This window comes from Rhinichthys klamathensis, unplaced genomic scaffold, assembly GCF_029890125.1.
Source record: "Rhinichthys klamathensis goyatoka isolate OS25496 unplaced genomic scaffold, OSU_Roscu_1.1 h1tg000391l_1, whole genome shotgun sequence".
NCBI lineage: Eukaryota > Metazoa > Chordata > Actinopteri > Cypriniformes > Leuciscidae > Rhinichthys > Rhinichthys klamathensis.
Window position 1 is genome coordinate 1581752 of NW_026606894.1, and position 60948 is coordinate 1642699.

General features: G+C 39.5%; 1 protein-coding gene across 1 annotated transcript; it reads right to left on the bottom strand.

The window, feature by feature from the left end:
• Window positions 1-39702: 39702 nt before the first annotated feature.
• barx2 (BARX homeobox 2) lies at window positions 39703-59175 on the bottom strand. The gene is made up of 4 exons (XM_056234297.1): window positions 58821-59175; window positions 46181-46451; window positions 40497-40581; window positions 39703-40018 (listed from the first exon to the last, which is right to left on the bottom strand). The coding sequence occupies exons 1-4, from the start codon at window positions 59005-59007 to the stop codon at window positions 39752-39754; spliced, it is 810 nt and encodes a 269-aa protein (XP_056090272.1). The 5' UTR covers window positions 59008-59175; the 3' UTR covers window positions 39703-39751.
• Between the last annotated feature and the right edge of the window lie 1773 nt (window positions 59176-60948).

Consider the following 60948-nt stretch of genomic DNA (forward strand, 5'->3'; position numbering starts at 1 on the left):
GAAAGACTTATTTTGTGTAGCTAAATATGTGGCTACAAAGACATCACATAGGGAAAACATTTTAAGACGAACGCTATGCAAACATACTAGTTTTATATCATTTGAAACTGCTAGAGCAGCGGAGAAGATGCATTAACATTTAATTTGCGTTATTTAACCTAAAATCGCTGTACATATGGTGACATACAAATGCGGATATGTCCACATTCAAGCAATTTAATGGGCTTAAAATGCTCGCCCTTTTAAAGCAGTCGCGCACACGTTCAAGCTCTGATAATATCATGGCTCATTTTGACTGGATCATTGAATCAGTGAGTTGACTAACGAACAGCTGCAATCAGTCCGGGTCAGACCGATTTTATTGGAGGTTTATTGGAAAGATTCAGCTTGTTCAGGAATTGAAAATCGCTATTGGCTCATTTTTACTGGATCAAGAGGAACCCAGCTGTTGACTCAAGAACAGCTGCAATTGGATCAGTCCGATTCACTTACTGAATTGTTCAGGATTTTTGAACCAATTCATCAGTTTTATTGGAAAGAATCGGCTCGTTCATGAATCGGACATCCCTATTGCACTTCAGGGCGTGGGTCGATTTCTTCTGTTCAAAATAACGAGGAATTATATGTTTTTATGAAATGTAGTGGAGTATGATATTATGCTTTGAAATGTATTAGAAATAAAAATACAGATACTTAAAAAATAATAAACTAACAAATAGTTGCTAATTAAAGGGACATTGTGTATTTTTGTTTATATATTTGTGTATATATACAGTATAAATAATGCAACCCAGGCTCCAGTGGCGGGCCGTGCATTTCACACCTAGGCCTTTCAGTGATGTCCAACCTGAATTAATAACTTTTAATAGTGTAGCAGCGCACGCACATACTCTCTATAATTGTTGTGAATTCCTGTTTTTATTTTGCACCGGCAGTTATAGGGTTAATTGCGGTGAGTACGGGAAAGGCCGGGTAGAGAGAAATGAGCGAGTGAGTTCGGCTTTTGTGTTAGTGTACAATGGTTCTTGCGTTCCGTTTATAAATTCAGAAACGGATCCTCCCTTTTCTTATCCTTAAATGGTTACAATAGTATTAATGTTTGAAAAAAGAAGTTGCTTCGATCATAAATTTACAAGAAAAATTAGGATGAAAATCATATTCACCACTGACAAAAACGGGTGCAAAAAATGCATTAGCCTATACTCTTCAAAACTACTGATTATTTTTTTTTTTTACACAAATCCATCCTAATTTCTTTCCTCAAAAAGACTTAAATTACTTGGTTGTACAGGTTGTCTGTGCGTTTCAGTCCCAACAACCTTTTCTATCGCCATCGAGGCTAATGTGCTGAAAGTCGAATCTGTCCCGTCGTATTTCTGGCATAAGTTTTAATTCGCTTTAGTGCTGAGAGTGTCTGCCCAAAAGAAGCAGTAAGTTAAACAGGGAAAACACCTCAAAACATGACGATGTGTAACGTTACAGCTGACACAAGCACTCACGCAGATTTTTGAACGATATCAATGAGATCAGCGGGACTTTTGCCTTTAAAATCAGTCCTGGCATTTACAGTCAATTCAGTTCTGTTCTTACCCCGGACAGATCGATAAAGTTCCGTGACTCTGCGTATTAAAGCTGAATAAGGGATTTTTTCCGGTAGGTTTGAACCTGCTGGTGGTCGAGGAATGAAAGAAACATTCATTTGTGGGTTGAAAAACTATTAAATCTACAGGAATATATTTTAGTTTAGTTCGTTACAGATGTGGTTAGCTAGCTCTGACTACCAGTAATAGTAGTACACGGTCTGACCATCCAATCAAAGGACGTGAGAATGCCGACGTCATTGTACGCATGCTAGATGGCCCTGGTGCAGTCAACTCGAAATCTGATTGGCTGATTAAATCTGACTAATTATCTGATTGGTTAAAGCAACAGTTTCATTGCCATTCATTTTAAGTTACAGGCGCCCGCACTGTCGATTCTGAAGGCCTGAAGGCAGATTTATTTGACCCTGGCAACACATGATGGCTGAAATATGATTGGATATAAGCGCTAAAATAAATATACACTGGAAGCAGCGCAACCAAGAGAAAAGCTATTTAAGAGAATGGACTATTGCAAATAATTTAATACTCATTCATACAATAAAATATATTAAAGTGCAAGTCAGTGATTCTGATAGTGTTTAGGCCAGCAGAGAAGGCCTTGCTGGCCCTGACGGCCCACCACTGCCAGGCTCATTGGAAATACATGACTCTGCTTACATCTTGCAAAAAAAATTTAAATATGTTGCTCTGGGTATACGTTTCACTGCACTTTTTAGATGACATGTCCACAAGTGGCTCTATTAGCAATATAATTTGTTCTCTATTGCAGATGCAGGTTTATTTATAGCCCAGCCCAGTGTCATGAAAAAACTTGCCTGTGGTTATGTTTGCAAAATGATATTGCGTTTTTTGTAGCATGTTTCATGGCCTTTTCGAAGTGAAATGTCCAGTGACTGGCGTTAAATAGCGTCTTAGATTTTCCCCAAACCAGTTAAATGTGACTGGCAGAGTATTGTTATATTGGTTGTTGTTTGTATCACAGCAGTTTGGAAATGAAATGAAATAGAGTGTAATGCGTACCACCTACACTAAACCCCTACATTAAACCTGAGCGACAGTGTTAGCAGTGCACACCATGGTAAGCAACCATGCCATTTTAGCTTGTTTCTATAAGTCTTTGAGCTCTTTTATCTCATACAGGAATGCTTTCTGTCACAAGTGCAATGCTGTACCAGATGAGCTCCCGAGCAAGTTAACTACATCAGAAAAGCCCTTATGTGATGTGAAACATCAAAATTAATTAGTTTACAAATTTTTTGGTCGTATTGTGCAAGGATCTGCATGAAATTAATTTCTTTAATAATCGATAATTTGTGTGAAAAGAAATAAAAGTTGATGGTGTTTTACTGCCACTATATTGTTCATTTCAGCTGAAAAATGCAGTGAAAATATTGTACAGGTACATTTTGCAGAATTGTACAAAGAATAATGTATTTCCAATGAGGCTTGGTTGCAATAATTTCTAATTTATTCAGTCATATTTTTCTGGCACAAAACCAATATGTATATTGTTTACAGTGAAGTATTTGTATTACTCACCATGTGTCCTTATAATGTTATTTTTGTAAACTGCACTGCACACCTAGTGAAACAACATTTTATTCCACTGCATACCTGTATATGGCAATAAACTTTCTCTAATCTTCTAATAATGGAATTTGAATGAATGAATCCCAGTTAGGGTGACAGCATCACAAGGTACACTAAGTACTAATAAACAAAACTTTAAAAATATATAAAAAATAGAGGACACTCATTTATACAGTATATATCTGATTTGAAAATTTAGAGATGAACAGCAGCATTTAACAAAACAGGCCTATAGGGAAAAAAAATGGCTTCATTTACCATTCAGTCCATTCATTTCCATACTATCCAAACAGTCCAATTCACTATGAATCGGACTTTGCGATGCTGCTTACGAGAGAAGCTCATTTAAGAACGTACATTTAATTATTTGCATAGTTGTTTGAGAGTAAAGCTGCGTATGCAACACAGTGTCACATTAAAAGTAGCACATTTGAAAGCTTGGTACTGGAAACACTGCACTACTGTCACGCCACTGCTAAATGTAGTTAAGTTAGTAATGTTGCTACTTTTAGTTAGTTAATCCCCAACACTGCATAACAGTGTCACATTAAATGTAGCGTTGTAGCATTGGAAAAAGTACTTTACCACATTATATTAACAGCTGTACCACTGTTACGCCACTGTTAAGGGTTAAGTTAGTAGTATCACTAGTTAGTTATTGCTAAACATTGGATAAATGAGCCCATAATTAAGTTTTAAGCATTTTACTGTTTATCTGGCCGTGGTTGTTACACACTTCAGCGTTGCCCTGTGTAGATCCTCCATCACGCCAAATGAATTACTGGTATGAAGTCCCAGAATGCTTAGTGTAATTCTACCTATGGTCTTTCCCTGAGCACCACTTTTATTGTAAACCATTTCAGCATTGCGTTGTCCAAATGGTGTGAAAGAGTGGGTTGCTGAAAAGCAAGTATGTCCTTTAGAGTAGCATTGGGTTTCTTGAGTTCTCTATTTCTATGTGCAAGTCTGAATGTGTCCGGCGGGCTTTATTACTGAATGGCTAAATCATTTTTAGAATGCACAGTGATTGATAGAACTGGGTGTGTGTGTGGGCATCTGACCAGGAAGGCAGAGCTTGAGAGTGCTTACATATACACACACACACACACACACACACATTGTTGTGTGTGATTACCTTGTCATAGACGCGGTTTCTGCTAATCCGAGATGCTCCGTTTGAGTGTCTGTGTGTGCATGTGTCCTGTCAGCTAATGTATTTACATGGTGCACATGATGGGAGTGTGTGTTCTGCACATCTGTGGAATGCGCTGGTCTGCCCGGTTGAGTGGAACATCATCGAAACCGGCGTACAAGTATCGACCTTCAAAATAGAATGAATCTGAAAGGCCGCAGAGAGCGCATACCAATCAAGCCTTGCATTTCCTCTTTCAGACATTCAGTTTATTTGGAAATGTATGTTCAAAAACTCACTTTCTTCTCTGCCAGCAAGCTGTCAAGAGAAACAGTGTAAGCAAATGCGAGAGAGAGAGAGAGAGAGAGAGAGAGAGAGAGAGAGAGAGAGAGAGAGAGAGAGAGAGAGAGAGAGAGAGAGAGAGAGAGAGAGAGAGAGAGAGAGATGGGAGGCCTGCTGAAGTGCAAGAATTGTAAGCAGGGGTCATCAGAGGTCAGACACTGTATTTGTAGATTAGCTCATGCACAGACAAGTTATTACTACAGGCCCAGTCCTAATTACCCTACAGCAGTAAAAAATGACAACTTAATTTTCAGTTTTCAGATGTAATTTCAGGCCCCACACACAGGAACTGAACTGGAGACGACATGACATCACCAATTTATGATGATTCTGATTGTAGTAAAACCATTAAAAAAAAACAAAAAAAACATTTGGAAACACTTTATTTTGATGGTCCCCTTTCGACATTGTTGACTGTAAGCAAATACATGTCAACTGACACTCATGAGAGTATTAGTAGACTCTCTGCTTAATATCTGCTAACACTTTATTGTGATGCTCCTCAACAGATATTCAGCTGACTATAAGTAACTCATGTCAACTTATTCTACTAACTCTGACCTAATAGTCTACTAATACTCTAATGAGAGATAGTTGACATAGGTGCAACGTTACTTGTAGTCAACAGATTATATAAAGGGGACCATCAAAATAAAGCATAAACCAACATTTCTTATTTTCATGTAATTTTACTTGAACTGTTAAAATAACTAAAACTGAAATAAATCAATAAAAAGCTATATAGACATAAAACTGATAAAAAATGGCAAGAAAACAACAAAATGACAAAGATTGTAACTAAAATTTAAATGAAAACAGAAACTACACAAATATATATATTTTTTATTCATTCTGGTTACCAGTGCCATTGAAGAAAAGTAGTATTTGCTGTCAGCCGTAAAGAACGTGTGTAATAGCTAATAGTGGCTACTAATGACTGAGTACATGAATGACCAAGCGAAGTCATACTTACAAGTGGGAAACTAGGGATTCAAGATGATACACAATTTGAAACATGGCGTAAACACTGAATATAGATACATATATCGTATAATATCTTTAATCTATATAGATTAGTGAGCCGAAAAGCAAGTCTTTAGCAAAAAAAAAGAAGAAAATCTTATGCAACAAAAGCATTTAGTGGATATCATATGTAAATAACTGGTATAAATTAATATTTCTCATCAATTTGAATTCAGATTATTTATGTTTATTGTTCACAAAAGTATTTTGCTTTGTATAGGCTACTTCCATGCAGGGTTATAATACAAGTCTATTTAAATTCTACTAATATTTAGTCACTAAATGTATACAGTGCTGTTCTCAGTTATAAATGGATTGTCCTGCTTGTGGATGTTGGTTGGTCAATAGTACAGCTTTCCAGTTATGAAATAGACAATATAGTATGTTGTAGTATGTTGAGGCCAGTCTTGGACCATTTTTTGAAGGTCTTGGTATAATATATATATATATATATATATATATATATATATATTTACTGTATATATATATATAATAACAAAGCATATAATTAAAGGTACAATATTTAAGATTTTTTTTATCAAAATATCCAAAAACCACTTGCACAGTGTTATATATTTCTTTCAATTGTGTACTTCCATTATCCAAAAATTTTCCAAGAATTTGTAAATTCAGAGAAATTCACAATTTTAAAAAGTGCCCGTCCCTGCACTTGTTGCCTGTCAATGACGTTATATCCGCGTTATCCCTGGTTTCCGCTTGTACTGCCACAGCGACAGACGTGGGCAACTGCGTAGTGCGTTACGTCTAGCGGCACGCTCACGCTGTTGTTGTTTCGTTCAAACATTATGGACCATGGCAAGGAGACTTTGGGACAAAAGGGGAACTAAAACGAGGACCAATACCAGTGTGGCGTTTTCGAGATGCCGAGAGCTCCACGTCCACTAACTTGGACTTGACAGGGACGCCGCTCTTACATGTACTTTATTAGACAGGTGAGCAAATGTACATAGAACAAATCAATGTTACAGGGTTCTCACGTCTCACACATTGGCCGTGAGACACACGCAATTTAACCAGTTCACATGCCAGACCGTGTATTTCTCACGCTGAAAAGGCAATGCCAAACAAGTTGTCCTGCAACCTTTATATATAACGTTGTATACGAGGCGCAGGCACACAAAGTGAAGTTTCCTGCGGCCAGCACGTATCTCAGCCAGATTGCGTTCGTTACTAGGCAACATAGATGCGCGAACACACGGAAGTTGTGCCACCGTACGTTCGTTACTAGGTAACCAACAACATTGACCAACGCTACTTTTGCGTCATCGAAGGTTAACGCCCCTTTTTGGGGGAAAACAAACGGATTCCCCTGACAACAGAACTCGCTCTAGAGCTGCAAAGTTTCTTAAATGGCCCAAACATACACACTCTCTTTGCCGGCCGAGGACCGTGAGCGGTATTTAAATAAGCTACTGGATACAGGGTTACAGAGGTGTCCTTTTGAAATGGTCGAAAACTGGATTAATGACCCCACGCAGTGGCCAAATATGGACTATTCAGACATCTACCACTATCTCGTAGAATCACCAAGTAAGTAGCCTATTTTTTTTGTCATTAACACACTCACAGTATGACAAACTAGACGATGAGGCCATCATATTTAACCTGATTTAAGCTATTGACAGTTTTGTTGCCGACTAGCTATAAGTTACTAGTTAGAAAGACGAAGCTGCTAGCGTGATTAACTTAGCTCTCACTAGGCACGCTACCTTGGCTGTTAATTGATTTTACTGTTGAAATAGTGGCAGGCTAGGACTAAAGTGGACTAGCAAGTACACTACTTCATGTTAAATACAGATAGTTTGGGGGGTTTAATTAATGAAATAATCGGCTTCCCTGTTATGAAATGCTTCCCACATACATATGTGTGAGGGGTCTTTGGGTCCCACAACCCTCCATCTGGTGCTTCCCTCTTTATCGCCTGAAGCCATAACATTCTTCTTTCCGCTTGTTTTATTCGGCATGGTAAAGGTATACATTTTAAACCGGGTGTTTTAAAAACATTTTAGGTTCAGCTCACCACGCAACAACTTTTGGGCATGTTATTTTTGTTCTTCTGTTACCGGAGTAGACAAAATTCAGACCGTGTCAAAATGGAGAATCCAGACCGTTTGTTTTCCCCAAAAAAGGGGCGTTAACCTTCGATGACGCAAAAGTAGCGTTGGTCTATCGCACGAACACACATCGTGATGGAGAAGGTATTATTATAGCCCAAAACTCTACAACTACTTTGCAACCAGGCCAGAAGCTTTGGCTCAGTTTGGCTAGCTTACGTTATCTGAAACTAAGGGAAATGTAAGTGGGTATGGGAAGGAATGAAGATGTATTTCTTCATTTTATTTTAAATTATATATTATACTGTAGTAATAGTCTTTCTAGTTACATTAAGGCTACATGTATTAAAGCAGAGTGCTCTGGGTAATATTATATATCCTGTCAAAACATACATTAATCATTGCCATTGCATTTGTATTTTTCAAAGATGTCAGGGAAAAGGCAAAAAGATATTTTATCATTCTAATTTTTGTATTTGTAATTTTGAAATATAACGTTAAAGGAGAACTCCGGCGCAAAATGAACCTTTGGTCTAATTACACATTGCTACCTAGTCAACCGTTATCTGAGATTTGTTTTCATGATTATCGAATGTAAATAGTTTTATCTCTAAAAACAGTTTAGCCTATAAAGCTAGTATAACGCTAGTATATTGGGCATAGTGTAATGACAAATAAAAATCGCTTGTTAATACAACTAAAAAGGCTCAAAATAGCCCCACACTAACACGGTAGCATAATGAGGGTCCCTACCTTCAATCCGAAGCATTGAGAACTTTGTCAGTGTCCAGACAGTTTAATAAGAAGATATTTTAAACATACAGTCAACTTTGCGTATACAGGCAGAAGCCATCTTTGAAATACAGTCTTTACCAGTCGATCTATGTGTAATTAGACCAAAGGTTCATTTTGCGCCGGAGTTCTCCTTTAAAGAGTATATTTGATGTGATTAATTGCCCTGCCATTTATCAGATTTACCAATTGTTATAATTTCAATTTGTGCTGGTTAATAATGAACAATGGGTAAAATTGGGGGGCGGGGCTCCATTAGGGCTCCTCCCCTAACCGCATGTGATCTCACTCCAAGCTTTTGATAAAACTTGAGAACCCTCAAAATGATGAAATGTTAGAATATGACCAGTATGTTATTCTAATTTATTGATTTTCTTTTAATCCATTCAGTAGGTACTTGAATCAACAGATACAACAATATTGCATCTATTGTCTGATAGGTGAACTGAAAGAGGTGAAAAGTTAAAACAATTACTTTCATGGAATGTACCATGAATGATACTTGGCTTTGTTTCCTGTGGAACTGGCTCCTTAGGCGTTTTGGCCTTGTCACCTCAGGCTCATTGAAACAACACCCATTTCTCATAACAATGTTTGTTTACATGTCTCCTAGCAACCCCGCAACATGTTTCCGTGTATAGTTAACATTTTGGCATTTTGTGGCTTCTTCGTTTTTTTCCCCCAACCTCAGTTATTAGCTGTGCTGTGTTCTCGCCTGACAAGCGAAGGTAGTTCTATCATTTCTAATTATTTATGACCAAATAACGTTGAGGTATGAGACAGCCAGACATTACATCTTTGCCTATGACATCACCGTCTTGATTCCCACCTGGGCCAACACTTTGAAGCCATAGTGTTTAGACTAGTATCAAGGTCTCTAATAAGAGAGTTTGAGACACGTCCTCTTCCTCCTATGTCCAGCGTTTTAAAAAACATCGCATTCAGAATACATATCACAGTGTTCAAAAGGCTTTGCGCAACCTTTCTGATCAGCGCATTGTCAATTATTGGCCCTAGAAATGTCCAATAGTAATGATTATATTCACACAACCATCAAGTAACTACACGCAGTTTTGAAGATTCATTCAGTGCTAGGTGTGGTTATTGAGGAGCTCAATGAATGGAAATACAGATGAAGAATTTTCATCATCTTCTGTCAACTGAGATTTAGTCTGAAGATTCAAAAGAATAAAGCTGGATTACGGTGAAAAGTAATCCATCTAAAATTTATCCAGTAACAAAAGATCAGAGCAGAGTGCCAGCAAGTGTGTAAGTGAAGAGGCGTGCAAGCGGGACGAGTTATTGTGTTTAACAGCAATGGAGTGGAACTGAACGCAGGTTTGCAACATTCATGGTGTAAGATTCATTGAGACTTAAATATTGTAAAGACTTAGCTTACGTTGCATGTGTATATGCAGTGTTCTTGCATTTTTTAATTGTTGGTCTTAGAACAGTCTCATAAATAAAAATTTAAGGTAATTATGGATAGACAATGCTAATCTGTGCACAAACAAAGAATGATAACAATGAATTTACTGATATTTCACTGTTGTTCACTAATCCAAAGAATATTTTTTCAACCCAGGCTCATAGTAAAAAAAAACCTGCCTGTTGCGGCATTTTTCCTAAACAGATGAACGTGAATCACATTCTGAATCTCCATGAAGAGACCGTAGTCTCTAGCGTCTCGGTTCGAGTCCCGCTCGGAGCGGGTAGGTAGGACCAGAGCGGTTAGATTGGTGCCGTGACCCGGATGTGAGTGAGGTTTAGAAGTCTAGGTGGTGAGTGTTACGGAGTCTAGCTAGCGAGAGCTGTCCAGGTCCCAAACTCCATGAAGAGACCGTAGTCTCTAGCGTCTCGGTTCGAGTCCCGCTCGGAGCGGGTAGGTAGGACCAGAGCGGTTAGATAGGTGCCGTGACCCGGATGTGAGTGAGGTTTAGAAGTCTAAGTGGTGAATGTTACGGAGTCTAGCTAGCGAGAGCTGTCCAGGTCCCAAACTCCATGAAGAGACCGTAGTCTCTAGCGTCTCGGTTCGAGTCCCGCTCGGAGCGGGTAGGTAAGACCGGAGCGGTTAGATTGGTGCCGTGACCCGGATGTGAGTGAGGTTTAGAAGTCTAGGTGGTGAATGTTACGGAGTCTAGCTAGCGAGAGCTGTCCAGGTCCCAAACTCCATGAAGAGACCGTAGTCTCTAGTGTCTCGGTTTGAGTCCCGCTCGGAGCGGGGTAGGAAGGACCGGAGCGGTTAGATTGGTGCCGTGACCCGGATGTGAGTGAGGTTTAGAGGTCTAGGTGGTGAGTGTTACGGAGTCTAGCTAGCGAGAGCTGTCCAGGTACCAAACTCCATGAAGAGACCGTAGTCTCTAGTGTCCTTGTTAGCGTGCCCGCCTCCCATGGCGGTAGGTTCGAGTCCATTACATAACGGAAGCCAGCTAGTAACCCTCACTCCCCTGATCTCAAGAGGTGCACTGGAGACTGCAGAGCGGGGCGAGTAAGACTGGAGGGGTTACACTGGCAACATTTTTTTACATTGGCTATTGTAGCTATCGTTGCAGTTGGGAAAGGAAATGTCCGGTGAGTGGCGCTGAAAGATTAACACGTTTGAAAACAATGTACCAACTACACTAAACCCTAATACTAATACTAAATCTAGTGTTTAAAAAAGTAATTGTGAGATAAAAACACATTTGCAGAAGCAACCATGTCATTTTATCTTGTTTCTACTAGTCTTTGACCTCTTTAATTGTGACTTGTGTTTCACGGGACTCTTACTCGAGCGCTCCGCATCACAAGTGCAATGTTGTACCAGGTGAGCTACCGTGCAAGTTTATTATGTCAAAAAAGCCACATAATGTGGCTGGTTATCTGGTTATGTGATGATAAACTTCATAATGTAATAGTTTACAAATCATGCATTATGATTAAAGTGTTTTGAGGTCATAACATGGTAGTCTGCAAGGAATCGTATGAAAATAACTATTTATTAATCAATAATCTGCCCCGTGATCATAATTTGTGTGAAAAGAAATGAGTAGTTGGTGTTTTACTGCCACAAGTGTTCATTTCAGCTGGAAACTGCAGTAAATTGGATGTATAGGTACTTTTTTGGAGGTACATTTTTTTTTTTTTTATCACTGCTGAAACTAGTCTAATGCCATAAGGTGTGTGTAATGTGATTTTTAGCGATGCCATGCTGAGCTATTAGGGTTTCAGACCTGATAATTTGTGCAAATTGCACCTGTTTTGTTTGGGTTTTGCACTAAATTGCTGCATTTTATTACGGCCACTATTTCAGCATATTCTTGTAACCGAATTCTATTCATTAAGAGTTTGATTTGTTGACTGTGTTGAAGTAATGGAGAAACTATTATGCTATTTGTTATTACTATTATGTCATTTTATACTTATACTAACTATTACGTTATGATGTATTAAGCATGCTTGGCAACCACTATGCAAGTGTAAAAAATGTTTCGAACCCATTTCTCTGAATTAATTGTATTAATTAGAGTGGAAAGGGAAACGGTTAGTTCGGACGTTTCTCTGTGAGTGTCTCTTTCTCATTTCCCCTCTCTCTCTCTCTCTCTCGCTCCCTCTATCTCTTTTGCTATAGAGCAGCTGTGGAGGAACAGGTGCTGGCCCAGCGTCGCTGCGTCGGGCCTGGTTTTCTCAGCGGGCGAGGACCCAGTGGATAATCTAGTTAAATCTCCCTGTAATTCGGGAGGGATTGAGTTCTTCAGATGAGCTAGTGGAAACCTGCATGGGTGTGTGGGAGTATAACAGGAACAAACTGGCCGCGCATAAAACACAGACACACACTTTTACTTGATTCTGTTTTCTTGATGTCTGCCGGGAGGAACAAAAAAAAAGAAAAGCCACTACTGTCGCTACTGTGGGTCGCTGGTAGTAAATGTGCGCTTCTATGAATGCTTCAATTTTATATGAACTGTTTTCTTTGCCTTTTCTGTTTATATTTAATAAAAACATGCACTTTCCTCGAATGGGGTACAAAATAGGGCCTAACTTCTTTTTTCTTTTTCTTTTGGGGAAGTGTGTGATTAACCTACAGAGAAAGTTGGTTGTCATATTAACATGTGATATCCACAGTAAATATTAAATGAGCCGTTTTAATTTGTGTATATTATAGGATTCAAATTTTTGCCGCGATGTTGCCAAATCACGTCTAAATACATTTTAAAACCCTGTTTTGTGTGATTTCTAATCTATACATTACATACAGTTAAAGTTAAATAGACAAAATTGTGTAAAATTTCAAAAATAAAAATGAATGTAACAGAGTTGCAAATTTAGTCCTTTTTCACAAAGTTGCAAAGCTAGGTAGCTCAGTTGAGGCTAGTTAGGGAAAATGTTAGTTAGATAGGCCTATTGATAATATCTTCCCACGGTGGTAGAATGGGTTGAAACTTGAAACAATTTCGTGGGTGTCACAATTTTAAGTAATGCTACATTTCAATTCATTGTATTTCATTTCTAAATATTACGTTTTAGGTATACTGTTTTAAATATTTATCAAATTAACTATTTATGAAATGATTGTGCACCAATGTGTGTCATATTCATGGAATGCCACCAGTTTCTCAACAGTAAAAAGGCCTCTGTCAAAAACATCAAGATGTGGTCCGTTTGACATGCTGTATGTAACAAACGCAACTCTGACCAAACATTTACTGCAGGCTGTTTTCAACACACACACACACACACAGAGATACTGACAGCTCAGCTAGAATTACTGTCACCATGATAAGTGTGTACATCTTGACAGAAGACATCACTAACACACACAAACAGCAAGACGTGCCCCTCCAATAACAAATACTCAGGGGGGGAAAAGGCAATTATGAAAGACAAGGAGAAGAAACCAGTTGTTTATTTATGCCACACATCTGCTCCGAAAGGAAAGACAAAAAAATCATAGCATTGGAGAGTTGATAGATTTATCACCTCAATAAAATGAAGAATTTGTAACGTAGACCTCAATCTAATAACCACAGAGAAGACGAGAGCTCGTGACGAGCAGTTGAGGGTTTTTTTCCTTCCTAAAAGGTGTGTGAGGTCTGCTGTCTTTAAGATTGTGCTCAGATAAAATCAGTACAGTCAACACTGTTTCTAAGTAAGCAGTTTGGAAATGTTTTTTAATGAAAGCTTGTTTCCCAGTCTCCATAAGTGATAAGAACATTAGCTCATGTTTTGCCTGAGGATGTTGCACGAGTGATTCATCCCTCCATCGATCCAATTAATTGTTGCCCGTTTTGATTTTTCAGTCATGTTCAATTCCAGATGTGAAGTGTTATAATCAACCTCCTCATGCACTTGTACATCGCTGTTAGATTTAATAGGATAGTTTGCCGAAGAAGAAAAAAAATCTGTTTATTTGCTCACATTCAATCCTGTATGATTTTATTACTTCCTTCTAAGTTTGTTAAAGAATTTCTGGAGAATTTTGTGGCCACATTTTTCTGTGTAATGAAAGGGATTGAGATGTAGGGCTGCCAAACTCCAAAATGTAAAAAAAATATATAATAATTCACAAAATAGTAGCTAAATATGATTTGTGTGCTATATTGCAATCTTAGTGTGATACTATATAGCGTATCTCATCTGTTTGATTGCTTGTATAATCAAAATGTAAACTATATTATCGACCATATCTGATCTGCTTATCTTGAGTGTCACCGGCCCACCGGTGGGCCCAAATCCATTACATTTTTAAAACAGTAATAAACCTAAACTAATCTTGACAAACTACATATCATTTGAAAGCTTAATCTCTAGTTTCCATATTTGGTGATTGATTTTCAAAATAAATTACAGAGGAGCCGTAATTTATCAATTTGCAACAAGAATATTTTCATACTCCTAAGGCGTGTTTAGACCTTTATTTTGAAATAGTGATGAACATGAAAAATCATGAAAGAAGGGTAGAAACCTCAGTTTGTTTTCATGCCAAAAGTTCAAAAGATAGCATCCATTCAATTATTTTATAAAAAAAGGTCTGATTTTTTTTTTTAAATATAAAGAAAAAAATGATAGATTCACCACTTGTGAGGTGGCGGCGAGCTATAACGCACATACTTGTTCTTTTTATGTTTCTTAGAGGTTGAATATCAAAATCTGCCAAACTTCTCATACTACTTCTGAATAGGATCTCTACTTCATAAATTGTATGAAAATTGTGGAAATAATGGTTCATATCACTGAAAACACATATGGAAATGGGGGCGCCCTTATATGGGCAGTAATGGAGTCTGGTTGTCATCTAGTGGAACCGTTCGGTACTGCGCCCAAACACACTCTCACTGAAAGCTCATTTTTTGAGATATCAACCTAAAATTTGAAACACAACTTGTTCAGATTTTTTGGCTTTGATTTATTTATTTATTTTTTGCAGTTTTAGAGTCGCCCAGGTTTTGAAAATATATATTTTATATAAAATATAAATAATATTTTTTTTTACATTGTACATTTTCATAAACTCAAACTTCTATAACTTGTTTTCTGTTTCACTTTCTTAATTTATTACTACAAAATCTGCCAAATGTCTTCTTCTGTCCAATCTTATGTCTATATTCCAAAGCATTCTTGAATTACAACCATTTAAGTTCGAAATTTGCATTTTCATGTATATTCAAAAAAGGGGGGTGACAGTTAACAGGTTAATGCAACCATGAGGCATGAAGATATTAAAGTGCCCCTATTCTGCTTTTTCGAACATTATCTTTCATGCAGTGTGTAATATAGCTGTTTGAGAAGTTTTAAAGATCAAAGTACACGATAAATAAAGTTATCGTCTCCTAAAAGAAAGAATCTGCCGTCAGCAACTCCAGCCTCACTTCCTGTGACACCGCAGTAACAGTGTAAGAAATTTGCATAATGCCAGCCTACGCCCTTCATTGGCTGCCCGCGAACAGCGTCTGCTTTTCCTCACTCTCAAACACTGTAGTTGTAGCTGAGGTTTGGAAGGGTTTGGTTCGTGTTGAGAGTATGTCGAGGATACACTGTTTTTAGCGCTGCACAGGACATCCACTTACCATGCACTTCAAGACTGAGGACTTGCACTGGAATTGATTTGGAAAAAGTGACGCCATTGTTGCTGTTCGGATCACTGTGTATCAAGCACAGAGGAAGCTTCCGAGATGAAGTTCAGATGTGGCAATAGGCGTTTAGTTTCCGACATGCACTGTAAGCGATCGACCAATCACAACAGACTGAGCCACCTGACCAATCAGAGCAGAGAAGGCTCTCAGAAAGGAGTGGTTTAGAGAGACTGAATCTTCTAAAAAACAGTTTTCAGACTTTTGAGAAATGATGTGCAATGTATATTATGAGAAAACTAAAGTGTGGACCTTGGATGCATGTAAACCTATTGTAGGAGACTCCAAAATAAAATTAGAAACCTTTAAAATATATAATAGGGGAACTTTAAAGATATAAACATCAATCGTCATGATTCTCTGTAAAGCTTATTTGACACAAACTGAAATTTCGTTATTTACAGAAAATCTCAATGCTGATCGAATTCTGAACAATTTTCAGTTTTGAGCCAGATCTTTTATTGAATCCGTTGATCCGGTTTACAGAACACGAATTAGGTGCGTTTCCATCAAGTTGTTCGAGCGGATGCCTGTGGTATTGGTAACCTAGTAACCGATAGTAAATAAAACACCATCAGCGGTTAGAATTGATTCTGCAAATGTGTTTCCATCTCCCATTATTCGCATTTACTCTTTTTCGCAACCCCCCCCCCCCCCCCCCCCCCCCCCCCCCCCCAAAAAAAAAACACCTTAAGCAAAAAAAAAAAATTGGAAAAAAAGTTTTTGTGGATTAAGGGATTTTTTCGTTTTTTTTTTTTTTTTGCTGTTTCCATCACTCGTTTCTGATGTGATACTTCAAATGTGCATAAAAACAGGGTTATGGAAAGATAGCTAATGTGAATAAATAACTGAGCGACCAGAAAATGATTCCAAGTATCTCCTTTCATGTTCAGCAGAAGATTAGATCTAGAAACAGTAGTCTGCACTCTAACACTCAACGCAAACATTGACTCTGATCTTTTAGTTTTCAGTCCTGTTTCCCAGACTTACTGCTCTCTGAACTGATTCATTGTGCTTTGGGATTACAATATTACTGAATAATAAAAAAAATAAAAAAAGTATAGTATCTGCACACTCTAAGGATCATTATTTCAGTGAACAATGCAGCGGTATATGTGTGTGTGTTTGTGTGTGTGTGTGTGTCTGTACATGGGAATGGGAGTGTATGCAGGTATGCACACATTGAAAATTCTTTGGAGGCTAAAGGTGATTTCCACCCCTGTGGGTAACAGCCTCACAGAAATAATTCATTTGCTTTCTGTGAGATTCTGTCACTGATTGATAAATGTGAGGATTTGGTGTGGGGCCTCTCTGTTTTGACTCCTATATGTCATTGTTTTTAAGCAGACTAAAATTAAGCGTGTCTTGACTGTACGCTCAGAATTAACATAAATTGCCTCCAAGGCCACTGGAGAACAATTAGCCTTTGTGCTAAAGTGACTCATTCACGGTGAACTTGAAAGTCCAAGTGACTCACCCAGAGAACAAATTCCCATATAGGCCTACCATTTAAAAAAAAAAATTCTCTCCAGCCATTGTAAGCTGTTCTAGGGTAATTTGAAATTGTGACATACTGTTTTTACACAATTGTCTTGGTATACAGACGAGCCAAGACAGCATTTGATTTGTGAAATGTTTAATGTAGCACAGCTTAAGGAATAAAATATGTTAAGAACACTGATGGGATATCAAAAGCCCTAATGTAGTATAGCACTTTCAAGTTAATATGTTACTAAGTATTATGTTAATAAGTAGCTAGCTAAATTATTGTTCTGTGTGTTTGTGTGTGTATGTGTATAGAGTGTATGTATATATGTGTGTGTGTGTGTGTGTGTTTTGTGTGGATATATGTATATATATATATATTAGGGCTGTCAAATGATTAATCGTGATTAATCACATCCAAAATAAAGTTTTTTTTTACATAATATATGTGGGTGCACTGTGTATAATTATTTTGTATATATATAAATACACACACATGCATGTATATTTAAGAAAAAAATATTATTTATATATAAAATATTTATATTTATATACAATATAAATTATATATAAATCTATATACAGTATATACATGAAAATATTTCTTAAATATATACAAGCATGTGTGTGTATTTATATATATATAAAAAATTTATACACAGTGCACCCACATATATTATGTAAAAAAAAACCTTTTATTTTGGATGTGATTAATCACGATTAATCATTTGACAGCCCTAATATATATATATATATATATATACTTATTTTAAAAAACAATGTTTTTTTTGTGTGCGTGTGATAATTTTATTTTATTTTTTTGATAAAAATGTTTGTTCTACCCCTTATGAATATGTTTACGTGGTGATTTTCGTTGATTATCTACTGATCGGTGGAGGAACCTGTTGTCTGTACTTATTTGAGATGAACAGTCCTGCTCTCACTCATCATTAACACACAGCGGGGTGGACAGCTTCTTTTTGTTCTGTTGTCTAATGAGGAAACATCATCTGTGACTGTACTGGGCAAATCAAATCATTACCACCCACGCCGTATGAAAGATAAACTTGGAAGTGCATTAATGCGTCTGCGAAAAGATTGTCGATGAACTGCCAAGTGGTTAGTACAAATGATCCCGCTGCTAATGAGAAGTCTATGACTGGAGCGAAACATGCTTTTCATCCTCACTTACCTTGCGTGATTATTTTACAATTTAAAAAATGAAAATATATACATTTTACGGCCTTAGGAATATAAAATAGCAATTGATACACATTATTATTAACATAAAATGTTTTTGCTTTTTTTAAACAACTACACTCTAAAAAATGCTGGGTTGTTTTAACCCAACTTTGGGTCAAATATGGACAAATCCAGCCGTTGGGTTAAATTTTTAAATTAAATGTTTAACCCAACGTTTGGGTTTGTCAATATTTGACCCAAAATTGGGTTAAAACAACCCAGCATTTTTTAGAGTGTAACATCATACAACTTTTTAAAAATGGCCTTTTTACTTGTTTCACTTCTAATGCAACGCAGTTTCCTATTTTCATGTCAAATGTCACACTAAATAAAATTATGAACAGCTATCAACTGTTTAGGAAACTGTTCCCCAACACTATCAGTTGTTATCTTGTCTTCTTTCCTGTGGTCTGAAGACAGTTTATTTAGCCATTGGGGACACTATAGATATATATATTTAGTTCATTAGAGACACTATAGATAGCTGTGGGTTTGAAAGAATGATCTCTTTGTGCTGCATGTGATTAAAAGCTTACATACATGCTTGAGTTTCAGAAACACACACGAAGACACACCCACCCACAAAGACAGATTCAGTGACATAAACCCTGACACTCATTTTTAACTCTGTCATCTCACCCTGTGTTTTTTGGTTTCACCAGAGTTAAGTGCTTATGAAATCTTGCGCTTGCCGTTGGCTCGTTGCCTCCTCTTCTGCCTCAGTGAACAGCAATGCATCGTGGGCCTGCAGGCTCAGCACTCACCTTGTCAAGACCGAAGGCACATCAGATCGCTGAATATGTGGCAGCACGCCAAACCTGAGCAGATAACATCTCCAAGGAAATATTACAGTATCGCACAGTCAATGCAAATGACATAAATGTTTATAGCAACCAGGAGCAACACACACAGGCATTTAACAGGGTGGTGGAGAGGAATGCTGGCATGGTTCTTCATTGAACAGTGCTTTCTGATGGGTTTTGACAGCTCATCAAGTAGACATGAAGTCATCAGTCAGTTGAGTTTGTTGTTGAGAAAATGGCCTTATTGTTTAACAGCACGGCCGCCGTGAATGCGGTTTGACCTTTTTACCGTGTTCGGTCCCGCCACATACAACTTTGGTAATTACAGGCCAAAATGAATGAATTTGCAGCAGTTTTTTTTTTTTTTTTATATATATATACGTATTTGAATTCTGTACTGAATGCAAAAAGGAAAATTAAACTTTGTGTTTACAGAATGATCATAAAAAAATATTCAGTGATATTCCAGCAAAGACATGAATGAGCTGAGGGCGATTGTGGTTACGATAGCAGTATAATGTTCCTGAAACTGTGTCATACTTGGAAAAAAAATCATGAACCGCACTGGTTACACAAGTCTGGGCTCTCATACACACACACCTAAACGTATTAATGTTGTGAATGAGAATGTACAATTATTTATTTGGTAAATGAGAACAATTGGAAAATATGGTGAAGCCGTTTTGGTGTTATTTCCTTTGGTTTGTGTTTTATCTATCCGACTTTAACCAAAGTTTGTCTTGACTTGCTTTCCTTAAGTCCTGTTCCGTTCCTCTGTTCATCAGTTAATATTCAACGTAATTTATGTTCCTATTGATTTCAGAAAAGTAAACCTAAAAATAATAAAAGTTAATCATGTAAGTTGGCTGAACATTTAACCTAAAGCAGCTGCTCTTCAATAAAGCGTGCAATAACTTCGCAATCAGAGGTAATGCTTGTAAAACCAAATAGTGTTTTAATGCTTTTAGCCTTTTGTGCAGCTCACCTAGACGAGCTGGAAAAGTGTCAGGCTGAGTTACTCCTACCTGAAGACCCATGAAAGCTCTTTTTCAGTGTTATTTTCCCCATTTTCCTCTCTTTGATGGAGTCATAGGGCCCGTTGCAGGAGCCAAGGGTGTCTTAAAAATATACGAACCTGGTAATTGCAGCGATCAGATGGATAATCGTGTCCGGACGATGGCGTGGTAAGAACGGGTTATGTTTTTCTTTCAAAAGTACACGTTCATATAAACTTCTTTGGTCAGTAATCTAAACATCATTGACGTTTAGGTGTAATTTCAGGCGTTTTATGTACACGTGAATGGCTGTACGTCGACGTGTGTGTGCATGCACTCCTTGTGTCATCGTTTGACAGACAATGACTTTTTGTTTATTTTGGAGGCCAATCTATACTTTTCTTCATTCCTTTCCCCCTCTGGCCTACGTGTGCTATAGCTCCAGCGTTAACATACCGCATTAAAGGCTGTCAGTCAAACTGACTAACCCCACCCACTGACTCTCTGGCGACCCCGTCCTGACCTCCAGGAGGGTTGGAGGAAGCAGGTGCCCACAGAAACGGCCTGACATCCACCTCTGTCAGAGCGTTCGTTAAAAATGAGCATAAATGGTCCGTGATGGGAGAAGTCTCTCAACACCTGCCACTCAGAAATCCACGCTTCCTCTTTTTTTCTCTTTTTCCTGCTGGAAAGTATCCTGCAAAAGCACACAGACGACTTGTTCATGACCAACAAAACCGAGAAAGAAAACAGACGGCCTGACGTTAATTCTCTTCTCCACAGCCTTGGTCGTGGTGCCGAGCATTTACGGTCAAGGGTCTAAGATCCGGTCCATCAACACAGGAAAGTGTATGAAGGGGATTAGGAAAAGTGAGGACATCAATGCCGTTCGAAACACAGTGTCACTGAACACTCAACTGTATCTGATGTTCTTTTGCACATTGTCTATGTCTGGCGGAAACCCTGCATGTACGAATACGGTACTTTTCAGGATATGGAAAAACACTGCATTGTCGAAGCTGATGTTATTGATATGTTATTGATAACGTTTTACCAAAATCAAGCTCAAATGTAGTTACAAGGTTTTTTGACCAGCAAATTTCTGAGAATTTGGAACATACATGTTTTGTCGGTCATTAGAAAGGATGCATCTGAGTGCATCACGTTACATCAACTTACAGGTTATTAAGTTTATTAGCTGTTACGGGTGTGGTGCAGGTTGAAGGAGAGGCTGAGTCTAAAGGCTCCAATTCAAACATTTACTAAATTCAAAACTGATACAGGAAGGCCGTTTTTTCTGTCATTTGTCCAAAATCTCATGTTATAAAAGATGGAAGTGTTACAGACAGGCTATTTAAAGCAGCATTGCCTATGATTCAATGACAAATGCTAGACTAAGACACTCTTCTCCGCTCCTCAAATACATAAAACATTAGCCTTTATATAGGTAATATAAAAAATGCTGTACTTATCCAAACAACCAGTTCTTTATTTACCCTTGCATTGCAAACAAGCAGAGATGTTGCGAACTGCACGTGGCACTTCATTCACGATAGAGGTTATGAGGTTTGACTGACAGTTTTAGGATCCAATGAGGTTGCGAGATTGCTCTTTTTAATGCTATTCTTTGCTTAAATATTTGCAAATACCCACAAACAGACGTAAAGGGTGACCAATAGTAATGATTTATGAAAACAAAATGAAAATGTCGAACTATCTGAAAAACAAGGTTTCTGCCCGACAGCGACAGCATACTGTTTTAGCTTTAATTCAGATCTGATAACATATACAGTGCATGCATACATAGCTGCTAAATTAACCAATTAGTTAATTAATTTCTGCCATAATCAATCAAAAACTTACACAAACATCTGGAGTGGTATGTCACTCATTTCATAATATGCTTTATGGTTATGCATTTAAAAATAGCTATATGCTAGATCAAGTGAAATTGAAGTTTTAGAGTTTTACATCATCTAAATAATTTATCAAATACTTGAAATGTAAACAATTTGTGGAGTTACTGTCTTCAATGGTAAAATTGCAGGCTTCACAACCAATCTGAACTTTTCTGCAAAGATTAATAAGATTATATTGATCAAAAATAGAAGTTGAGGGACACAATGTTACCTTCAAATACACAAAATGTGTATTTTTCAATATAATATATAGTGCATCTCAAAATAAGCTCTTATAATAATTAAATAATAAGCATTTGAGTTAAAAATTTTATATTGTTGCTAATATGAGATGGACATGCAGAATTTGTTACATGTCACAATAAAATGTATTTTTCATAATGCAATACAATTGTGCAAATATTGCATGATTTAATGGTATTTAAAGTGTTGAGCGAAATGCTCAACAAATGAAGCACAGGCCTGCTGCATTCAGTTCAACTGGATTTGGGCTATTTAGCAGATAAAATGCAGGCTTTTTTGCACTTAAACAGTTTAATGAATTCGCCACTCACTCTTTGCACAGTTCAAAAAAATGTTTCTCAAACAGGAACGTCAGTAAATGAAATGACACTGGCTTCAAAAACAGCTGCACGGTGTGACTGTACATCATCCATTATTGACCAGGGAATCCATTGTGCAGCCGAAAGTAATGAATCAGTTTTTCAGAAGTTCAAATCTTTTTTTTTTTTTTTTGAACAGTTAGTTGGAATCCAAGTCTTTCAGCCTGACTGTGTTCATGCACTATTGAAGCATATCATTTCCATAAGACACATTCGTTTTTGCTACGGCCTGTCAACAAATACGTAATTGCGCAGCGATTTCCAAAGGCAGTTGATCCTGCATTACACAGTCTGCAGCGTGGCAGTCTTTCCCGATCCCACTGATGTTTCCTTGGCTCTGAAAGCAGCTTCTCTTATAAATCCAAGTAGCAGTGTAAAATGTGGATTACAAGCTTGTAGCAAACGTTTAAAGAAGTGCATTAAGAGTTGTTTTTATCATAATAGGAAAGCAACAGTTGAGGTCTGGCACGGAAACTCCTGTGCCCGTTTAAACACTGTGTGAGTGTTACTGAACGCACCGTATGTGTCAGTGCTTTTAAATTGGCATTGACTTAGGCATGGATTCCAGCACAAAGAATTTGCATGAAAGTCTTTTTTGGCTCAAGCTTTAACGGAGACTTAGATCATGTTGAGAGAAAACACAACCGCAGACCGGGCTGCACTGGTGGCTTCTGGGAGATCTGTGTGCAGCTGTGCCCAGTGATGACTTATAGCTCCACCAGCTGGGTGACAGTGACCGCTGTGCCCTCCTCTTCCATCTTCACTGTCTGTCCATCCCCATCACTGCCTTAATGGAGTGTTTGGGCACCAGAACAGGCAGATCACATGTCCTAAAGACTCCATGCTATCTGTGTCATGTCTGACTCGTCTCTCTGTGGATCTCTCAGGGACCAGAGTTGAAGTTCTGGATGGCGGACGAATAGTTCATCGAAAAATTTGAATTCTGTCATTATTATTTACTCACCCTTGTGTTATTTTAAATCCTGGGGATTCACTTGTTTCATTTACCGCAGACGGGATGCTCTTACTTTTCCAACATAATGAAAGTGCATGGTGACCAAGGAATGTCAAGCTCCCATAAAAATGACAAAAAAAACACCATAAAAGTAAACTTAACACTATTCTGTTGTTTATGTGCTTCTGTATGTGAGGAACAGACTGAAATGTAAGTTGTTATTCACCGAAAATCGATTTCTTCTGCTGTATTTGAGTCATTTGAATACACGTATGTTAGAATTAAGTAATATGAATGTCAGTCTGTTCCTGTGAGTCATATTGACTACTTTTTTTACTTTTATGTTTTTTTTTTTTTTTATAATTGTTTTTATGTTTCATTTTTGGAGTCTTACAGAGAGTCTGGGTTCACTTTCATTGTAACAACATGAGGATGAGTAAATCGTGATTGTATTTGTAATTCCCCAAGTCAAATGAATTTGCATAGCGCTTTTCACAATATATATTGTTTAAAAGCAGCTCAACATGATGTTATTGTTTATAATATCTTAATATATTCATGCCTTAGTCACATTTAGTAAAATAGAGCTGTATGAAAATATGGTTTACATTTTGTAATAAAAGCAAAGTTGAGATTTGCTACAGTATATTGTTTTATGTGTATATGTAACGGAGGCCAGCTAGTCGCTGTGCAAGTAAACCTCACTCCTCTGATCTCAAAAGGCTCTCTAGCGACAGATGCTAGGGGCTGCAGTCTTTAGCCTCCTTGTTAGAGCACCTGTCTCTCATGCCGGAGACCCGGGTTCGAGGCCCGCTTGGAGCGGGTCGAGTGGTACCCGGGTGGAGCGGTTACATATATATATGGATAAAGTTGGATATTCTTATATATACAATTTTATATAGAGCTGTGTTACGATTTCCTCATTGGTCTAGGGGAGGAAAGCAACAGCAGAAATGAATGGTGTTGAAATGAATGTTCAACAGCTTGAAGCCACCCCGTCTCCAGACCCAGAATTGTTTCCCCAATAACCACCACATAATATTTCATTAAAGAAAAGTTTTTATTTACAAATCATGCTAAAGAAAAAGAGGGGTATTAGATTCAGAAGGGGACATTGCCAAAACAACAAACATAATCAGTCGAACTCCTTATTAACCAAACTACTTAAACTAAAAGAAACTAAAACAAGAGTACAGCAAGATAAGCTAACTCCTTTACAACAGGGGAACAAGTCAAGTTCAAAATAAATGGCACCCACATCCCTACTAACCCCACAAATAAAGCAATAAATGAGTAACTAGCAAACTTCAAGTAAACCAAGAGCAAAGCAGATGAATTAAACCATACAATGAAAAATCATAAAAGGCAGAAGTGAGTGTTAACTTCTTTGTCTCAATCATAGTGTAATCAAAGAGACTAAAGAGAGAAACTACTTCAATAAGTAGAACACAAATGACACTACACACTACACTACACTACACTACACTACACGGAGTTGGCGATGAGACCTCAATGCTATTACACACAGTCCAGCCTCCACCAACACATCTCTGATGATGCTTGCAGTTTAAATACTCTCCTTCCCCTCCCAGCATCCAATCACAGCAGGGCATTGATTATTGGCATCATGGAAACTATTCCTCCTACGAAGAGAGAGAGAAACAGAGCACAGCTCGGGCACACACACAAACAAGACCCAACACCGTACGGCTCTGGACGGAACAACTGTGACAATATAGTTACAGTAGTGGCCAAAACATTATTTGTTTTTAATGACCCTATACAAGTTTGATTAAACCATCAAGATATGAAAGAACAAACCACTACCTTAACCTAGTGGTTTGTTCTTTCATATCTTTTTTTATTTTTCTATGGGAGAATTATTTTGTCATTAAAAAGGCAAACTACATTTTTACTATGCAAAAAAAGCATACATTGACTACAACATAATTCATAATTTCTTTATATGACAGCCTGGTCTGCACAATTCGGCATTCTTCATTGCGTTATCACAACAAATCAATTGACTCAAAGCACAACATGCTTACAAAATATTGAACAATGTTTGAATAAAGGGTGAGGATGTCAATTTTCCTCATCTCTTTTGTCCACTACTGTATATGGATATATCGGATACAAAACAGGTCTGTTTCTTAGAGGTGGTCTAAGTCAAGCCGTTGAGGTCGAGATGACAAGCATTCCCTAAAAATCCCCCAAAATGACAAACAAGAGCTTGTGTTGTTCTTTAGGTTTGTGGCCCTGTGCGTGTGTAAGGCAGTGTTTAATGTGTGTGTAGGCGGCAGCGCCATCTCGCAGACGCTGGACAGATTGTTGACCGGTGTATTAGGCGGAGCGAGCGGGGGTGGACTGCTGAAGGGTAATTGCTACTGTAAATACATTTGCAAGTATCTAAAATAACACCAACCAGCTGTCCGCATGGAACAGCATTAACCGGAATGAATTAGGTGTGAGATGAAAAAGATTGATAGACTTTAGATGCGCTGATTGGCTAAATTGACTGAGAAAATGTAGAGACCATTAAACTGATTGGTCATCTTCCACAGATGATTATTCCAATACTGAAAATCAAGCTGAAATCAACATTTACCGTACTTGCGTAGTTTTTAATATTCCTAAATGATTCATTGGTGCGCATTATTCCAAATAAAAAGATACCGCACCTTTGCAGTTGTCATTACGAATCTCTTACTTATCGACCCCTCTCCTGCAACCATTATGGCATATAAATAGTTTTTTGATCTAATCTGTTACTGTTAGATGAAATATAGTGTTCTACATTTCTCACTGAATATACTGAATTTATATATATAACAAAGACACTTCTAGCAACTGTGTAGTGTTGCAATGGCAACCGCTTACAGCACACTTAGATGTTGGTGGCGAGTTTTGCATGAACAAACCACTCTCAGTAGTAAATATTTGATGTATTTTACCATAATATGTTACATATTTATCATATTTAAGGCAAGACACATGAAAAAGTACTGTATTGTTTTTTTCATGCACTGGTCAATATTGAGATTTTGGGCTTATTTAGCTTCCATAACATGTCTTCTTTAAGACTAGTGGAAAGAAAACTTCCGAAATGTAAGTGTTTATTCTATTGCACTTCATCTATTTGTGTCCGCAGATTTCAATGACAATACATATCTTTAAAGGCTGTTTTCTCAAAAGTAGTTTTTTCTCCTGCATTGAGTCAAAAATTGCTTCAGTAACACTTACGTGCACTAAACTTTAGTTCCCTTTCGTAGTCACTCCGAGTTACGTCGGATGACGGAGAATGGGGGTTTCGCCAGAAAGCCTATCACCTTCGAGTATTAAAAAAACGAGCCTATGGCAATGAAATGCCATGGGTCTGCGGAATTTGCATAATGTATCTCCGCCCCACCGCGTGGGTATTTAAGGAGAGACACCTGCAACAGCAGATCATGTTTTCGCTTCGGAGCCAAGAGCATCTCTTCACTCCACAAGCCAAATCCTGAGTTTTCTCAGTGACTACATCTCTTCGAGACGAGCGAACTCTCCGGTGTTGGTGTGACGGCGGTATCCAGCGAGTTTCACATTGCCTGCGAGCTGAGCAGTGGTCTGCCAGTCTGTGTGTTCTCCCTGGTCGCTTCAACATCCGCGGAGTTTTTCCTCTCACTAAAGAGCTGCACGCGGCACGTCTTTTTAAAGACGCGTCTTTCTAAAGACGATCTGCCCGTGTTTTTCTGAGTGTGGTATTCTGATAGATTCAGCTGATGGGCGCGAGCGCTGTTTTGAGTGTTTGGGCTTTGATCGCGCTCAGACAGCGCTCGTGGGTGTGTCACGTTCTCTCACTGGGAACGTGACCATCGCAATGTAGGGGTCGAGACTCGATGAGCTCAATGAGTGAGAGTCCCCTCATCCACACCCCGATCTATTTTTCTCCACGTGAGATAATACGTGATAATTACGAGATAATACGCTGGTGGCCAGGGTGACCTAAGACGGCAGGTTTGGAACTAAACCGACGAAAAATTCCTCGGTCCACACCCCGTCTTTCAGATTGCAACCTGCGTGGTCCCAGGTGAGTTCGCCGGCCCGCCCGCGGGCCCGCGGTCTCATTCGGTCCCCCGGCTGATGAAATCATGTATCACCGCATCACAAGGTGAGCTGGAGTCCTCTAGAGATGATGGCTCGTCTGTGCTGCCGTCCTCGGATGTGCTAGCATAACGAGTTTGATCCAGAGTGCACAGCTATGCTTCCCGGGTGATTGGTTTTTGGGGGTGGCGAACCCAAATTCTTTCTACCCGGACGTGCATGAAGAGATCATGAGATCGTGGAAGTCTCCTTGACTTTCGCGACTGCTCAGTGGCCTCTTCCGCCTTCTCTGCCCTTATAGAGGCCGCGGCCTAGGGTGCACTGGGGTTCCCCCTGTGGAGTGTTCTGTGGCAACACTTATGTGTCCCCACAGCCTCCACCTGGCGTGGCGACTCTTAAGCACCCCTCCAATGCCTGTAGGTTCTTGTCTACTCCGGTGGCAGGGACCTATAGAGCTGCGGGGCAGGGTGCCACCTCACTGCGTGCTATTGCCATCCTCCTGGGTGTTCAATGACATGCACGAGGGTAGGGCTGATTCAGGGCTCATCCTTGAGCTGCCTGCCGTCACCGACCTTGCTCTCCGAGCGACGTAGGTGACCGCACGCTCCCTGAGTCAGGTGATGTCCACGTAGGTGGTCAGACACCTCTGGCTAACCTGGTTGATGTGCGCGAGGCTGAGTGATTTCGTTTCCTCAACTCCCCCATATCCCAGGCTGGCCTCTTCGGCGGCGCGGTCGAGGACTCTGCCCAACAGTTCTCGGCCGCCCAGAAGTGGACTGTGGCTATTTTGTCTGACCCCGCGGCTTTGCTGCCTCCAGCTGCCGGCTCAGACGCCTCAGTCCGCTTGCTGCCGAATGCGCCCTCCTGCGACTTCCGCCCCCTCCCGCCCGGCCCCCAGCAGCACCGGGCCGCGCCGTGGAGGTGGTCGCAGGAAGGCGCCCCTGCCCGTACCGGTCTCCCAAGCCCCTCCAAGGCCAGGCTTGCGGCGCTCCCGTTACGTGCAGCTCAGATGTGGGTTGCAGTTCTTCAGGGAGTGGTTGCAGGGCCACTCCTTCCCCCGGTGGAGGGCTGGGGGAGAATCTTTCTAAACCAAAGAGCTGCATCCCATCTCTGAGCCCTCAGAGGGCCGGACGACAGTGCGCGACGCTCCCGGGCCTTGCCGCTCTCGTCTCCCTCTGTCTCTGAGGGCGCGGATGACAGTGTGTGCCGTCTCCGGACCACACCACTCTCGTCCCCCTCTGTCGCCAGACCCCTGGCAGAGCAGACCCCCGTGGAACGCTGGTCCTTCCCTGGTCTCCTCTGTCAGGACGCGGAGCAAGACCGTGCCCCCGCACCGGGCCGCTATGCCACCCACGCCTGGGCCGGTCACTCCGCTTCGCTGCCCCTCCGGGGGGACGTCTGTCGTTCGGATGTTTCCGCTGGTTCAGTTCTTGGGAGCTTGGTTAGAGCTTCCCTACCTGTCCCGCTGGGTCGCCCGAACTATCAGGCTCGGCTATGCGATCCAATTTGCACTGTCTCCTCCCCGCTTCAGGGGAGTCCGTTACTTTGGTCGGTGGCAATGCCCCTATCATGAGAGCGGAGGTTGCCACCCTGCTGGCGAAGGGTGCAATCGAGACTGTCCCTCCAGCAGAAATGAGGTCAGGGTTTTACAGCCCGTACTTCATTGTCCCCAAGAAGACCGGTGGGTTACGGCTAATCCTGGATCTGCGCGTCTTGAACCGCTCCCTTCTCAGGCTGCCGTTCAGGATGCTCACGACCAAACGCATTTTCGAATGCGTGCGGTCACAGGATTGGTTTGCAGCGATAGACCTGAAGGACGCCTACTTTCATGTCTCCATTTTACCTCGACACAGACCGTTTCTTCGGTTTTCTTTCGAGGGGCAGGCATACCAGTACGCAGTTCTCCCATTCGGGTTGGCTCTGTCTCCTCGCGTCTTTACGAAGGTCGTCGAGGCAGCCCTTGTTCCCCTGGCCGAACACGGGGTTCGCATCCTGAATTACCTCGACGACTGGCTAATATTAGCTCACTCTCGAGTCCAGGTTTGCGAACACAGAGACCTAGTGCTCCGGCACCTAGCCCGTCTGGGCCTTCGGGTCAACTGGGAGAAGAGCAAACTTTGCCCCGTGCAGAGGATCTCTTTTCTCGCTATGGAGATAGACTCGGTCGCCATGTCCGCGCAGCTTACGAGCGAGCGCGCACACTCACTGCTGACTTGTCTTCGACAGTTTGAGGGCAAGAGTGCGGTCCCACTGAAACTTTTTCAGAGGCTCCTGGGGCATATGGCATCCGCAGCCGCGGCAACGCCACACGGATTGCTTCATATGAGACCGCTTCAACTGTGGCTTCGCGATCGGGTCCCGAGGTGGGCATGGCATCGCGGTACGCTCAGAGTTCCAATAACTCCGACCTGCCGTCAGTCCTTCACCCCGTGGCGGAACCTCAGCTTTCTACGGGCTGGAGTTCCCCTAGAACGAGTTTCCAGGCATGTTGTTGTCTCCACAGATGCCTCTGCCACGGGCTGGGGCGCCATGTGCAATGGACATGCAGCCGCGGGCTCCTGGACAGGACCCCAGCGCCTCATGCATGTCAATTGCCTCGAGTTGCTGGCAGTACGCCTTGCCCTGCACCGCTTCCACGCGCTGCTCCAGGGTCAACACGTACTTGTCCGTCCGGACAATACCGCGACAGTAGCGTACATCAACCATCAGGGTGGTCTACGCTCTCGCCGTATGTCGCAACTCGCACGCCACCTCCTCTTGTGGAGTCAGAAGCACCTGAGGTCCCTTCGTGCTATTTACATTCCAGGAGAGCGGAACCTTGCAGCCGACGAGCTGTCACGGCTCCGCCCAACCTCTGGCGAATGGCGACTCCATCCCCAGTCGGTCCAGCTGATATGGGACCAGTTCGGGGACGCACAGAGATATCTGTTTGCCTCCCACGACTCATCCCATTGCGCCCTGTATTACTCCCTGACCGAGGGCACGCTCGGCACGGATGCACTGGCGCACAGCTGGCCGCAGGGCCTACGCAAGTATGCGTTTCCCCCAGTGAGCCTTCTCGCACGGACTCTGTGGAAGATCAAGGAGGACGAGGAGCAGGTCATATTGGTCGCCCCATACTGGCCCACCAAGACCTGGTTCTCCAAACTGATACTCCTCGCGACAGCACCTCCTTGGCCAATTCCTCTGAGGAAGGACCTCCTTTCTCAGAGACGGGGCACCCTATGGCACCCTCGTCCCGATCTTTGGAGACTCCACGTGTAGCTCCTGGACGGGACGAGGCAGGTTTGAGTACCCTGCCACCTGCGGTGGCGGCTACCATCACTTCCGCTAGAGCGTTGTCCATGAGACACGTCTACGCGTTGAAGTGGAACCTCTTCGTCAACTGGTGCTCTTCTCGGCGAGAAGACCCCAGGAGATGCTTGATCAGTGTCGTGCTTTCCTTTCTGCAAGACGGGCTGGAGCGAAGGCTGTCTCCCTCCACCCTGAAGGTGTATGTGGCCGCTATCACCGCTTATTACGATGCAGTTGAAGGTAAGTCTCTGGGAAAGCACGACCTGATCATCAGGTTCCTGAGAGGAGCGAGGAGACTGAATCCTCCTCGCCCTCCTCTCGTACCCTCTTGGGACCTCTCAGTGGTCTTATATGCCCTGCAGAGGGCTCCCTTTGAGCCTCTGCAATCAGTGGAGATTAAGTTCCTGTCAATAAAGACAGCGCTCCTGGTTGCACTGGCCTCCATCAAGAGGGTGGGGGATCTGCACGCACTCTCCGTTGACGAAGCGTGCCTGGAATTCGGGCCGGCCTGCTCTCACGTGATCCTGAGACCCCGGCCTGGATATGTGCCCAAGGTTCCCACCACTCCCTTCCGGGACCAGGTGGTGAACCTGCAAGCGCTGCCCCTGGAGGAGGCAGACCCAGCCTTGGCACTGCTCTGTCCAGTACGCGCCCTCCGTGCTTACGTAGACAGGACGCAGTGTTTCAGGACCTCAGACCAGCTCTTTGTCTGTTATGGTGGGAAGCTGAAGGGAAAGGCTCTCTCCAAGCAAAGGTTATCCCACTGGATAGTGGACGCCATTGCTTTGGTATACCAGCAGCAAGGTCGGCCGTGCCCCCTTGGTGTGACCGCCCACTCCACCCGGAGTGTGGCGTCCTCTTGGGCTTTAGCGCGTGGCGCCTCGCTAACAGACATCTGCAGAGCTGCAGGCTGGGCGACACCCAACACATTCGCCAGATTTTACAATCTCCGAGTTGAGCCAGTCTCCTCCCGTGTACTGTCTTTTTCAAGCTAACACGGGAACCGTTAGGTGTCTTCGCTTGCTCGCCACTCCACTCCACGGACTGGATACGTGCGATATTTCCTCAGGTAGCCTTCCTCTCTGAGGCCCTGAGTTCCTCCAGCACTGTTGACGCTGGGGCCAGTGTCTATTGCCTGTGCGTCGGCTAGGTGCCTCCGTGTGCATGGTTCCTCCTCCGAGCAACCCCCACATGTGTATTTCCACTGTAAGCCTCTTTGAGCATGTGTCTTTCCCTCGGCAAGCCACCTTGCCACTCCTGGAGTTGAAAGTAGATGCCACCCCACGGGCTGGTCACTCCAGTGTTCCTCCATATGTAGCCCCCTCGGGCCATATGTGTATTCTTAAGTCCTCCCTACGGGTAGGCATGCTGCGGCATATCTCTCCTGAGATATGCTTCCCAGTGTACCTTGGTATTCCTGTGTTAAGTAGGACTCCTTCGTCCGTGCCTATATCACGACAGGGAGGTCAGACTTCGCAGGACACTGGAAGACAGCTGTGAAGGTGGCGTGATTACACGGGGACCCCCATTCTCCGTCATCCGACGTAACTCGGAGTGACTACGAAAGGGAACGTCTCGGTTACGGATGTAACCCTCGTTCCCTGAGTAGGGAACGGAGACGTTACGTCTCCCTGCCACTTCCGCTGTACCGCTGGGTAGACGCCTGAGTTCAGTCTCGGCTCCTCAGCGAAGACATGATCTGCTGTTACAGGTGTCTCTCCTTAAAAATACCCACGCGGTGGGGCGGAGATACATTATGCAAATTCCGCAGACCCATGGCATTTCATTGCCATAGGCTCGTTTTTTTAATACTCGAAGGTGATAGGCTTTCTGGCGATACCCCCATTCTCCGTCATCCGACGTAACGTTTTATATCTGTCGATAATCTGAAGGTTTTTACAGAGTTTGTTCATATATCATTTGCGTGATTTATATAACATTTTATTCTTAAAAACAGGTAGTTTAATTTTTCTGTTGACGGTATAAATGATACAAAGAGATATCCAAATTATCCTCTTTTATATGTCAACAAAATGAAACAAGAACCTGGACTTATCGAATGCTCAGATTTCTGTTCTGTAAATTGAGTGCATATTTAATTACATTTTGCTTCATTTGAATACTTAAACATAACATTTTTACAAAACTATTTAATTAATGTACAGAGATAAATCAACTGGGGAAGTATTAAAATGTTTAATTACATTTAAACCAGTTTCAGACAAGATTATTTACAGTGACTTTAAAGCCCGTCGATGGATGTTTGTAGTTCGACTACAGAATCAGAGGAAGGTTACAGCATTGCTGTAAAAACATGTAATCACTGTGAAACGTTCTCTGTCAGAGTGATGAAACTCATCATGATGAATTATGGATACAGAACAGTGTGTTTGCTGTTAGTTTAAGTATGTGCCCTTGATAATGACAGGTTTTCATCTGCAGGTGAAGACAGCAGGGTCATTGTTCGTACGATAGAAGGGTGGATCCTTTCCTCTGGACAGTTTGCGGTTTCTTCTCTTGGTATGAAGAAATCACCTCCCCTGTCACAGCACAGGTAAGACAAACACACGGATGTTAGCTCGAGTCGTGTGTATTTTTGTTTCATTCTTAGCAGTATGCTAATCGCGCGAGCTAATCTGACAGGTGAGGGTGGGATAGATGTGTCATGTGACCGACGTCGCAACACGATGACGTCGCTCGAGTCACCAGACTCCACTGACCTGACGGTGAACCTGAGGGCCGGGAGACTAAATGATTGCCTCTCTGATTAGAGCAATACCTGCGGGCTATTTCCATAAACTGACCATACCACACAGCAATTACCCAGAATGCAACAGGCCTGCTGTGACCTGCCATGCTAAAAGAGACTGAGCAGACCTCTCTGTCTGGGACGGCTGTACCTGCAGGATCATTAATGTGATCTCCTCACACACACACACACACACACGAGTAAATCATCACATATAGTCCACGGGGGGTTGACTCGATGCTAAGCTGTTGGGTCTTAGATTAATTAAACCTATAATGCATTCGATAAGATTTTTTTTTTTTATGAAATATGACTTTGAATTATATGTGTTTAAGATATCTCTTCCAAACATCTACAGGGTTTTTATCTAAAATAGTCACGGATGATTACTTGCATAGCTAAAGGCTGATTAAAGATATGGAAGCCATTGATGATTGTTGCACAATATGTTACATAAAGACAGTTTATGAAAGATATGAATATTTAGCAACACAAGACAAGTGTTGATGGCAGTGCATATGTATTGTCAGCAGCCCTGTTGTTTTATATAAATGTGTTTTATTGCAGTATATTTTATTTATTTATTTAAACGTGTTACCACATTACATTTATATTTGACACATTACATGTATATTACATATTAATTCATATTGAATGTGATTTAAAATATTTGTTTTATTAAAAGAAAGTCATAGACTCCAAAGTAGATGTAAAATGTTACTATTATTAAACATTTATAAAGTCATTGTAATTGATTAATAAACTTTTTGAGGTAACACTTTATTACAAGCTCCCATTAGTTACTGTTAGTAACTAACATCAACAATGAGCATCTTAGTTAAATATTCATTATTAGTTTCATTAAATGACATTAACAGATACAACTTTTGATTTGACAAATGTCTTAGTAAATTTGGAAATTAACAATGCTGTATATTTTAAATATTTTAATCATACTATTTACCATATATTACATATCAAATTCATGTTATACATAATACATTATAATACATACATATTTTAAATATTAATTCATATTATGTGCATTTTGTTTTCAATTTTGCTCATAGAAAGTCATGGACTCTAAACCAGAGATAAATCTTTACTGTTATGGAAACTATATTGTTATAAAGTGATTATAACTGATTAATAAAAACCATGCAAACATATCATGCACTGTAAAAAATGAGCGTGATTTTAACGGTAAAAGACGGTAAAAATGCTACAGTGAAAAACTGTTAATTGGTTAACAGAAAGTTTCCTTACTATATACGGTAAATAACTGTGATAGATCTAACGGTACATTTAATATAATTTTACTGTAAAATACCGTTAAATTTACAGTTTTTGAAAGTGAAAAAGAACAACTCATTGTATAATTTACAGTGAAAAACCGTAAATTTACATTCCCACAATTCCCTGCGTAAGACTTCACATTTGAAATAACTATGTTTCTTAGTTTTCTTAGTTATTTTCTTATCAGTTATGTACATTAGAGTTTTATGTTACATTTAATGTTGTTAAATTAATGTTTATTGCATTTTTTAAATTTCATGTGTTACCATGATGCTGTTTAGTGTTTGTGTAAATGAGAGCTTCTATATATTAGTGCTAACTTTCTCTGGAAGAGCTGCTTGTGATGAGCTTTGATTGATCATGTGACTCTCATCACTGCTGTGATGATTGTTGTTTGTCAGTGTATTACAATGGTACAAAACAGATATTATTACATAAGTAGTTGGAAAATTAACATTATCAGATAATGAAATACGGTTTATTACTGTAAATTTTAAGTTAAGTCTGTAAAACCAATAACGTCTGTACCATATTTTTGACGGTAAAGTTCTGGCAACCACAGCTGCCGGTATTTTACCGTAAAAATGACATTTTAATTTTTACAGTGTGGTAACAATGGTTAAGCAATGAGCATTACATTTTTGTTACACTGTTTATTAATCTCCGTTAACTGTTCATTGCTTGTTTCATTAAATTATATTAACAGACACAACTTTTTATTTTTTAATAACGTTTTAGTTCATGTTGAAATTAACATTAATTAAATGAATACATGCTTTGGGACTATTTTTTATTGTTAGTTCTTGTTAACTAATGTTTGCCACTTCAGACTGTGTTACATGACCCGAAAAGTTGAAGCCAAACAGTGTGTCTCTCTCTTTAGTGATAATCAGTGACACTTCAATCATCGACATTTCCACTGCAACTTCCTGTCAGCCGTAATCCTCTGCCTCTGGGTTTGAAGCTACCTTTGACCCCGACCCCTTTAGTTCACACACACACACACATGTGTGTATGTTCACACATGCACAAGCTCACATACAGCCCAAGGTGATCGCCTTTGCTCTCATCAGTGTGTGCTAAAAACTACCAAAAATGCACTTGACGGTACAAACCTGTTTGAGCGAGGTGCACTAGGACAGCGTGAAGGAAGTGTGGAGTGACTGATAAGCCTATAATAGTCAAACTTGTTTATTCAAGAAATAATTGTGTAAAGAAAAGGATGTGAGGATGTGTTTTCTTTATAGAAAATAATAGGACAAATCAGCACTCCTCTTTAAATTTGTGACTTTATTCAAGTTGTGTCATAGATTATAATGATCAATGTATTACCAGTTTTTTAAGGCACAACCCAGGTAAATTACACTTTTATTGACTGTTTTATTGTCTTGAAGTTGACCCAGGCCTATAAAACGGCTAAGTACATTTTTCACAGACTTTTTGCCACAAGCAATTTCTACAACACGACCGTTTCCACTGTGTTTTGTGTTTTATTTCGCTCCGTTCCATATGTACATCTGTATACCGTGAACATGAATCTGATTCATAAAGTGTCAATGCTGGTGATTTCATGCCTGCAACACAACTGCAAGGTTGTGCATAAAAATATACTTGGTTGATGTTAAGATGTAACTGGTATTATAAAATATAGACTTATCCTACTGCGATGAACATATACAGTACATATACGTAGAGCACATTACATATGCTTGACGCACAAGAACAAAACTTACTGCTCGCACATCAAGCACGCACGTTTGAGTTTCAGTTTAGCATATTTGAAAGTGTTGAGACTTTCATACAAAGAACAAAGAATAATGCATGAGAAAATATTAAAATATCTTCATTTGTGTTTTGTGTGAAGATTAATGAAGTCTTATGGGTTTGGAACGTCATTAGGGTGAGAGAATGGTGTCAGAATTTTTAGTTTTGGGTGAAGTATGCCTTTAATCCCTGTTTAGCACTTAAACGTTTGCAGGATTGTTTTGAATGAAATATACTGTAATTGCTAACTTTTTTTATTTATTATTTATATATTACACTAGTGCTCATCATTTTGTGAGATTTCAGAGGACATGCCAAAATTTCTGGTAAGTGAACATTGTAAAAAAAAATTAACCAAAGAGTTTCGATATTTTTCCCATTTAAAACTTGACTCTTCTGTAGTTACATCGTGCACTAAGACCGACGGAAAATGTAAAGTTGCGATTTTCTAGGCTGATATGGCTAGGAACTATACTCTCATTCCTGCGTAATAATCAAGAAACTTCACTGCCCGTACCATGAGAGCAGCAGGCGTAATGATATGACGCAGCGCCTGAAAATAGGCCACCTTCCGTCAACACAAAGGAACTATTTTCAGGCGCTGCATCATATCATTACGCCTGCTGCTCTCATGGTACGGGCAGTGAAGTTTCTTGATTATAACGCATTATGATAATATCGAAACTCTTTGGTCATTTTTTTTTACTCTTTTTACTTTTTTTTGCTCTTGTCCACTTCAATGATGTATGCTAAGCTATGCTAAAAGTGGTACCGCCAGAACCGGAGATCGGCTGAATGGATTCAAAAACGGTAAAACTCAACAGTTTAACTCATGGGGGAGTTGTAAAATGAGCCTATTTCCAAAAAAAAGTGGAGTATCCCTTTAACCTAAACCTAAAACAGACATGTGCACGCGGCGGCCATTTCACAAGATCGCAAGTGCACAAGAAGTGTACAATTTAGGACAGGATCTTTCAGTGTTTCTACTTCAAAATTGCATGTTTAATTGAATGTGATACTTGCTATTTTTTTATTATTTGTAAAATTTACCAGCAATTTCTCAGTGAAAACAGCTTCAAAGTAACATGAATTTTCTTCTCAGTGTTCTATGTAGCAAATCAACAAACATGAAATCATCATATCAGACCTCCAAAATTAATGGCATCTTTATTAAATGTTATTAAATATGCAAACACACACACATACAATAAAAATGACATAACGTTTGGGTGGAAAAGGATTCTCCTCAAATATCTATCTATATAGTCTTCTCCTCCAAAAACAAAGGTATAGTCACCCAATACAATTCAGTATGTACACCAGAAAAATAGTGTTTTTTATATCAAAGAAGGAATATATTTTCAATATTTGTTGTTAGCCAAACACAGAAAAAAACTATACAAATAAAATCTTTTGCAAAAGGCAACATTGGTTTGAAAGAGCTTATGACATGCAGGATAGAAGAGGCTGTGATGTATTAGTGGGCCGTCAGTCAGATGTAGGCATGTGCCGAGCTCCCGCGGGCTTCGACATGTCCCGCAGATTTTCGTTTTTCTTGGCCGTTTTTTTTTTTTTTTTTACTAGTTCGAGTTTGATTTATTAATTGCTTTGCGTCCCTGACAGATTAAGTGGTTTTTCTTACAGTAATAAAACCAGCCTGCACTTAGTGGTGTCATACTCCGCCACACCACAGAGGGGGAAAAGGGTTCAACGTTTTTTGTTCTTTTTTTCATTCAAAGGGAATGAAACGGGAAGAAACATACAATAGCTAGCATGCTCCATCTGGGAGTTCATATATCATGTGTTTCAGCCTCAAAGAATAGTACTAAATGGTCGTGCAAAGGTTATACACACACACAAAAAAAAAAGTGATTTGAAGAAAGGATACGGTTGAAATACAATGAAGTCGAAGCATGTCACGCATAAAACGAACAAAAGAAACTCCTTTTCTCTGCAAATAGAAAAAGAAAAACACATTGTCGTTTGGCAGAGAGTGGGCAATTTGGAAGGTTTACTTAAATCAATATTCCCTTTAATGTTTTCTCAAAATTTATGTTCTTTTTCTGTATAAGCTGACAGATTCTTTATCCATTGAGATGTTGAATGGATAAAGCTAATCTTTACCCAAACTGGACAATCCTGCTTTAAAAAGAGCCACATTTTCTCATGTGAAATCCAGAACTCTGTACATGTTTACACTGGTAACCCGTCCTATTAACTTTTAATGGCAGCAGCTTCGTGGATGTGTAAAAAAAGGAAAAAATACCTCAAAGGGCACTTTAGCTATTCAAATAAATGTGTTTTGGCACAGAATCCCAAGCTACAGTACACAGGTGCACTGTAAACTACAGGCGCAATTAAACAGGTACTATTTACAGGGAGAGAGAGAGAGAAACACTTACTGTTTGTTCATATAGAAGGCGCTGTACCGGTGAGTCTGTGCGATGTTGCCGTATCTGGCAGCATATTATAAAATGTTTTATAAAATACATTTCAGAAAGGCAGCTGTATGACAGAAACATTTAAAGCAATGTTGCATCGCCATATGTAGTGGAAAGTATTTGGACACTTCGGCGTACTGTAAAATGCCATTGCATTCGACAACAAAATCGGCAAACAAATGGGCTCAATGTGATTTTTGGTGGATGTGTGTAACATTTTGTCCATTTGTTTCCTCATTTAACACTTTAGCAAAACCATCTTTTTTTGTGAAATGAAACGTTTTTGGTAACACAAGCCGCTCGGTTTGATGTTTTGTTGTTTTGCAATGACACTCGCACATGTTTGTGTCTAAAGCACCCCTATACTGTTTGGTGCGTCAGGCTTGGGAAGCCGTTTAACTGTCTTTGAAAAGTCTTTCAGTAGCTGTCTTTGGTTGTGCATCAGCATGGCTGTGTTTAGCTGGTGGTCATTTCTTCTGACGGAGATGGAGGAGCCTGTTCTAGCGCCGGGGTTTCTGGACAGACCGACTCGGTAGATGCAGCGGATGAACTGAGATCTTGAGGTTGAGATTGGAAGACCTCCTCGTCTTCCACATGTTTCTCCTCCTCCACCAGTTTGGCCGCCAGCCGTTCCTCGGCCTCGATCTCCTCTGTGGTCGGGATGGAGTTCTTCTTAGGTCGGCCTTTAGGCTTGGTGGGAGCCTCGTGTCCTCCTTTTAGCACCTAGAGAAACAGGGACACGTGAAAGATGTGGGCCTAGTCAAAGGTGCGGATGGTTATTACAGTGATTAAGGGAAGATATATAGCCACTTGGGCTGGCCCTCAACGCTCGTTTTTCTCAGAGGTGAACGCGCTGTGGATCTTTTGTTCCTGCTTTGAGAGGTTGATCGCGCTGACGTAGACCTGTACCGTCCTCTAAATCATCGCTCATTTGTCCCACACACACTCACCGAGCAGCCCGGGGCCGTGGCTGTTACACACACTGATTGTATTGAGTGCTGAGAAGGGCAGCTCAACACTGTCTAATGGATTTTTAATGATATGTCTCAGAGTTTCCATTTCCACACAGAAAGCTTTGGTGGACTTTCAACACAGATGTTTTTATTGATACAAGATGACAGTATCTTAACGATCTAAGTTATCTAAGCAGACAATCCTATGAACTTGCGATGTTAGCCTTGAGCAAGCTCGTTCGACTCACCATTTTCTTCCATTTCATGCGTCTGTTCTGGTACCATGTCTTCACCTGGAGCTGAGTGAGTCCAAGAGACTGAGCCAGGTCCAATCTGCACAAACACATACAAAAGTGCAGGTTAAAAGAAAGTGCATAAATCAAACACAAATAGGTTATTATTCTGTTCTAAAAGTCAAAGAAACCAAAAGTAAAGTTTTAGTTTGACGCGCCGCGTCAAAAACTATCCGACCAATGAGATTGGCGCTTTTGCTCACGTGTCTGGAGCTTCTGAAGTTACAGTAAAACACAACTTGGGGGCGCTCAAACACAAAACGGTCTTGCCGAGCACACATACGTAACGGCGAAGAAGATATACGCCAAGTAGTGTCTACACCAAGGGGGTAATCCATCGACCGGAAGTTGAAGCCGGCCGGGTGCCGCCATGTTGTAGCAGAACTTCACTTGCGTTAGCATTTCCATTGACTCCCAGTCATTTTGGCGTCACTTTGACAGCGAATAACTTTACATCTGAGGCGTTTAAAGACTCCATTTGTCCTTTATTTATTTCTAAAGAAACACGACAATGTATAAAGGGCTCCATTACCTTCTATGTTACATTATGGCCCCGTAGAAACAGATTTAGTAAAAATAGGCTAACGATTGCGTCATAACCACTCGACTCTCTGTCGCGCTGTACAGAAATTACCGTACAGACAGGAGGAGAAGCTCGCAGGCAATTGGGGGGACGTCCCGTCAAGGGAGAAGCCCATAGATAATGAGTCCATAAAAGCAACGGAATACTTACTCCTGCTCACTCACGCCAAAGGACTCTTTGCTCAAGTTCCCCGTCTCTGCAAGATTAACGTTGGCAGTTTTCACGTACAGCTACTAGAAGATTTACATCTGTCAGACAGGTTGCTCACGTCATCAAGCTTAGTTTGAGTCAGTTTGAGTCTGCGTGTCAGGAACGGAAGTGCTCGAAAATCGCTAAAAGTGGGCTTCAACTGTCTCAACTGAGTTCCAATGAGATCGCTCTGTCCATTTCTTTTACTGTCTATGGTCTACACTGCCGGGAAGAAATAAGACGAGGAAGATGCAAGGCAAGATGAATGTAGAGCTGCTGGTCTCGTTGGTGTCGCAACATAAAGAACTATATGACAAACCCGACAGCGACTACAAAAATCTTGATAAAAGAGAGTGTTATGGAGTGGTATTGCAGAGCAAATGGGCGCCATCTAATGTCAGGGAATGAATTTGCATGTTCACTCGGCTCATCGTCAGCGAAAATCGCTTGGGTGTGAACACAAAAAACGCGTTGAAAAACGCTGCCGAATAACGCACGCCGATATTCGTCCCGGTGTGTACGAGCCTTTAGAAACAAAATTATGCTACAACCTGAGATATATATTTATGCCAATTTATAAGGTGGTATGATAATAAAAATAAAGAAAATAATTTTTTTAATAATTTTACAAAGCGGACTACTTTACCCCAAATAATGTAATTGTGAGTCAAAGTTAACCATGCCCTTTTTGTATGACATGCGGAGTGTATATCTAGTGCAACTAACCAGTGCTCAGTGCAAAAATGCTCCAAATACTTAAAATATGGGTGCAAAAAGATTACAAATTGCTTGGTTTATGTCTTTTAATAAAACTGAATGTGTAATAAGAAGCTTTTTGATTAAAAAATAAATAAATAAAAGCTCTGAAAATGCTGATTGTGAAGGAAATGTGTTTCTAGAGAACAGCCATAATTGTTCAGGCTGGGAATACATTTATTTTTTCTACTGAAGTATTTGACTAAATATATTATGGGCGACATGCTGTTTTCACATATTGTTAATACATCAAATGTATTATATCTACAGCATATATGTGTGTGTGATTCCAAATCAGACACTTGTGAGTATTGTGAACCTATAGGCAGGTGTGTTTAGGAGCAGAGCCTGCACGTGTGCCGTTCTGACCTGTGAAACCCTCAAGCAAGTCACCAGAATGACTGCAAAGAAGCCGGGAAACTTCAGAACTGGAAGTAATCGACCGAAATCCCAAAGTCACCTGTTGTCCTACACATAAAAGCCAGTGGGTGGCCATCTAGAGTGCAGATGTATATCTAATCACTGCAAAAATTCCCAAAGCTGGCATGACATATCAGAAGGTTCTGCCAAGCTCTGAACTGAAGAGTCTTCCCAGGCCGAATGTAATCGCAGACCTCCCGTGGAATGCCATCCCGCTTTATCTGTACAAGGACGAGGACAAGGTAATCCAGCTCCTGACGTGCCCGACGCCGGCAATAGTAGATCTTTTCGGGGCACTTTTAGGCATGACTAATGCAGCGATCGGTCTGCTGGAACTTGATAGGCAAGGAGGGAACATGTGAGATGGGATTTGAGGGAACGAGAGAGCCACATATCAAACAAGTGCACAGATTTCTGCGACATCTCCATTCAAAGTCACGCAGGATTACACAGCTCCTCTGTTGAGCCTCTCAGGGAGTCACACGAGGTGCAGGGATCTTCTGGAAATGAGCAGATTAACACTCGCTCTCAAAAGCCCTTGACTTCGCTCTTTCCTCTTCTCTTCCTCTTTATCTGTTTATTATCTCACACTCTAAAAAATGCTGGGTTGTTTCAACCCACATTTGGGTCAAATATGGACAAACCCAAATGTTGGGTTAAAAATGTAATTAAAAAATTTACAGTTGAAAGTTAAAGTTGAAGTTGGGTTAAAAATTTAAATTACATTTTTAACCCAACATTTGGGTTTGTCCTTATTTGACCCAAATTTGGGTTTAAACAACCCATCATTGTTTAGGGTGCAGTTTTCTTCTAAGTTGTGCATGAGACAAGTTTTCCCATTGTATGAAAAACGAAATGTTAAATGTCCTGAAATGGCAGTACTATGGTAAAGATGCTAACACTATGGTATTGTATTACGTTGCTGCAGAATACTCGATTTTGATTGGTCAATTGCTGCAAATATATTTCTATGTATTTTGAATCTGGTTATCAATTTCCTATACAGCTTTATGTCTTTCATTTTGTGGTCTCTTTTAATATAATAAAATGTTTAGTATTAATTTGTATCATTACATTTTATTATAGTGAGACTCTCTCATACATATATATATATATATATATATATATATCAACAATAATAATTCTGTAAAAATAATTTCATAAAATTAACTTTTTTCACCAGGTATTTTCATGTACTATTCATAAAGTAATACCACTGTATTTGTAGTGCTTTAGAGTAAAACATAAAAAATGTATTTATTTATTTGCTAAGTGTCACATTTATGTCATATCACACTGAGTTATGTTTAAGCAAAACTACGTATGAATTTTTTTTTTTTTTTTTTTAAGCAGCCGTCTCTGTCATTTGTGGCTGCTCTCTGTGCTGTAATTGGTGGTAAGAAAAGCACCTCTGTGTTTGTGCTTATTATTCTTCATAGAGAAACCACACACACACACACACACACACACACACTGCATTCCAATGCCGACACACTCCTTGCAACTATGAGCCTAATTTAAGCTCAGTTTGGGTTCTGACATTTATTCATAATGATGATGAAGATGATTATAATCATCTCTGCCTCATAAAAAAAAACATTCAAACTTCATGATATAAATCATTACGTTCCATATTGCAACATGTTTTTCATTGCTTTCATGTTCTGATTGTGTGGCCTAGGCGGACAAGCCAAAAACAGCTCCGGGTCGTCTTAGATTGATAAACACAAACCTGAGGCGTTTTGAGGCCCATTCCTCAAACTCGCCAGAAGATGAGGAATTCCCCTCACTTGTTTTTCATTCAGCCATGAATGAATTTGTTCGTTCCTGAGGCGAAGAGTGTGACAGAGTGATAGAGCAGAGGCTAACCATGACCTAGCGGTGAACTAAGCGGCCTTGAGCCAAAACCTCCTCAGAAACAGTTTCCCAACTGACCCGACAGCGACAGGACCCGACAAAACACACCTCTTTCAGGCCAGCTTAACTGTAGGACTGTGCATACTTGCAAATCAGGGATTTCTGAGGAAATTACTTATTATTGTAAATGAAGAATGAATAATAAATTGGTAACTATATCGGGATCAATCATGCATAGTTTTATTTTTATTATAATTATTATTTATCAGTTTGATTTGGCTGATAATATATATATATATATATATATATATATATATATATATATATATAATTTATTAAACATAATATTTTAAAACAAGCCCTAATAGATCCTGATATAGTTACCAATATATTATTTATTCATATGCTTTTTCCTGTCCTCACAATAAAATTGCCAACCTTTTTCTATATTTCTATATGAACCAATTTTCTATGGTTTTTTTTCTATGAGCTTTTTGTTTTTTTTATGCTCTTTTTTGTTTGCCAAACAATTTTGTCAGATAAATACCTTAATAAAGTTTAATGTTTTGTTCTTGTAACACTTATACAGTAAAACATTTTCTTCAAATTTTTATGATTTAAATCAAATTTTTATGATCCCCACCGGAGAACACTTTTGTTCACTACTATATATATATATATATATATATATATATATATATGTGTGTGTGTGTATACTTTCATAACTCATTTTAACTAATTTTTTGCATGGATGATCAATCAAACAATACTTCATCTTTGAGTCGACATGAGACCACAACCGCATGATGCATGGCAATATTTTCTTGTTTTATGAAAGAAAAGAGAGCTATCTGTAAAACAAAAGTGAATAAGTGGAGTGAGTGTGTAAGAGATAGTCTTGCGGCGGCTGTCTTAACTTTGCACGTCTGGTGGTGCTGACAGTTTTCAGACAATTATGTCTGACAGCTCATATGTCGCTGAAGGACAGAATCCATCCTTAGGCTGTGTCTGACCAAAAATTCAGAGAATTGTGCAAGTGTGTGGCAGACACGCTCAGATTCCTTGTAGGTGGGACAGAACTGATTTTGTGGGATTTTTACCCAAATACACCCTTTGGGCTCTAATGGAAACACATCCACTCCGGCCAAATCTAAACGCAGAGCCAAACTGAAATGGAAAATGTGTTATTGCCGGTAAAAAAAAAAAAAAAACTGTCCCATGCGAGAAGACCCACGACACGTAAATTACCTCATCTCATTGTACAAAGCCCCAAAGTTTTTTAAATACACCTGCGTGTGCTTTAAATGATTGGCATGAAATCAATGTAATACATTTTTGTTTGCTTTTCTTGGCATGTGTCCCTGTTGTCTTGAATGGGGTAGTGTTTCTTTTAAAGGCTTCTTTTGCTATTCCAAGCATGGCTGAAATGTTACTGTCGTCTTAACTAATATACTGAGCGATGCAATAGTTTGGCTGACAGTGATTTGCTTCAGGTTAAAGTGTTTATTTCAGCCTTTATATGTGCACTATGAATTATTTTCATGTATAGCATATCACATTTACTCTGCTTTCTTAAAGTCAACATGAAATCAAATCCCTATGTTTCATTGTGCAAGATTCATCATTGCACATTGGCAAATTAAAAAATATTTTTTCCATCATATAATGCCAGTTTGGTATGTTCAAATCAATTTGCAGAATAAATGTAAATAAATATTTAAAAAAAAGTAATTTTCACTTTTTTCAGTATAACTCCGACAGACCACGAATGGAGAAATGCCCTCGCGAGCTGTAAAATGGAGTGTAAAAGGCCTCTCTGCGAGCAGCCACGGACCTGTCGGGAGTGGAGAGGTATTTCTGCTTCTGGAACTTCTTCTCCAGGCCCAGGAGCTGCAGCTCAGTGAAGATGGTCCTGCTGCGGCGGGGTTTCTTCAGTCGCGGGGTGGAGTGCTCCGTCTCGGACTCGCTGCTGATGCTGACGGGGGTCTTGCTGTGCGCGGGCTCTGAGCTGAGCGGGTGTTGGGGTGAGAGAAGGGGCAGGTGTGGAGACTGAGGCTGGTGTGTGATCACGGAGAGGAGAGGGTACGACCTCAGAGGGGTAGAGCCTGGGAGAACACAGTCAACAAAACGCGTGTTAGCACTGATAGCACACACATATCCACAGACGTTGTTGGCGGAGAGCATTAATGAATAGGCAACTCTTTATAATAAGGTCACATTGATTAAAATGTGTAACTCAAAAGCAATGTCGACGGCCGCGCCAAACACTGTAGGCTGGTTTCACATTCCTCTGGTGCGCAGGCCTCAAAATCAAATCATAATTAAAAAAAGGCTCGAAATTATGGAAACTTGTTTCCGCCACGGAATGAAAAAGCTGATTGCTGACTTTTTTCACTCGCAATTCTTTATATCTTGCAGTTTGGACTTTATTTCTCACAATTCTGAGTTTATATCTCAAAAAAGAAAACAATTCTCTCTAATTCTGAGTTTAAATCTCACAATTCTGAGTTTATATCTCACAATTCTGTCTTAATTTCTCACAATTCTGAGTTTATATCTCACAATTCTGTCTTAATTTCTCACAATTCTGAGTTTATATCTCACAATTCTGACTTAATTTCTCACAATTCTGAGTTTATATCTCACAATTCTGTCTTAATTTCTCACAATTCTGAGTTTATAACTCACAATTCTGTCTTAATTTCTCACAATTCTGAGTTTATATCTCACAATTCTGTCTTAATTTCTTACAATAATGAGTTCATAACTAGGAATTCTGTCTAAATCTCACAATTGCAAGTTTATAACTCAGAATTTTGACTTTTTTCTCATAATTGCGAGTTTATAACTCAGAATTTTGACTTTTTTTCTCATAATTGTGAGTTTATAACTCAGAATTTTGAATTTTTTCTCACAATTGCGAATTCATAAAAAAAAGTTAGGATTATGAGATATAGACCTGCAATTAAAAAATGTAATTGCAACTTTTTTAACTCGCAATAACTTGAAGTGCTTTATATCTTGCAATTTGGAATTTATTTCTCACAATTCTGAGTTTATATCTCAAAAAAGAAAACAATTCTCTCTAACTCTGAGTTTATATCTCACAATTCTGACTTAATTTCTCACAATAATGAGTTCATAACTAGGAATTCTGTCTTTATTTCTCACAATTGCGAGTTTATAACTCAGAATTTTGACTTTTTTCTCATAATTGCGAGTTTATAACTCAGAATTTTGACTTTTTTCTCACAATTGCGAATTCATAAAAAAAAGTTAGGATTATGAGATATAGACCTGCAATTAAAAAATGTAATTGCAACTTTTTTAACTCGCAATAACTTGAAGTGCTTTATATCTTGCAATTTGGAATTTATTACTCACAATTCCCAGTTTATAGCTCACAATTTGGATTTTGTTTCTCAGAATTGTGAGTTTATATCTTGCCTTTCAGACTTCTGAATTTATAACTCACAATTCAGATTTTTTTTTCTCAGAATTACGCATTATAAACTCGGAATTGCGAGAGAAAAATGCAGAATTGTGAGATATAAACTTGCAATTTATAAAGGTAATTGCAACTCTTTATCTCACAATTCAGACAAACTCGCAATTTTGACTTTTTTGAAGAAAAAAATGTGCAATTCAGACTTCTTTCTCAGAATTGTGAAACATAAACTTACAATTGCAAGAAAAAAAGTCTTGAAGAATTGTGAGATAAAAAGTCACAATTACCTTTTTTATGTTTTTATTCCACGGCGGAAACATTGGACATCTGCACACAATCATCAAATCTTCAAAATCTACAACAATCTTTATTCAGAGGCCATAAAAATACCATCAAAAAAAGAAGAAAAAAAAAGAATAATACAACCGTATTAGTTCATGGTTTAGTTCATGCTAGCTCAGGGCCATTAATTATTATTAACAGATACAAGTTTTGATTGAAAATTTAAATTCATGTAAACGAATGCCTAATGTTAACATAGGAAACCTCATTGTAAAGTGAATTTAACGTTGTTCATTTTGAGGAACAGTTCTGTTCTGATCAGATCTTAAACATCTAGTGTACAAGCTGCTAAAGTGAGCCAGCTGAAACGCTTTCTTTAAAGCAGCCAGCGTGTCCGAGTGAACTCAAAGCCTGTAGCGGTCTCGACCCGCCGTCACTAATGGGGTAGGTAAGTGTTAAGAGTTTGGCCCTGTGAGATGTAAGGTGCCTGAACTGGAGGTCTGCTGTGGTGATGTAACTGCTGTTTTACACTGATAATGATACACGCTGTCACCGACACAATGCACTCTGGGTAATAATTTGTAACTGGGGCATCTGCACGCCCTCCCTTACAGTTTTAATACTTCCAACTCTCTCTCTCTTTGTCTCCTGCTCTTTTTTTAGTCAGACATCAGCGAGACGCCAGAGTCCATAAAATGCAACACGGGACCCGTCTGAGCTGAGAGAGAGTGTAATACCTCCAAGAGAAATAAAGCTTGTGTCATCAAGCTAAAAAAACTGATCCTGTGATTTATTAAAGTAGAGTGAGAATGGAAGAGCGTTTTGTGAAATACATCACATCATGTCCCTTTCACAGGCAAATTGGTCACAATCTTTATTCACATAAGCTCTTATGTCACTACAGTCGTATCTGATTGTTTGATTGCCTAGATAAAGAAATGACTGTGGTAAAGCCAAATATTTGATCAAATATCATTTCCTTATTGAATATGACAACGCTATCTCACGACCAATTCGTACGAATTCGTACGAGTGATTAAAAGGTGGCTAATTCGTATTAATTCATTCGACCTAACTCGTGCTAATTTGTACGATTTGTCTAAACCCACGTGATGGGTAGGTTTAGGGGCGGGGTCAGGGGTAGGTCATTCGTACGAATTTGGTAACTCGTAAAATATGTACGAATTAGCAAAAATCGTACGAATTTGTATGAGTGAGGTCGTATGAATTAGTACGAATTAGCCACCTCGTAAAATTCGTACGAATATGACCTGAAGGAAACATTTAAAGGCATTAAGGTTTTGTAGTTGTTTACTGAAAATATTGGGTGGGCATTTCCTCTCTTAAATACTGTCACCCTCCTTTTTTGAGCATAGATATGAACATGAATGGTTGTAATTCATGATTTCTCTGGAATACAGACCTTATAGGCTGGTCTCTTTTTAAAGATATTATTAGTATTATATTATATAAGTATTACAGATTATTCAGTGCTTTGAAACACGGAAGCCCAAACTAAAACAGCTGCTCTTTAGATATAAAAAAAAGAGTGTATAAATGCACTGATATGTAGTACCCCATCATTTAAAAAAGCCTAGGCTATATATTACAATCAGGCCCGCAGTGTATGTTCTCGCTAAATTTCTCCAAACATAAGATTGTTGCCTATCATAATAGTAGAATAAGTAGGCCTACCCCTTAGGCCTACTTCTAAAAAACGTATTCAAATAATTAACTAATTTTCCTGGTTGTTTTCCCTTTTACCGACACGTACATACTTTATAGGTAGCCCACACTACTGAAAGTTACGATGTAAAATCGTTTTACTTACGCAGTGCTTTGCGGGCTGTAGCAACACAGTCTCATCCCAAGGCGTCATCTAACTGACGCTTCTGACCATGCGTCAACATGCCGACGCACACACCACCCCCCAAACGTCAACATGAGACGCTCATCCTCGGGCGTCATCAAATGCCGCGCACCCTTTAGCGTCAGTTAGATGACGCTTCCGTTATGGGTAGGTTTAGGTCTGGGGTAGGGTTAGGATTAGACCACTAGGAGGCACGTCTCATATTGACGCTCAAGGGGTACCCTGTGCGTCGGCATATTGACGCATGGCCAAACATGGTCAAAAGCGTCAGTTAAGCCTTGGGTGTGAGACTGGGCTGGCTGTAGGCATTACGGTAGCTTTAAGTGAAAAAATTAAAGTATAAAAAAGTTATAGAAGTTTAATTTAACTGCAAAGGAAATGTAATGAACTAAACATATTCAACGCTATCGCACGACCAATTCGTACATATTTTGCGAGGTGGCTAATTCGTACGATTTGTCTAAACCCCATGGGTGGGTTTAGGGGCAGGGTTAGGTCATTTGTACGAATTCATACGAATTATCCACCTCGTAAAATACATACGAATTGCCGTGAGATCGGCTTGATATTTTCTGTTATAGCCTACAAAATATATATTTTACAAAAATAATTTGGACTCTAAAATTGCTAGAGAAAAAAAGCCGTAGCCTATGTCTAACCAAGTTGTGTTCCAAATTTAAAGTTGGTATCACATAAATTGTGCCTAGCCTACTAAAAGGATTATACGAATTATACCTAATGTGTGATGATTACTAAAATATGTGATAGGGAAAAAATAAGAATAAAACGTGCTTGTCTTCACCACAGACCTTTTTTCAGGCTTTTAACCACAAACCCATTCAAAAACTGTTGTGTTCACACCGAACGCGAATTTAATTATTTGCGCGAGTAGATTACATACAAAGTCAAAGACGCGAATAGACGCATCATTCGCGCCGGGCGTCGCGAATGACGCGAATTGCGCGACGCGTTTACCGAACGTCTTTCGCGCAAGTTGAAAAATTTGAACTCTTTGAAGATTCAAGCGTCTAACTAGACGCGTATTTGACGCTCTATTTGACGCTCTATTCGCGTTCGGTTTGAACACACCAGACGATGGAAGCGGAAGTGCTAAAATACTAATTCGTTTATGGGTTTCGGCCTACAAAAATATGCCATCCCTGCAGCACTCCATGGTTCTGGAGAATGAATCAAATATCTGACTATGACAAAGATGTCCGTTTCATCAGCCTGTTCTCACGTAAATGCGTCTCTATAGCACGCATTGTGTTTTATCGTGCAATTTATACGCGAAAATGAGTTTTTACGTGCATATGATACGCAGTTTTCGCGTGCATTTGATACGCAGTTCATTTTCGTGTAATACACACGCACCCCACAACACTAATTCTACCCAAACGTATAATACACACGCACCCCACACCACTACTAAACCTACCCTAACCAACCCATGCGTATGCACATAAAAACTCATTTTCGCGTATAAATTACACAATAAACACACTGCGTGCTATAGAGACGCATTTAGTGTGATCGGGTTGGTTTCATTAAGACTGCTTCAGTGTGGCATGTACACAGTCTGTTCCTGCTAAAAGCACTTTAACTTGGCTTGTAATGCCATGGGGCAGACCCCGCATACAGTCTGTACAAAACATGTACATTTTTATGAGCAACATGGAAGGACAGGACATTTTTCCACACACACACACATAAAGGCACAAACATGCATGTACTCACACTTGCAAACAAATCAGGATGATCTCATCGTCAATGCAACACGTCTAGGCATGACATCCCTTCTGGCTCATCTCTTTAACTCTGTCTTTCCTTCTTTCCCTCCCTGTTCTTTCTTCAAAATCTATAACGTATCACTCAATTCTAATCTGTCTATCCCCCGGACACTGCGTGCCCTTCAAGAAGCCTGTAAATATTTGTCCTGTATAATTATCATAACAGCAGACGCATAGACATGCTATTTCTCTCATTTGTAGCAAATTAATTATCAACCTGTTACACCTTCACATTTTCACTAGTTTACTTTTATTAGACAGCCAATATGCAGCTTAACTGTATCCTAGATCTAAGTTAATTAGCTCGCTTACTTAAACGAGTCAATGAGATCATTTTCCCAAGGCCTTGTTATTATGATGCCACACTTCTGGATTAAGTCATGCTCATGTTTGGAAAAAAAGTAGTGTGAAAACTGTGCTCTAAAAAAAGCAGTAACATTTCATTCTGACCTAAAAATATCCAAGGCAGTTTTTGGTGTTGCGTTTCCTTGTTATGACATGCCGGGTTCAGGAAATCTTTTTTTTTTTTTTTGCTTTGAGTTCAACATCTTGACCTGTCATTCATGTGTCGTGAACGAACTGACATGATTTCATGACTCGCAATCATGCTGAACTCGTGCTTTCTCCAACCGATGGGCAAAAAACAGTAGCAAACGTTAAGCTCTTGATTGCGCTCTTTCAGTCCCGTCTTATTCCCCTGATTGATTGGATTCCAGCGGGATGATTTCATCTGGCATTTGATGAACATCTGAACTCTTAATAACACGGTACGTTTTGTTTTTTCGGTTGGGCCATGTGGTGACAGATTTAATGTTTCATCACTCGTTTGAGTTTTTATATATCTATTATCCAGCAAGTTGGAAGAACAGAAAAAAACACACAAGATAGACTCTGCAAGCGAGTCTGCATGGATAGAGTGTATTTTTGCTGCAAGCCGAATTTGCACAAGCAAGATAGCCTAATGTTTGTTAAAGGGATACTCCACCAGTTTTTCTTATTAAACTATGTTATTCCCTTAACTAAGACGAGTTGATACATACCTCTCTCGTCTCAGTGCGTGCACTATATCGCTCTGTATTGCCGCAAAACTATGTTAGCACTTAGCTTAGCCCATGCATTAAATATGGGCCAAGCAGAGAAGCGACCAAACACTTCCACGTTTTCCCTATGTAAACACAGTTACTCGAGTAGTGTAACTTGACCTGGGCTGGTGACACAAAATAAACCGTTGCGCTTTTCTAAGCGTTTAAAATTGATGACTATATTGTATGGCGGAATACCATAACAAGTGCTTTTGAGCAGTTCGACTTGGCGCAATAATATCTTCACTAGTGAAAAGTCCTCTTACCGGCTCCCGCTTCCTCTCCCCCTCCCTCTGACATTTCCGTCAATACAACCAACGTGACATGCGCCGGTAGTAGTAGTTCGAGCGGAGTTGACGAAGTAACAGGTTGTTGGAAGCTAGTTAGCATTCTAAACAGCACAGGCTCTCAATTTTGGTCGGCATCTGTTCGCAACAGTCACACTTGCACCACCAATTGCTGTTTGCCCGTGGTCTTTCGCCAGCTCCGGTCTGTTCTGGATCATATCTTTCTTTCCTCTCACGGTCCATAAGAGCTAATTCCTCCTCCGTGTACTCGGGTTCAAACAGATATGGCTCTGGGTCTTCTACAAAGAAGTCATAATCATCTACAAAGTCCGCCATTGCAAATGATCTGCAGTTTGCTAATAGCACAGGTAGTAAAAGCCACGTTGGTTGTATTGACGGAAATGTCAGAGGGAGGGGGAGAGGAAGCGGGAGCCGGTAAGAGGACTTTTCACTAGTGAAGATATTATTGCGCCAAGTCGAACTGCTCAAAAGCACTTGTTATGGTATTCCGCCATACAATATAGTCATCAATTTTAAACGCTTAGAAAAGCGCAACGGTTTATTTTGTGTCACCAGCCCAGGTCAAGTTACACTACTCGAGTAACTGTGTTTACATAGGGAAAACGTGGAAGTGTTTGGTCGCTTCTCTGCTTGGCCCATATTTAATGCATGGGCTAAGCTAAGTGCTAACATAGTTTTGCGGACATACAGAGCGATATAGTGCACGCACTGAGACGAGAGAGGTATGTATCAACTCGTCTTAGTTAAGGGAATAACATAGTTTAATAAGAAAAACTGGTGGAGTATCCCTTTAATGCACCTGATGGCTTTCTGTTTGACTCTTCCAGGAATATAACAACATCCCTTCTAAACTAAAAAAAGTGTATATGAAGCAGTGTATACTTCTGTCTATCATACTTATAAATGTTTAGACATGAAACAAAACCCTGTGAATTATTTGGCATGCGTGTTTGCCCGAAGGCTGAATACAAGATCTCATGAATTAGATATTCACCCTGATAATGCATTGCCATAAATGTGTAAAGCCACACCCTCCGGGTTGCATCATGGGTGAGGTCTGACAATTGCGACAAATGCGTCCGTAATTGTATGTTTTTGTTTATGTGTGTGTGAACATAACTGGTTCTCATCTGAATGACATCTGCTTTTATTGTCTGCAGTTAATAAATGCGAAGACAGGTTGTGGACGGTTGTGATGGTTTCCTCCTCTAAGGGAGACTCATCCTCCTATTAGGCTGTTTTTCAGCATGCTGTCATAGAAGATTACGCTATCGACAGGTTTTATCTGCATCTCCTCCTTTCAGAAATGCTTCTAAAAGCCTTTCCCGCGTTATAGTTAAAGACATGTCTCCAAACGAAATATTAAAACCTGTTATTACACTCTCACGTCAAGTTTTTAAGTGGGTAGGACCAGGGTGTGTGGGGGTTGGTGTTTTATAGGATGTGTGTATACTGTATATAGAAATATATACAATTATAGTAATGAATGAAACTTCCACACGCAGTTGATTGACAGATAAACTGTGCACTCCTATTTCAATGTGGATATTTTCAGCAAACAGTTTGCTTTGTGCATTCAGTTTAACACCAGTAAAGAAGGCAAATGTTATAAATGTGTAAATGCATTTTAAACGCATTATGTTCTTTGTCCATGCAATAAATGCACGTCCCTTAATGAGTGTGGCTTTATAGTTTATAGGCCATTTAATCCACTGACTTCCCTGGTAATGTTAATGGTAGCCTATGAACCATTTCAGAGAGGTATACATAATTTCACCAAGTACAACATCTTTGGACCAACATTCCAAACAACCAATCAGATTTGAGGGAAAAGTTTACAGTATATGTCTAGTTTAGGCTTAAACCCTGCAGGGTTCGGTGCTTCTACCCATCATTTCCCTTTGATTTTAGGGATAACTTATAGTAACTTTTAGTTTCATATTACGGGTATTGCACACATGTGAGAAGTCGGGGATGAAATCAATCATGTTTGAGTTTGGAAGTAGCCTAGACTGACGGGGAACAAATTGGAACTCAGTACATCCCGCCTAAACGTCTTTTATATTTAAATGCGTATTACTTGTTTTGGTTATGAAATATCATTTTCTTCTAATTGACTGCAGACTCTCCTGTAGTATTTTGACGTGTCTCACAGCGGCTCCTAGTGGCGACAGCGTTTACAGTATGAGTTATGAGAGTTATGATGATGTGGGAGAGAGCCAGTGGCCTTTCAGTGAGTGCCAGTCTTAATGCCAGCTACATTCTATATTAAGCATTACCATCCATTGATGTGCTGGCATATAGAATATCTCACACCCCTCAGATTGAAAAGAGACAGTGTGCGCAGCGTTCTGATATTCGGGCTGGATATTCTATCCTCCACCGCCGGCCTGCCAAACCTCTCACACTGCCTTTACCTCACAGCTGGACTTACAAACACAAGCAAGCATGTGCGCATTCAAGCATGCATGTTTATGACTTCATACATGTGTATGTATACGTCTGTGTGCATGTTGTGTTGTGCTTACATGGGCAACGTGTGTGTTAATTGTGTGTAAACTGCTAAAGCTATTTTTATCGCGGTCCCATCCATTCAGAAGAAGTGTCTCCGATTTCACAAACTGCACAGCAGGTACGAGGAGCAAAGATGCTCTCTGTCAACACACATCGAGTCTGGAGACGGATACTTTGCGCTTTTCTGGACTAGTCTGGAATTTTGCACTGCAACACTTGCTGCCAAATCACTTTCATTTGTCGGTAACACTTTATTTTACAGTGTCCTTGTTACAAGTAGGCTACTTATTATAGAATAAATCTTGCAAAAGTACATGCAACTAACCCTAAATGTAATTAATATAACTTAGAGTCAACAGAATGTTTAAAACAACCCGATCACACTAAATGCGTCTCTATAGCACGCAGTGTGTTTATAGTGTAATTTATACGCGAAAATGAGTTTTTACGTGCATATACGGTTAGGGTAGGTTTAGTAGTGGTGTGAGGTGCGTGTGTTTTATACGTTTGGGTAGAATTAGTGGTGTGGGGTGCGTGTGTATTACACGCAAATGAACTGCGTATCAAATGCACGCGAAAGCTGCGTATCATATGCACGTAAAAACTAATTTTCGCGTATAAATTGCACGATAATACACAATGCGTGCTATAGAGACGCATTTACGTGAGAACAGGCTGGTTTAAAAGGGACCATCAAAATAAAGTGTTACCCTTTATTTTTGTTACAGTGTACAATTAAGTACTAAGTAACTTTGCAACTAAATAACTCTTAGAGTATTAATAGACTGTCTTCTTAATATCTGCTAACTCTTTATTGTGATGCTCCTCAACAGACATTCTACTGACTATAAGTAACTTTGCAACTGCATGTCAACTTAATCTAACCCAAACCCTATAACCTACAGTCTACTAATACTATGAGAGTTACTAATAGACATAGGTGCATCCAGAATGTGTTAAAGGGTCCATCAAAATAAAGTGAAACCAATGTGTCTGCGTAATGAACAACTAGGCCTACATGCGATTGTTACTCGGTTTTATACACACATAGATGGGAAAATATCAAACCTAACATCTCCAATACTGGCTTCGTCATCATTTTAATATGCTCTGGTGACGCCTGGTTGTGAAATTAGCTAAATTAATAAAGGAAAATGTCTTTATGGTTTTGTGTTAAATGTTAGGAAGATACATATGTACCTATAAAGCTATCCATCAAAGCAAAACAAGATTTGCTGTGAGATCAGTCATTCTGACCTGAAAAACTTGCTTGTCTTACAAGTGTCAAAAGTAACACTTAGTTTTATGAGACAAGGAGATGTTATCTGGTCGTACAGGAAACACACAAAAAATGAAATGACCTGCACAAGTATGGATACTAACTGTCAACATACTGTACATGTTCTGCTGCATATGTCAAGTGTTAATAGGGAACGATTATATACACAGAACAGTGAGTTTGTTTTCAAATGACAACCGGAATAATATTTGATGTGTGATGATGCTCTCTTTGGAAAATCGCATCGGAAACCACAGAGTTAAGTCCTTGCTAAACCTTTGGATGGGTCACAAATGCACTTAATCAATCACTTAAACCTAATTACACGGGGCCGCTACCGACACTGCATGGCACTATCATGATCTTCAGGACACGTCCCATTTTGGCTGATGTATGGATGGATTAATGACATGAAAATGTCTTGTGAACTTCGCACAATGTTTCTCATTATGATGGAATGACATCACACCTGTTGCTTCAGGATGTCATACCTGACTGCATCCTATGTTGCATAGTCAAGTGTGTGGCAACAGTTCTCTAAATAGATAAATGTCCTGTGGCTTCCAAGAGTTTGTGTTCCTTGGGGCAAGTAAGAGGAGAATATGTCATTATTTTACCACAGATACCCAACTCATTATAAATGTGACAGTTTAAATGAATGAAACAAATGCAGTTTGCAGAGTGTGCACACACCTGAACCCTGAGGTCAATGAAGCCAAACGCTCAAAACACAGTGTGCAAAAAAAAAAGTTTCAAGATGAAATATGAGGCTGTGCAATGATAAATCATCAGTGAGGTGTGGTGATATTTCAAGGGAATGTCAACTATTAATCTATTCAACTGTCAAAACATTTCTGTGGCCATTGTTTTCTTAATTAAATGTGTACTTTAAAACAATTTGAGCGCCTATCTGGTGCAAATCAAATAAATATGTGTAATGTATGAGATGAATGTTAAATGTTGACAATATCAGTCAAAAGTCAGACAAGGTTAATGTGAAGGTAAATACATTTACGGTCACGCAATTAAATCAATCACATACAATTTTATGTTGTAATTTCGCTAAGCTGTTTCGTTATCTCGTGTGTTTTGTCAGTGGGTGCGAATTAAACTTTATCGCACAAACAGTGTTTACAGTTTAACTCACGAACTACTTAAATTTAAATGCGTCCAATCAACTAATTTAAATAGGAATATGAACATGTTAAAGCGCGCTACCTATTGCGCAAGAACATATGGGTAAATATATGCAAGCAATATTATTTTCAAGTGGACGTAGTTTAATTAACGGCAAAAATATCAATAATAAACATCAGTTTCCTGGCCGTTCCTTCTCATAACAATGGGTTCCGTAATATTTCATCCTCTATTAGTTCGTAAAGAGACAAAAAAGTGTGCAAATACTGGCTAAAATGAACACATTATAAGAAAGCAAAATACTTGGTACACTCAACTCGGGAAAAGTAGCCTATCCTTCAAATTAGTATTGTTCAAAAATGATTGTTCAAATATTAGGCCTATATATATATATATATATATATATATATGCGTGTGCTCTTTCATAGCCATGCTGCATGCACACTGTAGAAATGTTTTCATTGTTAAACCTTCCATTTAACTTTTCACAATAATTTGTAATATTATGACTATATTTTCCGCTCGATTTTATTTATTAGTAATTGCAATAAATTTCAAAAAGTTCAACGCGTCAGTTTTTTGTTTTAATGGGTTGAATTTGCATTGCAGTGCAAGTGTTGTTGTTTTTTCAAATATAAAAGTCAAAGAGAAAGTGAGAAGACAAGGAGAGTGAAAGATATCAATGCCCGTTCAAATGCAGCATTTCAAATAATAAACAAAAAAAAAAAAAATCTCTTGAAAACCTGTGAATTGGCGTCACTTACCCGGGCATGAATGCAGAGGTTTGGGTCTGACGATTAAAGAGGGACAAACCGAGTAAAGAGAAAGTTTCTCGAAGTAATCACATGTTTCCTTGGAGAGGATCTCGTCGATCATGAAAGTCTTGTATCGTCTTCTGACTGCTTTCAGCTGCGCGCTGCCCGCGAGTCTCAGCTCTGCTTGGCAATGCATAGTGTCCAGATACGCGCCTTCAGCCTGACGCTCGAGACAAAAGCTCTGAAATTCGCCTCGTTAAAAGGTGTGTAAAACTTATTGCATATGCTACTGACCTAAAACGACATCTCATCTGAACAGCCCTGGCGTGCTCTCGCTGGTATAGTGTCTGCAGCTTCTCATTCATGAAGCGAGTGCGCGCTGCGCTCTGAGTCACCGCTATATAAACCAGCTCTCCTGTCACTACACAGCAGACACACTTCACGTCAATCACACACACACACACACACTCTCTCTCTCTCTCTCTCTCTCTGTACATACGAACAATGAACCGGTTATCTGCACCCCCAACTCTGAGTTAAATTAGATGGAATAACAGTTAATTTAGTGCTCGTTTAAAAGTCAGTATTTCTAATAGTGTTATTATGATCAGTATTATGATTTTGTTCTGTTTCTTGTTAAAACAAAAAAGGTAGAAATAATACTAAATATGAAAACTATCTATCTATCCAACGCTATCTATCTATCTATCTATCTATCTATCTATCTATCTATCTATCTATCTATCTATCTATCTATCTATCTATCTATCTATCTATCTATCTATCTATCTATCTATCTATCTATCTATCTATCTATCTATCTATCTATCTATCTATCTATCTATCTATCTATCTATCTATCATAAATCATGGCTAGCCGTTTATCTGCAGAGGAAACACATGTGCTTTATTACAAATGATAAAGCTTCGCAAAAAGCTTTGTTTCCTAAAATCGGAAACGAAGTTCAGTCAGATTTTATTGTTTACATTAAACAACAAAACTGAGTTAGATTTGATGAAATTACAGTTCATTTAGTGTTCATTTAAAAGTCTGCATTTCCAATTATTAGGCTATCTATCTATCTATCTATCTATCTATCTATCTATCTATCTATCTATCTATCTATCTATCTATCTATCTATCTATCTATCTATCTATCTATCTATCTATCTATCTATCTAGGCCTATCGATCTAGAAAATAAAATAAACCGAATTATTCTAAAATAATGCTAAAATATATTTGAACACTGAAGTAAACATGGACCAGGCATGCTATTTATTTAAAAGAGTGTAGCATTTAAATTGAAAAGGCAACGAATTTTAATCATTTAAGGATTTATTTTATTGCGGTTATTTTTTGCTGCTGTTGTGGAAAACTCCTGTCGATGAAACTCCTGCGAGTCTTAAAACTTTCAGCGATCTCCTGCAGCGACTATTCACTTGCCAGAACAAGCGGCATCATTCATTCACAAATGAAGGGCAAAGTTACGCGCGCCGCTTTACAACAAGAGAAAATCACTGCGCGGGCTCTTCTTTTCTTCAAAATAATAATAAATGGCATAACGTTTATTAATATCTAACACTCACAAAAATTATCACTATATATATATATATACACACATACAACAGTTCTTTGGTTAGGCTATATCTTTTAATAAGACATTGTTAGCTGTTAACGGGTTGTCTAATAATTATTGACGATAACAGCGGGACAGAAAATATACCAAGCCCAGTTTGTAATTAAGGGGTAGCCTATATTTGATCAAATGATGACGTTTTCTTGACTTAAAAAATTTGGAAATGTTTACTGTAACATTAAACTTAATCCTGTAGTAGGCTATCTAATCTAATCTAATCAAATATTCGATTGTTAACGACACTTCTGTTATAACTTGAATTTAATAAATTACAGACGGAATGCATTTTATTTTGTGTTGTTAGCGGTTTGTTTCTGGAGGAGCAATGATGTAGTAATAATGACCCAATTGATGTAGGCTAATAATTATACTAAATAGCTTATATTGTGCATTAAACTTTCAATGGTCACTGATATCCCAAAAATACTTAAAAGAGCGTGAATCTCTACATTTGAAATCGTATGGCTGTATAATTAGGCTACCCGATATAACTCTATA

What these genes read in the sequence shown, in the direction of transcription:
- barx2 (XM_056234297.1), bottom strand. Translation starts at nt 59,007, where the DNA reads ATGCATTGCCAAGCAGAGCTGAGACTCGCGGGCAGCGCGCAGCTGAAA. An exon ending in ACCTCTGCATTCATGCCCGG is followed by an intron (nt 46,452 to 58,820) that starts GTAAGTGACGCC and finishes GTGTTCTCCCAG; the next exon opens with GCTCTACCCCTCTGAGGTCG. An exon ending in TACCTCTCCACTCCCGACAG is followed by an intron (nt 40,582 to 46,180) that starts GTCCGTGGCTGC and finishes GTGTTTGTGCAG; the next exon opens with ATTGGACCTGGCTCAGTCTC.